At 33.0% G+C, this 72,089-nt stretch overlaps 1 protein-coding gene across 1 annotated transcript; it reads right to left on the bottom strand.

Annotated features, from left to right (window-relative positions):
* Positions 1 to 13,392: 13,392 nt before the first annotated feature.
* LOC123658058 (lachesin-like) lies at positions 13,393 to 71,139 on the bottom strand. Its single transcript, XM_045593541.1, has 8 exons — positions 71,046 to 71,139; positions 50,268 to 50,395; positions 49,829 to 50,014; positions 26,882 to 27,071; positions 15,875 to 16,003; positions 15,278 to 15,406; positions 13,913 to 14,083; positions 13,393 to 13,766 (listed from the first exon to the last, which is right to left on the bottom strand). Exons 1-8 carry the CDS (start codon positions 71,137 to 71,139, stop codon positions 13,393 to 13,395), a joined length of 1,401 nt encoding a protein of 466 aa, XP_045449497.1.
* Between the last annotated feature and the right edge of the window lie 950 nt (positions 71,140 to 72,089).

Genomic DNA, 72,089 nt, shown 5'->3' with positions numbered 1-72,089 from the left:
ATCAATTCGTTAAATTTTATTTGAGTAAAGTTGTGTAGTAATAGTTGATAAATATTAAAATAATATTTAGTTGAATTCGTATTGTTCCTATCATGACAGTGGTAAATTCATAATAAAGCTTATAACACTAAAGCTGCTGCTGGTTGGTGCAACTTTGATTATTAGTGGTTTATATTAGTTACAACGGTCTCGCGTGGAAAGTTGTAACAAGCAATTAATTAGAATATATAATAATATAACAAAACTATTGCACTTTATGTGCAGAGTGTAGGCATGCAGGTTTTTCAAACTTGGTGAGATGTATGGTTTTAAGTGGAAAAAGCCAAATCTAAAGTTTATTTAAACTAATATACACGTTACATAACATTTGTATTACTTTAAACATCTGTAATTTTACCAATGACCTCTATTTATTGAATTGCTGTAAAATTTTAATCAAAAAAAAAACCGACATAACGACGTTATTTTTCGTTTATTGTGAATAAAATTTAGATGATTGAAATTCCCTGTAATATATTTCTTACTCAACAGCCACTATAATATTATAATTCACTAGCTGCTGCCCGCGAAGTCGTCTGCGTGAACGCTATATAGCACCAAAAATACCTGCGACTATACCTTTTAAAATAACATCCATCTACCCGTTTCTTCTTTACATTTCATATCTACAGAAAAATCTCATAGATGGCGCAGCTTTAAAATTGTCTTGTCTACTTATATTCATTTAATTATGTTTATCGGCTTAGTTACTTATATTGCGTGATTTTTATAGTGTGAAGCTAGCAGCATGCTTATATAGCATGGTTATTAACATAATAACAACAACATTCAAATATGCGTCGTTAGATTACACGTTGTTACAGAATGCGTTGAGGAAATAAAGGTTCTCTGCTCGTACCCGGTGGGTGATAGCATGATAATATGTAGCCTATATGTTGACCCGACTTCTTAATAATATCGTGTCAAATTTGAAGTAAATCCATGCGGTACTTTTTGAGTTTTTTCCGGACATACATACAGACAAACAGACTGACAGAAAAACAGACAAAAATTCTAAAAACTATATTTTTGGCTTCGGTATTGATTGTAGATTACACCCCAAGTATTCTTTTAAAAAAATATTCAATGTACAGTTTTGACTTTCCTACCATTTTATTATATGTATAGATAATATGTTATTTCGTTTGTAAATAGGTACTAAGTATTTGCTCGCCAACGAAAAAAAAAATAGATTCAATTACATCGACCAAGTAATACAACATCGGCAGATGAAAAAATAGTCAACTAAATATGCATTATTAGAGACAATTCAAAAAGTACTAGTCAGATCCCAATCGAAATGGATCCACTCATATATCAAGCTCGGTTTTTTTCTTTTGCGAACAAACGCAATTATTTTTTATTCGATTCAAAGTAAAATTTCAAATGATAATAATTTAAAAGTAATTTAAAAAAAATAAACTATTATTATAATGCACTAAAAAGAGTAAAATAAATTGTTCTTTTTAACTTTTACTATCAACATATAATGTCATTACACAATTAAGGCATATGGTATAATAGCTTAGAGAGAAAATGTATATATCTAATATATAAAATTCTCGTGTCACAGTTTTCGTTGCCATACTCCTCCGAAACGGCTTGACCGATTTTGATGAAATTTTTTGTGCTTATCCGGTATCTATGAGAATTGGCCAACATCTATTTTTCATCCCCCTAAATGTTAGGGGTAGTCCACACCTAATTTTTTTTTTTTTTTAGACAAAATTTTTAATTTCTATTTTTTTATGATACAACATTAAAAAATACATACAACCCTAAATTTTCAACCCTCTACCATCAACCCCTATTTTTAATAGCGTTTAGCGGCAAGACAACGATTGCCGGGTCAGCTAGTATCTATATAAGTATATGTGTTTAAGATTTTCTTATATATATAATATATATAAGAAAATCTTAACCAATCTTTAACCACACCTTAACAAATTTATACTAAAATAATAATGGCAAAACTTCGTTCGAAATTGGCTGACGTTAAAGGCAACATTAACGCCAATCTCAGTGCTTTACCTGTTTTGGACAACTAACCTCTAATCCTTGTTTTACGTAACTTTGAAAGAGTTTTGTCTGCACTTAAAATAATTGAAATTTATAAACTTAAAAAAACAATTCAATAAAAAAAAGAAAATCAGCTGCGCCTAAAGAATTTTTTTTTTATGATATGATCAATAAAATACTTTGAACACTTATGATTGAAGTCGTCAAAAGAAAATGATTCTATAAGCTACGATAATCGTTCCCTAGGCGTCCTAGTCATATATAATAAAAAAATACCGGCAAATTGCGAGTTGGACTCGCGCACCGAAGGTTCCTTACAAACAAAATTATTAAAAATATTTTTATGATATGATGTAACTAAAAATTTATGCTTTTCGCAATTTAACCTTTATCTGTGCTATAGGACATTGCTTCGTACCAAATTTCGAGATTCTGAGTTCACGGGAAGTACCCAGTAAGTTTTGATTCCCTTGCGAGTACCGAAAATTTACAGCATAAACGGCTGTATTGATTGCGTTGACTTAGAATTTGATTTTTTCACAGCTCTAAGGGACAGTAGACTTGAGTATTTGATATAAATTTCAGCTTGATACCTCCACGCGCTCCTGAGAAAAAGGGTCTTGACAGACAGACGGACAAAAAAGTGATCCTATAAGGTTTCCTTTTTTTCCTTTTAAGGTACGGAACCCTAAAAAAGAAGTTCTGAATTTACACATGATCTAAAAGTGACACCTATTTAATTTTATTTTACAGTATCAATTGTATGTATCAATTATATGTCATCAACTGCGTGATTCAAAGCCTATTTAAATAGCTTTCCATATTTTAGATATTTTATTTTAGAGATGTATAAATCCGGAAGTAAACAAACTTAAAACAATTATTGTAAGTCTATCGAAAATAGATAAGTAAGTTTTTATACACAAAACTGATCTTAAACTGAATATACATGACCATTAACTTCAATCTTACCATGAAACACAAATTAAACCTTTTTGATCCTTTTAAAATTGCGATAGTCAAGACGCTTTAACTTTTAAAATCTCTTTCGCTTCGCTTGAGTTAATAGGAAGTGCAATAAATTTTCATAGCCTCGTGAACATAGAATCTCTTATAAGCACGTTAAGGTTGCCGCGGAGTCTTCTTAAAGATAATACGATAAGAGTTCATTCAACTCGATTAATCAACCATTTATTTTTACCAAAAATATAATATAAGGCGTGTATTTTGACTAGCCAGTTAGCGATGTTAGCAGCGACGCTTCTTTCCCAATCCAAATCCAAACCCAAGGTTGGTTGTTGGATTTGATTTCTACTCCAATTACCTATAGGGTAACATGTATTATATAATTGTGTTTGCAAGCAAACGAAGAAAAACCTACTCCAATTATATCGACAAGTAATACAACGTAGGTAGACGAAAAAATAGTCAAGTAAATACGCATTATCAAAGATTACTCCAAAAGTTGTAATGATAAACATCGGCTTTCGATTAAATTAAAAATCATCAAAATCGGTACACCCAGTAAAAAGTTATGCGGATTTTTGAGAGTTTCCCTCGATTTCTCTGGGATCCCATCATCAGATCTTGGTTTCCTTATTACGGTTCCAAACTAGGGATATTTCCTTTTCAACAAAAAAAGATTTATCAAAATCGGTACATAAACGAAAGAGTTATCCCCGAACATACATTAAAAAATATATATATATACGGTCGAATTGAGTAACCTCCTCTTTTTTTTTTGAAGTCGATTAAAAAGACATAAATAGGATAAAGTTAATTATAATCATATTTGATAAAAAAATTGAACGGTTTCATTCTATATTGTTGATACATTTTACTTTGCACCGTTTTAGTAATATATAATTACAGAAAATATAATGTCAAAACGACTTTATAGAATTTAAAATCTATTTTTCGTGCTAGTCTTGTTTATGAAAGGTCATGTTCGATAGCGTATCGTTTTATCGTTTAATACATTTTCATTAGTTTCATTTATTTACACATGTAATGAATTTTTAGTACTCGTCTAGAATATATTGCTTTCTCCTATTTACCCCTCGTTCAACCTGTATGCGATTCGTTTTATAGTTCTATATGAGTATCAAAAAATCTACTTTATTTGCTTTAACATCGAAAATGATGATGGGGCTAGAACTTTTAAGAGCTTTGGGAAAAAAACATTTGAAGAGATTTTTAAATATCGCCAATATATTTTGAATAGTTTTGAAAATTTCAGTTACTTTTAACGTCAAAACAAAAAAAAAACGTTTTGTTTATTACTTTAAATTACAACAACCAATCTCTGATAGCATCTCCCATTATCATCTGTAAAAGCGCGAAACTTTTCACTTATAGCATTCATACAAATATTTTAAGTCTATATTTGTATTTAAACGAAACAAAACCTTAACCTTAAACCAATAATTAAACTATTAATTTCCATTGACGAGTGATACAATGTACTTACATTGTATCACTCGTCAAAAAAATAATCAACTGAATATACAGGATAACTCAGAAGTTTCCGGTCAAATCTAGATCAAATTTTAGTAAGAATACACGACAAACACCAGATTTCAATTAAAAAAAGAATAATCAAAATCGGTACATCTAGTAAAAAGTTATGAGGTAACAAACATTGAAAGCCCCCTATTTCTGAAGTTTAGTAATTGTAATATATAAGTATTAGTTATAATATTATAATAGCATTAGTATTAAAAAGCAATTTTATTCATTTTATTTTTATTTTATTTTATTCAGGATAACAAACAATTTCATAATAAAAGTATAAATAGATTCTTAATAGCTTAAATATTCTTAACTTATTACACAGCCAGCACCGTTATCCACATAATCATATGATATACTTGGTAGCACAATATTTATGTAAATGTAAATCACAATTTAAGAGAAAAATAATAATAATTAATAAAGGTAGAAAGCTAACAAAATGATATTATATATAAAAAGTACCTGGGTGACCGAGCTCTACTCGGTATTTTTAGTATATCGTGAAGGATTAGTAGTAGAAGAGAGAGTTAAAATGATTCGTTGCCGGTTTGGATGAAGTCTTTTTTAACCGACTACAAAAGAGGAGGAGGTTACTCAATTTGGCTGAAGGAAACTCAATATGTATATATATCGCACCTTCGGTCCAACAAAGTCACAATTCAGGACACTTTTTAACCGACTTCTAAAAAAGGAGGAAGTTCTCAATTCGACTGTATTTTTTTTTTATGTATGTTACATCAGAACTCTTCACCGGGTAGACCGATTTCGACAATTTTTTTTTAATCGAAAGTTGGTGTGTGTCATTTGGTCCCATTTAAATTTATTTGAGAACTAACAATTACTTTTCGAGTTATATCTAATAATGCGTTTTTACTTGACACTTTTTTCGTCGACCTACGTTGTATTATACCACATAACTTTCTACTGGATGTACCGATTTTGATAATTCTTTTTTTGTTGAAAAACGGATATCCCTAGTTTGGTACCATGATAAGGAAACCAGGATCTGATGATGGGATCCCAGAGAATTCGAGGGAAACTCTCGAAAATCCGCAATAACTTTTTATTGGGAGTACCGATTTTAATAATTTTTAATTTAATCGAAAGTTGATGTTTATCATGTAGTCACATATAAATTTTATCGAGATCTGATAACTACTTTTTGAGTAATCTTTGATAACGCGTAGTTACTTGACTATTTTTTCGTCGATCTACGTTGTATTTACTCGTCGATGTAGTTGAAGTCGGTTTTTTTCGTTTGCGAGCAAACACAATTATTTTGTTATGTCTTTTTTTGAAGTTTTTGATAATTTAATATAAGATTTTTAAACTATAGCAAAGAAAGTAAACTATTAATTTTATAACGATTTCAAACCTACTATAAATAGTAATCCAGAAATGAGGAAGTAACAGCGAAAAAGAAATTAGAAGTCTTCTCCTGTAAAATTAAGAAATGAGCTGTTTTGACTTTGTTGCACCGAAGGTGCGATATATATATGTATATCACTATCACTACATAGTATAAAACAAAGTCGCTTTCTCTGTCCCTATGTCCCTATGTACGCTTAAATCTTTAAAACTACGCAACGGATTTTGATGCGGTTTTTTTTTTAATAGATAGAGTGATTGAAGAGGGAGGTTTATATGTATAATAACATCCATTAAATAGTGGAGAAATACTCTCATTTTTGAGGTTTCTAATGTGATGTGATTGTTGATTTAATTAGATCTATATGGCCCTTTACAGCATATAATTTAAATGAATATTTTTGAAGATATTATAGATTTAAAAATTGCGGTACGTAGCGTTTGCGGCAGTTCCGGCCGGCTTTTACTCTAAAGTTAACGCTTGCGGGCCACGGGCAGTAATGAATAAATCAAAACTACTGGATCGATTTTAATCATTTTTCAGTGAATGACATAGGCTATAATTATATTTTATACCCGTGCGAAGCAGGAGCGGGTCGCTAGTATATATATATTTAATGTATGTTCGGGGATAACTTCGTCGTTTATGAAAAGATTTTGATAATTCTTTTTTTGGTGGAAAGGAGATATCGCTGATGTGGTAGCATGATAAGGAAATCAGGATCTAATAATGGGATCCTAGAGAAATCGAGGGAAACTCTCGAAAATCCGCATAACATTACATTAACTACATAATACTTAACATACTACTGAGTGTACTGATTTTGATGATTTTTAACTTAATCGAAAGCCGATGTTTATCATGTGGTCATATTTCTTTGAGATCTGATTACAACTTTTGGAGTAATCTTTGATAATGCGTATTTCTTGACTATTTTTTCGTGTACCTACATTGTATTACTTGTCGATGTAATTGAAGTCTATTTGTTTTCGTTTGCCTGCAAACACAATTATTAATAATGAATTAATGCAAAATAAAAATAAAAAATATCGATAAATTAAAAATTGATATAAAATATACAATTACAAAATTGAGAGTAATTGCTTCTTAAAACTGATAGGCGCTCCAACAAATCGTGTTTGTTTTGAAAATCATATTTAAATACGAATTACATATTTATAAAATGTGAATAAAAAATTTTTTACCGACAATAATAAAAAATATAAATAAATATAAAAAATCAAAAATAAAAAATAATTAAGAAATAATAATGATAAAATATGAATAATATTTTTCGATTTTACCTACATAATAATAAAAAATAAAAACAACCCATTTAATAAAAAAAATAACGAGTTCAATTAGAAAAAGAAAAAGAAAAAAATAATTGATCAGGGACATAGGGATTTGAACCATGATCTTCTCGGTTGATCCCGACCGGCCGATTTCCCACCGAGCTATTTTAACTAAATTGACAAATGCGAAATTTACCTTCGTATTCTAACGGTATTTTTTTCACTCCCTAAAAACAGGGATAAAACAACATTTTCTGAAAATGAATCCTAGCTAGATAGATTTATCTCCCCCGAAACCCCATATATACTAAATTTTATGAAAATCGTTGGAGCCGTTTCCGAGATCCAGATTCTATATATATATATATACAAGAATTGCTCGTTTAATAGTATAAGATATAAGATGTACACCAATGACTAAAGTGTATAATGTAATTTTCAATATGCAAACATAGAAAAAAGGTTTGAAGGCTTTATGGTTATTAAATTCAGACAAAATACCTAAACTACTGAAACCTACTATGGCGTTTGCAATCTTTCGTAGAATAGACTTTCCTAGATTATAGCTGTAAACTGGTATAGTGATGATATAATACTCCCATTAATAGTTATCTCAATTCAATAACAAGTATATGCTTGGCAAGAGATAAATAATTAATTTTATAAAATTTTGTGTTGTGTACTTATTTCTAATCAAATAAATTCCTGACTAAAACTGTATTAAAAGAGAAGTACAAATATTTTAAATAATAAATAACAAATGAGTTATTATTGGGCGTAGTGATTTTCCACAACCAGCAGACAAAAGCTGTTGTATTTGTTTCTGATTAATATTATATATAATACGCATAGATTATAAATATAACTTGAAAATTAGAAAAAATAGATTTAGAGATTATCGAAAAAAAAAATTTTTCATTATGATCTGAAAATTAAACTTATTTCTCGATTCAATAATTTGTAAATATATATTTTATGAGAATAATTGTGTTTGCTCACAAACGAAAAAAAAACCGACTTCAATTACATCGACGAGTAATACAACGTAGATCGACGAAAAAAGCGTCAAGTAAAAACGCATTATTAGATATAACTCGAGAAGTTATTATTAGATCTCAAATAAATTTAAATACGACCAAATGACACACACCACCTTTCGATTAAAAGAAAATTTGTCGAAATCGCTCCAGCCAGTCAAAAGTTCAGAAGTAACATACATAAAAAAAAAGAAAAAAATACAGTCGAATTGAGAACCTCCTCCTTTTTTGGAAGTCGGTTAAAAAAGAGCATTCAAATTAATAGAAATATTTTAATGAGAAAATTTACAGTAAAAGGTATATTCCGCAGACTGAAAATTAATATTCACTTAACCCATATTATTCGGCTCACGCAAAAATTAATGGCAATGTTAAAACATCAGAAAATATCCTTTACAAGTGATTACGTTCATTTTACTCTCGACACTCTATCTTTTACTTTTGTATCGTATACTTACGTCAATTTCATAACTTTGTGCTCAATTATAATTACCTGTAAAACCAACCCGGCTAAACTCCATGTATTAAGCGAAGATATCAAATTAAGGTTTCCAAAAAAGACTTCAAAATATTTACGTAACAAATATCATGCTTAAAATCAGGATAAAAAGGCAAGCAGAAGCAAAGACAGAGCAGCAAATAGTCTGCTCAAAATCTGGAGCAGGTCGAATGGGAGAGTACTCAACTTTACAGAACATCACAGACATAAGACCGTTCTCAAGTAGCGCTGAGTTCCTGCGGTGAGTAATGTAGCGAGCATTCCGGGGGAGGGTCGAATAGGTCGGCAACGCGCTTGCAATGCTCCTGGTGTTGCAGTTGTGTATAGATTACGGTATCCGCTTACCGTCACGCGGACTTGTTTGCCACTTTTATATTATATATTTAAAAAAAATCATTACGAGAAAAATACAATAACAAGGTTCGACTTTTTGTAATAATGGACTAAAGACGCTCGGAAGCAGATCTTATCATACATGTCTAATACAGGCTAAAACAATATTTATGTAACTATAAAAACATTTCGATACTTATGGCTTTTTAGAAAAAAAACATACATAAAATAATTAAACGATACGATGAAAATATGTGTATATATGTACTTTAAACATAAATATATGTATATGTATGAAACTCGTAATAATTCCACCCTATAAGGTAGATACTAAAAAATGCAATTCGTTTTACATATCCTCGGATTGAGTAAGAGACTGACATATTTCACAGTTCTTCGAAGCGACTTCCCGAATATTGATCAGCCGAATCTCTCATACCGCAACGCCAGATGCTCACTGAAAATTACTTTCAAATAAATCTGCTGAGTTACATAAGTGATATACTCGAGTAAAACGTGCTCACTGACAATGGCGTAATCATATATTTATGAGTTACCGACGTGATGTATTTTTCAGTAACAACGCTGATTATTATACCCTAATATTTCAGTGTATAGTAATTTTTTTGTTTTGCTCATAGATATATAATTTTCTTTTTCATATGGTTTGTTAAAATAGTAAATTTAATTTCTTAACCAAAACCTTACAAAATAAAGAAATAAAACTTCAAAGGTATTTAAAATTGATCTTTGAATAATTATCGTAATTGAAATACGTATTAAGTACAGTACAAATGAACAAAATGTATCTCGTGGTTGCACATGTAATGACTACCTTACTACTTATAAGTAAAAGCATGACAATTTACAGCCTTCCTTACTTGTTATTAATAAATTTAATGTTGAAAGAACAATTGAAACCAACAATTGAATTAAGACCAAAAACCAAATGTTATAATTACTATACAATATTTTCAATTATTTTTTGTTTGTAACGTAAAAAACAAGTAGTAAATAATCTAATTCGATCCAAATATTATATATTACTATACTATACTGTATAGTTTGTTAAGCGACTGCTAGAAACACCGCATATCACACCTAATGAATCACATTAAAAGCTAGATATTGCCACAAAACCATCGACCATTAATGAATGCTGAGTTATTGAATTAGCGGTTACGCCAGTTTTCGCAAAATCAAACACAAAATCGAACCACACTTGTTTTCACAAAAAAAAATTCTATAACAGAATAACGGCAGCCGTTCTGGTGTAGTGTTGCGAATAGGTTATTTGTATTTGTAAAAGTATTTAATAATATTAATAATAAAAGTTCCTTCAGATAGTAGGTATAGAAGAAACACAATGTAAAAAAAATGTTTAATTTTATATATATTTTCTAGTTCTTGATTTTTTTTTTGTTGATTGGTTTTTAATTGAGAGAAAATAACAAATACCGTAATCGAACCCGCAACCCGCCGAAAAGATAGCAGGGCCACTACTGATATATATATTCTTTATTGCACTTAAAAGACACATACAAAAATATTTTTACAGTTGGCAAGGGCGAACTTATCTCTAAATGAGTCTACCAGTTTACCCTTAAACAAACACTACCAACTGCGCCAACGGGCTAGTATTTGTTTCTGATGTGGATGATTTTTCTTGTGGGTCTCAATACAGTGCCTTGGAGAGCAAGGAAAGCCTACGGCCCCCAGTTGTCATTATAGACACCAGATAGCAATTATTTGATGACTAATAAAAGCAGGAATTTTTAAACGTAGAAAAATTGTTAGCAACTCTTCTCCTATATAAAAAGCCTAGTAGTAGGATGCTTACACACAGATTCAGTTCAGTGTTACTAGCCCTATTTGTTAATTATGCTTTCATATAAGCTTTTAATTTATTAAGTGACGGCTGTACAGCATCTGGGAAAATTACTTTCCCTTGAAATGTTTTGAAATGTTGTATTAAAAGTTTATAAATTTTATATATACATAAAGTAGTGCTCACTGCTTTTGGCAAAGCAATAACTATTTTTGGGGACCAAACTTTGATAAAGCCCCTCCTTTGGAACTCCGTGGAACCCAAAGAGTTCTGAAATATAAATATTTGCTTCAGTTTTTACAGCATGGTCCTATAACATTACGGTAATCTTAATTTATAACTAATTAAGTTATTAAACATTGTCACGCGTGGGCATTTAAGTTCTTTTTCGGCCTTTTAATATTACTTCTTCTTAACGGTATAGATTTATAATTTTCCACTAGCTAAACATAACCCTCATATAAGTACACTAAATTTACTTTTATTTTAAAACCCAATTCTCTTATTAGTTGGAAAAAATCGTAAAATAATAAGAAGTCAGTTAAAAAGCCTTTTCTTATAGTGGGTAGCACAATTATTGATATGTGCCAATTATAATTCAATATAAAATTAAAACTACCAAATAGAATATATGTATTTTTATTTTTAAAATATCATAAAATGATATTAACATCTTAAATTTAACATTCATAAATAGTTACGTTCATGCTAATATTGTATCAACTTGATATTCAAATATTTACATGTTACATCTAAGATTGTCGGATATTATTGTCGTTATTTTATATTTATTATCAATATTTACTGCATACTTATAATTTTCTATAATAATAGGTAATAGAATATTAGTTTCGTTAAGTATTATGAGACACAGGAATAAAATAATGCTATATAATGTAAAAAATATAGAAAGTTACAGTAACATTACGAGTATACATAGTTATTGTCAGCTTATTTGAAGCCAATACATTAAATCTGACTTTAGAAGTCCATTAATACATGTGTTATATGTTACAGTTATATTATGTTAAAGTAACACAAAAATGCAATAAATTACGTACTGTACGTCTTTGACAAATAAGATTCTACGTGCTTAAGGAATACACCATGTCTCTCCATGAGTAATATTCATTTACATAATTACAAAATAACATAACGAAATATTTAATGTAGGCCTTAATAACACTAATAACAGTATACCAAATAAACATATTGCAGTAAAAACATGCAAAATATATAGTTATAATATTTCTTAGCACTTCGATAAACTTACGAAATAAAACCAATTACGAGTAAGCGTTAAAATAGCTTTAACCCATTAATGTGTATATAAAAAAGTATAAATATTGTAAAATCAGTTGATTCAAATATAAAAATAAATAATATTAGAAAAAGTTTTTGTTGTGAAAATTATTATTTTTCTAAATCTACAGTAAATTCTTTCTCTTCGCTTACGTTTTAATTAATACCTACAACTTGCGAAGTTCAAAAGAAACTTCGTTGGCTTATTTTCACGACTATTTAATACATAAGCCGAAGTAAATTTATAGCTATACGGAAGACAAATTTATTGGGTTTCATATCCGAATTTTACAAATCTAAAAGATTGTATTAGCTTTAAGATTAATGAGTATGTATTTTATTATAAGTATAACATAAAAATCAGTCTAAAATATTGTTTTGTACTCGTACACACATATGTATAATATTACGAAGTTAAAAAGGTTTACGTTCAAATCAATGATTATTACAAATTTTAATGAAAACTTCGTAGTTACTAAACAATAAACCGTCAAGTATTAGTAACTGGGTGTTAAATATTATGTGCTGATTTTTACTAACATTTATATATTTTACACAAATATACTTTTCCGTCGATAAAGTTGGTCTCTATTATTGTCTTTACAGTTCTTTTTTTCACGTAAAAAATATGCTACTCTTAAGTTTATTGTTACAGAATAATTTTTATATGGATATTATTAACTGTAATCGTAATTCAAAAGACTTTATTTAACATTAATGATCTCTCGTGTTTTTTATTCTATTTATTACACAAACATGTCAGTAAGATTTTTTTCTTACACAGTCATCCCAAAATATTTAGATTTAAATATTCATAGACTTATTTAAAAAGAGTATTAATTGAAGAAAAAATACGATACCGTAGTATTGATATGATTATTTTGATATTTACCAAATGATGATGATAAAAATTTAACGTATAATAATTTGAGTCAGTGTGTAGCCATCCTAGTGTTTGTTAAAATTTACACTTAGTTTAAAGCCTTTACTAACTACTTAATATTAACGACTGACTTCAATTACAATTTACATAACAATGTCAACATTGGGTAATACAAATTAGATCGCTTACAACAACCCCCGTTACATTACAATCTAAAAATTCAACAGCCATTTTTTATCACCTAATACTAATATATATATAAATTATTTTTCGTTTACACAATGAGCACAGCTATTACTGTGATAACAACAACAGCGGGATTGTTGTAAATGCTATCAGGAGTTCCTTTGTTGTAAACGACGTAATGTGGAGGCGGTCCAGACGGCCGTACTTTCTGCCTTTCAGTTCTTTGAGCATATTCGTTATGGCTAGTGTTTGTGTGTCCGTATGGGTTTAAATTGTAAATATTGTAAGCGTTGACTCCGTGTGATTCAACATCGAGGGTGTTCTGATTCCAATCTTGCTGCTTCTTAAAATGTCTCTTCGGCGATTTTGTTGTTGTCGCGAGTGTTGTTGTCGGTCGCTCTGTTGTTGTTGTAGTAGTGGTCGTTGTCGTCGTTGTGGTCGTGGTAGTCTTTCGCGGTGTTTCTGTTGAAAATGGAAACGATATAATTTTAATAAACTTCTAAAAAGTAACTAACTTTTAGAGAATAAATATTATTATATATCACTTATTAAAATGATAAATAGTTCATAAAATTAACTATACGCTTGGAATATAAATTTCGACAAACCTTTTAGTACGATGGTGGCATTAGCTCTCCCGTATGCATTTGACGCGGAGCAAGTGTACTCCCCGAAGTCATTTTTCTTGAGGCGGTTTATCGTCAAGTTCATGCGCATCGCGTACTCGTTCAGAGAGTCCTCGGATATTATGTAGTCCGAACTGTTCAGTAACTTGGCACCTACGAAATATATATTACATCATATCAATCACATTTTTACACTTTTATAAATGTTCTATATTATCACTATTCTAATTTTATCGTTATTTACTTAACATGTCACAAAACACGTTTTATAGAAAGAGTTTTTATGGAAATACGGAAGTAATTGTTTTCGTCTCGAAATATATACTCACAAAGTTACGAATTAATTGTTATTTGGAGTAAGTTAAATTATGAAACATGTTTCATATTACATTATATCAGTCGAATTAATAATCTAATTATTAGATGTATAAATATTATATTGTGACACGAAACTAAGTATTTATAAAATTTTAACAAGATTTAAAAGATGATGTATATGCTACATGTTTTATCTAGCTATACTATTAACAACAGAGACATGTAATAATTTAGGCATCTAATTTTAAACTAAGCGTCGTCCATTAATCACGTGAGGCTCAAAAGGGGGAGGGGGATCAGAAAAGCATTACGAAATATCACGAGAGGGGGGGGGCTATATTGAAATATGTGTATTTAGTTTCGTTGAACGTGCGATATCTAAAAAAAAACAACCAATAAACAACCTTAATGCCTGGCTATAAATTTGTATTACGATGCTAAGTTTTTATTTTATTTATTTATTTTTTTTTAATTTAATCAGATTATACCTGTATTTAAAGATAATATACTTAAAATTACAATTTACTTAACGAAAAAAAATAACATGATTTTGGGTATGAGGAGGGTAGTCTAAAATGCTTACTGTTTCGCAAACCAGCTAGTCTCGAATACATTTGACCTATTCAAATTTCTGAGTTTTTTTTTTCTTCTATGAACCAACACTAGAGACATTAGGTAACGTCATTTGTTCTAATATTTAATCAAATACAAGAGATTAGAGCAAAATAATAAATATTGACTTAAAATTATTCCATAACACTGGGTAATGGTAGTTTGTTACGTACCTAATGTTAAATTGTACCAATTTTAAAATAATTTGTTTATTTGCTACTATGACTCTTTTACTTTTATTGAATTATAGATTTTCGGTAAGTGTGTATAATCAGCTTATTGCGAAATAAATATTTTCGTTTTATCTCAAATTTAATTCAAAACTTGTCATTTTGATACGTTAAATGTAATAAGTATATTGAGCAAGTTAAATTTATCAATAATTAATTGTTAAGTAAACAGAACTAAAACAATTACCTGCTTGCGATTTTCCTCGCTGCCACATAGTGAGCGACTTCGACGAAGCTTCAACATAGCACTGCAGAGTAACTTGCATATCCATGGCGCGCCACAGAACAAGGCTGGCTGCCCGAACTATCGGTTCAACTGTGTACAAATACGTGAATTGTTATTAGATAACTGCGTTATATATGTGCAATTAATGCAAATATTATACATTAAGATAATATTGTCATTTATATCTAAACTATAACTAAAAAGATAATGTTACCAGTCGGTGAATAATATATAGAAAGGTTGTATGTATTATCATAATGTTTGTTAAATTTGTTTATCATATTTGAAAACTTTAAAATTACGTGTCAATAACAATAATAATACTTCATATATATGTACGTACATATAGTTAAAATTTGTCATTCAGGGTTCTTTAAAAACTTTTTCATTATTCCTAACCATTAATTATATTATTAAATTAAACAGGCATATGTACGAAACAAATTGTTCATAATATTACTAATTTCACTAAATATCTCAGTCTAATTAAAACACAAAATATAAAATTATAGTAATGCATAAAATAAATAAAATAATAAAGTCATTTAAGATACTTACAATACACAGACACCTCGTAACGCCGACTCTTGGTCGGAGGTATTCCGTTAGCAGCGATGCACCAGTACGTGCCCATATCTGTCCGTTTGAGATCTTTCAGCGCGAGCGTTGAACCCATGTATTCCATTACTAGACAAAATAAATATTGTTAAAACCCTTTTTATCAAGCAAATAATAACTATAATCTAAAGTTTTAAACCTAAGGGTGCAGTTGTCCTAGTTTAGAACGACTTTATAGGGAAGCTTTAGTTTTTTTATCACCATGCGTTAGGTAGTGTTATTGCATTTATTAAAATATTTAATTATCCATTAGAGTAATTTAGTCGAGAATATCGATGTTATTTAGTCGAAACCGTTCACGAACCAAATCCTACGGATTCGTGTTCGTGAATTCTACTAATGTCGGCGCTATGATGTAGAAAAATAAATTTTTTATCAACTGTGATACTGCTAAAACAATACAAAAACTATCATATATCAAATACCACCATTTACTCTAAATTCGATCAGGATGGCCTTATAATTTCGTAAGTAAATCGAAATTGTTTACAATACTTCATATATAAAGAGTAATTTACACAATCGAGAAACCGAAACTAAACCAAAAACACACTGTGATATTACCCACACCGGCACTATAATGTGAATGGTCCCTAAGAGTTATTATTTGTACTGTCGTAAAGAGTTATTTATTGGAAGGCTGATTAAGCGAAATGGTTTTCGATAAACAAGCAAAATTGTGGGCTTATTTATATATAACAGTGTAATTGAATATTATTGATCTATGTTGTTTTCAGGCAAGAAATATATTCATCGTTCGACTAGCCAACGACAACGTTGGCGCAGTTGGCAGTGATCCTGATCTCCTCTCCTAGGTTGTAGGTTCAATCCCTACCTCTAGTCTCTTGTAATATTTTGTATTATGTTTGTGTGAAGTGTGACTTTCTTTTAATATTCGCAGTTCTTTAGCATATAGTTGCTAGCATATAAATCTTTAACGCCTTACACTCAACAACCACCACTAGGACTTACTCCCGCGTCGGAGATCCGGAAACACACACATAAGACAAGTACAAACGCTCTGAGAATGGCAATCATCTGTATGGCCCAATACAAATGTGTTCCATATTCGGTGATCGAACACATAATGCTGTCTGTGCTATAATTGTACTATCTAAATCACTTGTTCTACAATATAATTATTTTCAAATGTTTGGGCTAATATTCTGATTAACTAATCAGTTAAATTAATCTTAAGTTACTTATCAAAACAATTTATAAGTTAAAGGTTTCTTTCCAAAACTACAATATTTCTTTGTTATCAAAGCTAATAAGTGACACAAACTAAATGATATTTGCAATTACATACTGATACAATAAAATAAAATAAAAAATCCATATTTATTCACTTTTATGCACGTTATAACATTTCATGGGTCAAAACATACAATTAAACTTTAATTTCGAGTCATATGCAAACGTAAATTAGCAATTTGAATGAGATAAATTAACGCTAAATAAATTCTTCAACCAAAATTGAGTTACACAATCATCATAAACACCTGTTACGATTATTTATTACTTGTAAATACGTTGCCCGATTAATATCAAAAAATTTATAACTTAAAATGAAAATTACTTTGAATATTTAATTCGAAATATGAAGATATACATCTACTTCAAATTACATCTTATTCATTCTGTGTGCCAAAAAGTCCTTTATCCTATTTTGGAGTTAAAGCTTTTCCTAAATTTTAACATCATACATACATAACATATTTGCCCTAATTTTACTTTAATATGTGTGTATTACAAGTTGAAGGTCAGATTTTACTGTTTAATCCTTTTATTATAGTGGGAATTTAAAAATCTATTGTCGTGTAGCGCCGCCACTACTGAAATGACGTAAAATAAATTGTAGAAAGATGTAAATGCAAATGTCAATTTGTTATTGTCAACTGTCACTGTGTATTTGTTTATTTTTGACATGATAACATCTTATAAATCGATGAACATCGGCTGCACGCACGAAAGTGTCACGTTCCGCTTGAGCCTGAGCGTGCAAGCGAGAGCACGGAACAAGCGATAGTCGGCCCAAGCATTGGCTTTTGACACATTTATCTCTCTTCTCGCGTGACGTTATAGCCAGCAGTTCAAAATAATTCAGCGATAATTAATAATTCAATTCAAATTATAAAAGTATGCAATTTTTCATCAATGTTTCTTTATGACGTTATCACGTAAAACTATCATCCGTAAACCGACTTTACAGACAACCAATTTTTTTGTTGTCAGCGCTTTTTGTTATTGTTTGATAAGATTAAAAGTAAGCCTTAACTTTGTGTGTGTTTTTGGAGTTATTAGTAGGTTTTCATTTCATTTGTAATTTTTCAATCTTTTGTACTTATATTTATACATATATGTATTTATATATATGTATATATATGTATTTATATTAACATCAATTACATATTTCGTTATAATAGTATGTTTTAGTACTTTTGAAAATTCCTTGAACTTTAGTCGTTATGAAAGTTTTCGTTTAATTTGCATTTTGTTGTTAGTTTTTCTGGATACAAATACATTAACTATACAAATATAGCTAGCATATTTAAATAAAAAATAAATTATATAACATTGACACATTATTTGTGTGTGTGCGAAATTAAAACGTGTTTAATGTGAATAACAAAGATTTTTGTTATAACATTATATTTGAAGATAAACGACTGCTTAATCGACATGTACTTTGACCACTTTGATCAGGGTAAGTACGAATCAAAATAAAAAAGAATATATCCCAAAAACCTTTACCAATAAAACATTAAAAAACATTAACGCGTTTTTAATTTCTTCTATTAATTATTTTTTTGGAACTGAAACTTTAAAAGTCTTGAGGTTTAGACAAATCTAGATACTCTTCGCCCTTAAAATCTAGACCGTCACGAGCAAAGCAGCGATAAAAGCTAGTGTTTTAAAAAAAGCTGAATATTTTCTCGAACCTCACAAAGACATACATAAATTCACACTCCCATAATTTATATTATGTTTAATTTTTCGTTGCAATTTTTACACAGAAATTGCCGAATAGTTCATAATTTATGCATTTATAACCGTGCTATAAAGGAAAAACCGCGTTAGCGCAAAGCGCCAACAACGGTGAGGCGTTGCCAAACCAATGTACGCCAGATGTAAACTACTCCAGAGTAATTTACTTAAACGAGCCTTTTGATACCCGATACCGTGCTGGCTATTACTTAGCTATAGTTCGCCAAAGCTATATTTAATTAAAAAAAAAAAAAAAACATTAGGTACTATAGATGCAATGTGCTGTAAAACAGAAAGAAAGAAACACGTTTATTTGGAACATCACACAAATTAGACAGACAGTTTTTAGACAAAAAGATAAACACAATTATATAGAAATAATAATGAATGACAAGTAAATACAAATCATTAGAAAAAAAAACTAAGTAAAAAAATGACAGGAACAGTAATATACATTAAAAAAAATCGATATTACCAAAAACACACAAGTCATAAAAAATTTGAAACCAACCTTTGCAACAGTTCCAATAGTACATTGCAGCAAGTATTGTACCAGCCTTATAGTAATTCAATTAATAAAAATTTGTTTTTGAATCGTAATAGTAATATTTGATTTGGTTGATAAATTTATAATCAGTAATTTTTCTGCTCTAAGCTTCTTGTGAACCTGGCCTAAAGTATATTATAACAAATAATAGAGATGTACAGGTGATCTTTGTGAATTAATAAAAAGCAAATATTTTGTCTTTATAGTATTTGTCAAATCGATCAATTTAGCCTGTAAAATCCCACTGCTAAAAGCCTCTTTTCCCACGTAGGAGAAGGATCACAGCTTCCATCAATCCACCACGCTGCTCCACTGCGAGTTAGCGGATATATTATCTACTCTGAGTAACATTAGCTATCAGGTGTATTTGATAACAACCGAGACCGACAGCTTGACTTGTTCTCTGATGCACGATGGGAACCCATAAGGTCAGACAACCAGACTAGAAACAAGTCTGTAGAAACATAAATATCAACTTCCAGCAGGAATCGAACCCGCGACCGCTGATATTTAGATCCCGCCAACATGGCACTCGCACCATTACACTAGAGCGGTCATCAGTATTTGTATAGATATATAATGTAAGAATAGAACAATACGAAAAAATTAAAAAGAAGTAAAAAATATATGTACTTGTGTATATAACTCGATAAAAATCATTAGCTAGCTAGCGTTACGTAAACTACGATTACATCATTCATCATCAGCATCATAATCATTTCAGCCTATCACAGTCCACTGCCTCCACAAGTTCACGCCAAAAATGGCGTGAAGTCATGTGTTTTGCCCATAGTCACCACGCTGGGCAGGCGGGTTGGTGACCGCAGGGCTGGCTTTGTCGCACCGAAGACACTGCTGCCCGTCTTCGGCCTGTGTATTTCAAAGCCAACAGTTGGATGGTTTATCCCGCCATCGGTCGGCTTTTTAAGTTCCAAGGTAGTAGTAGAACTGTGTTATCTCTTAGTCGCCTCTTACGACACCAACGGGAAGAGAGGGGGTGGCTATATTCTTTGAACGCTTAAAAACATTGATTTATTATTGAACGCTTAAAAGTAGTTTGAAAACGTTAACGTTTATAAACTACTTTTAAAATCAGGTAGCTATACGTAGTTAATACGATTTTATAATATTAACAAAAAAAAAATCGGAAACCACTGTAAGTTAAAACGAGTCCACAATAAAAATTCTGACGTCTGTAACACCCTGACCCTACCCCAGAGCTCTGGTCACCTTACTCACCACAAGAACACACTACTACTTAAAAGCACTATAATTTTCCATATTTCAATTCAATTATCATTTAGAAACGTATTAATATTACAACATACATACATACATATATCCGAAATAAAACCTTTCTTTGACGTTTGAATAAGTTGTAAGCTTTAGTGTGATCAAAACTGACACAAGTCAACCATGTATATGCGCATATTAATATAAATTTCAGTAATTTACTAAATTCCTCTTAATTAAGCAGCGCTAATCTGACGTACTTTAATCAAAACATTACCCGAGCAATTCACCGTTTAGCGTTAGCTGTCAAATTAAATTTAAATGGAAACAATTTATAACTTTATTATGGCATACGACCTCGATCCTAAATCTCGGGTGCAGACATAAAATACTGCGTTACGTACGGTGGGCAAAAGTTTATGGATAAATATTTTTACACTAATATAGCCTTTATAAATAAAACAATAAGAATTACAAGTTATGTGAATATGTGACGTAAACGTATAATGTCAGAGGCCCCTGCATGGAATTGTGTTTTATTAACGGGTTATAAAGTTGGAACACTACACGTCGTTGGCAACTTGTTACTCGATTCGCCCACCCACGATTTAACAATTTACCGTCATTATTTCACTCGGGTTAATTGTTTTCCGATTTTACTGAAACGAAACGTTTTCTTGAGAGAATAGTTTTATTTGACTTTAACTTATTGTACCGTAAAATCTATTCAATATAAATTAATTGAGAAATTGTAAGAGTTTCAGTCGGGTTTCAGCAAATAATGACCGTTTTATGACATATCGTTCGTTATTCTTTGTAGAAAAATTACCCAAAAAGCCTGAAGTGAAGTGGATTGGTAGATTTTGCTCCAAACCTTCTCCCGTAGTATTGCTGAACAATGAACTGTCTGACACATTTTTAAGACTGTTTCCGTTGTTTTTTTTTTATACAATGATAGGCTTGCGTTTGACCACTATTTCACCTGATAATAAGTGAAAATGCGGTCTAATATGGAGCGCACTTACCTAGAAGTAACCTATTCACTCGCGACTTAAAGATCCTTAGGTTATAGTTTTCCGGAAACACAGACGCTGGTAGAGAGTTCCATTTTTCGGCCATACGGATCAAGGAAGTACTAGTAAATCGCTTAGTGCGTATAGGGGGAATGTCAACCATTTAAGGGTGGCGTAACGCAGAGCGTTTGGTTGTACAATAATGGAGAGGGGAGGGAATCAGGACGTTTAGTTTGTTAGAGTTGTTATGGTAGAGATTTCTAGACCCTAAACGGAAATTCACATAGTCTACTTTCCAGGTTTGTGTCCTTTACTATTGTAGTAAGAAAATATTTGAAGGCACATTGTCCAGAAACTAATCCAAACATGACAACGGTCCCCATTTAAAAATCATCGAAAAATCATCATACAAGCAGACAAGAGTACAAGTGATAAGAGTACATATTAAGACAGTAGAAGAACTTAGAATAATTTACCATAACAACAAAACAAAAAAAAAAACAATAACGCTAATAATTGCTAAACTACAGTCTACAACAAATTTCATTTTATCCATTAAAAATGAAATTTATTGTGGAATATAAATAAATAAAATAAATAAAAAATTAAATCGTGACGTTTTCTAATAACTAAGTTAAACAACTTAAAGCTGTCAACCGTCCAACATCATTGCGTCCACGTCGAGAGATAACTCATTGTAATTAACTAATCATACACGCTTCTCCGTTTGATTAATTATACACCGAATCGTGTACTAGATATGCATGTTAACTTGAAATATATTTTAAAAAAATAAACCTTATATATGAGCAAGTTTTGACAGGCTAAGCAAATAAGATGTTTATTGTTAAACATAAGTGAAAATCAACAGTTGAAATAGCAATCCTTATTTGTTGATGCGTGTATAACATGTCCAATTAATACTAAGGCAACATCCCTCCACTCCGTAACTATTACATTCACCCTCTGTTTACCCACGACCGCAAGTCTTTTATTTACGCTTAATGGCTTAAATAAAACAGGTCAAATTCGTTAAACAGCCGCCTGAAAAGGTTTTAAATGTACCTACTAGCCTCAACCCAATTTGTACCTTAAGTTCAGGCAATAAAGCGTAGATTACAGTGCAAAAAAGAAAGCTATTAAAACAACGGCTCGTGTATATGCTCATATAACCATCCTGGTAATCACTTTAAACTCTTGTCTTTTCACCTCTTATTCTCACCGGGAATGCCATCACAACTATAAAAGATAACAACTTCGTCAGGCTGATTTTCACTTAGCCGTCCATTTAATTTCCTGACCGAAACCCCGATTGTTACATCACTTTGTTTAAACTGTAATTGAGTTCTTTGAGAACGTTCTTTTTCAAGGAAATGAATACCAATCAAAATGTCAAGGGAAACTTGATCCCTTAAATTAAAAAAGTGGCAAATAAATTCAATATAACAAGAGACGGGTGAAATATGTAAACTCCACGCTACCCACTAAATTGTCTCTTCGCTATATGCCACATAGCGCGCGATACATTAATTTTACTTCGATATTATTCAAATCTATCTCAAGGTTTATTTTACAATTTGAGCGTCCATTCCAATATAATAACTAGATATCTTAATAAATCCTATAATGATTCAATTTTCCTCCCTTGTTGTCCCCAATGTTAATCCCTTAAATTAAAAAAAGTGGCAAATAAATACGATATAACAAGAGACGGGTGAAATACGTAAATTCCACGCTACGCACGAAATTGCCTCTTCGTTATATGCCACATAGCGAGCGATACATTAATTTTACTTTGACATTATTCAAACCTGTCTCAAGGTTAATTTTACATTTTAGCTTTCTTTCCAATATAATAACTCGATATCTTAATAAATCCTATAAAACTCCAATGTTTTAACCGCAAGAGCACCTGCGCCCGCTCCAAGCATCCTTTGAATGCAAAATTACTCTTGTTTCTTTTTTATCACTTAATAGAATAAAGCGATATGAATTGAATTGAAATTGACATTCTTTATTTCTACTTTTAATATGAATTTATGATTGATAGATTAGACATAAGATGAGGGGAAAATTGATGAATGTCCGTTTTCACTTTTTCATTATTGTCACATTCGATTCCAGCAGGTAAATGACATATTCAGAAAAACGAGTTGAGGATATTTAATACATATTTTAGAACAATATATTGATCGTGTATGGTTGTTTAAACATTTGTGAAAACTAAAAGTATTGACTTATAGTTATAGAAACTAAGTTTTAACGATTAAATGTTAAAGTATATAATTATATTTCGTGGTTTTCTTAAGTTAGAACCTTTTTGTTTATTTTATTGTCAGAAAAGAATAATGTAACGTGTGTCGTGATGACAGAAATATTTTTACATTCAGATCGTAAGAAAATCTGTTTAAGTAAAGGCTTTAAATGTTGTTTGGCTCGTTTTAGGTAAGGGAATATTATAATCATAATGTAGTTCAAATACTAAACTTTGTAAAAACGTAATAATATAATTGTGTTTGCTAGCAAACGAAAAAAAAACTGACTTCAATTACATCGACAAGTAATACAACGTAGGTGGACGAAAAAATTGTCAAGTAAATACGCATTATCAAAGATTACACTAAAAATTGTAATCAAATCTTGATGGAATTTAAATGTGACCATTTGATAAACATCGGCTTTCGATTGAATTGAAAAATCATCAAAATCGGTACACAAAGTAAAAAGTTATGCGGATTTTCGAGGGTTTCCCTCGATTTCTCTGGGATCCCATCATCAGATCCTGGTTTCCTTATCATGGTACCACGTTTAAGATATCTCTTTTCCAACAAAAAAAAGAATTATCAACATCGGTTTATAAACGACGAAGTTATCCCCGAACATACATCAAATTTTTTTTTATATTTTATTTATTTATTTATTTAGGCATAAAAAACTTAAAACTAACATTACAGTGAACCCAATGCTTTAGTTAAGTTGGTCACAAATTTTACATCTACCTACAGATTTTTGTATACAAATAATATTAAATTTAACAAATAATTTAAACAATTCAATAAAATCCCTCATTTTTTGAAGTCGATTAAATAAATAAATTTCTTGTTTTACACAAACACAAATATGATCTTTGTTTAAGATTTCTACTAAAAAGAACAATAAGTATAATTATATATATATATATATATATATATATATATATATATATATATATATATATATATATATTACTTTTTTATATCACTAGATCGGCAAATAAGCTTACAGCTCACCGTATGGTAAGCGATTACCCTAGCTTAATAGACGTCTGTAAAACCAAAAGCATCGCAAGCGCGTTGCTGACCCTATCCCCAGTTTTCCCCAGGAGCTCTGATCACCTTACTCACCAAAAGGAACACAACACTGTTTCAAAACAGTATTATTTAGCTGTGATCTTCTGTAAGGTCCAGGTGCTATCACAGTCGGGCTGCTCCATATTTTGAGCAGGAAATTTCCTGCTGTGCCCTACCTCAGTTATACCATACATAATTATGTCTGTACCATACATGTATCTATAGAGTATAGTACCTAGTAGCTTCAGATAAGCAGATAAAATTTATAATACTTGTAAGTGTTAGTTATAGGCTAGAATCCCTATTATTGATTAATATCAATAAATGTTAATTAGCTAGTGCTAAAAAATCATTTTGTTATTAAATTTGTAAATGGTACTGTGCAAAAAACAATAATAAGGAGAACGCCCAGCATAAGCCACTTATGACAGAAGTTTTAAAATTTTGAAAGGAAATTGATTTTATACGATAAGCATCATTTAACATATTCTGACTCGTATATTTCGATGTGATTAAATATTCAGTGTGATAGGTAATCCTAATGTGATTCAACAACAGCTCAGCGAAATTATTTTTTGAAATGTTTTTTACTAATGCTATTTATATATTTTTTAATTGTTTTAAAAATAATGTAAAGCCGTATTCACATGGTACACATCACGTCACACTTGCCAGATTTTAGGTGGTATATATAGTATTTGGATACACGTCCGTTTAAAATTTTAATGTACTTTTTTATTTTTAACATTAATTTAAATAAAATATAAAATAGTCAAAATGCGAAACAAAAGAACCGATAACGACGCTTTTTATTTGAAAAAAAAAGCCTTTTGTTGGTTTTCGTTTATGTATTTTTACTTCATCTATACATATCACACAATAATAGTCCACATAGTAACGTCTAAGCGGCCTTGATACCTTCTATCCATCTCCTTAAATCTTGATGGAACCTTTCGCCTTGCTCTTTACTGTTTTTGGGAAAACATGACACTTCAAATAATTAATTTTTAACCACATATAAGTTTTTATAGGCGTTCAACATTTTTTGGACAATACTTTTATAATCATGATTTCTGAGAACTTTGAAACCACATTGTCAAAGCCTTACTAAGCGTTTTATTCTGATTATGTCATCATTTTTTCTAAAATTTGCATCCTTCAACAATATTCTGGTGTCAGGTCCCGTGAATATTCCTTCTTTTAACTTAGCGTCAGATAAGATAGGTAAAATCGCTCTTACATAGGGACTTGAAAGTGTTGCCAACTAGGGGTAATGCCTTAACAAACTGTGTGATTAAACCAAATTTGATGTGAAGTGGTGAAAGTATTACTTTATTGAGGTCTATCAAAGTCGGTTTGATGACATTTTTTACTGCAACTTTTTCTACATGACATTTGCGAAATCATCTGTGCTCATTTGCCACTATTATAGCACCATTACTAACCATAAAGAAGAAGATGAACCTCAACTTTCAATTTTGTTCTAATACGCTAATCAGATTTTCTTCAAATTACATTTCTTGCTCTACTATCCCATTCACCAATGTAACTCTAAAATTTTGTATACCCTCGTTATTAAATGCATAAAAATGCTAATTAACCGCTATGAAGTTATTTGACATAGGTAAACTATGTTTGGAAAATTGATTTCACAATATACTACTTAAAAAACTTTAACGTGACAGATAAAAAAAAATATTTGCAACAAAGAGTCAGACAACATTTACATGTTTCGTATAATGCCTCAAAAACTTTTTCATTGCAGATCTGTGTAATCATTGTAATGACTTTGAAATAATATTAGACATAAGTTACTAATATAAAATGTATTATTCACCTTTAACTTCTTTTCCATTGTCATCACGGAACACAATATTTCGTCTTCCAGTGCGCTTCCACGAGATGGTTGGTTCTGGTACTCCAGTCGCTGTACATCGAAGCTCTACGGAACCACCTTCCGGCGCCCCTGCTTCAGACCCATCGTCGTCTGCTATATCCGGCGGGATCACGACAGAGAGATGACCCGTCTAGAACAACCGTAAAGAAATAATCAAAAATACAAGTCAGCAGCAATTTTTACCGGGTTATATAATAATTAGTGTAAATAAAAGTTTTTTGCACTAAAACTTTTAATTGTTATATTAAAGTATGTTGCTATTATAATAAAACACAGTTTTTTTAAAGAGCAACTGCGGAGTCTTTTGCCGATTCTTCTCTGCAGAATGTACATTTCGATTCAGTGGGAGTTTCGCTTTTAACTATAATTAATTGATTAAGACGATTAAAAATTTGATTTACATAATGACGCTTTAAAGATGCTTTTGAAACCTAATTGAATAAAGTATTTTTTAATTTGAAACGCTAAATAAATGCACTTAAACTACACTGATACTACAAGAAAATAATAAATTAAAATTAACTATGAATAAAATTTTACAATATTATATTACGTATCAAAGTAATCAGTCAAAATCCCTTGTTTTATAATATATCGTAAATAAACTGACGTTAGCACAATAGTCGTAAGAACATGGACTGGAACATTACTTGTTCATTCTTCTACGCGAGAGATATCCGTTGCTTGATTAATACTTGTAAAGGAAATAATTGATACAAAGATATATATACCTTTATATATTTGTATATATTTTTATATATTTATTAATCAATGTCAATTTTGAGCTAGAAAAAATATAATCTGAACTCAATACAACATTCTTGTACGTGGATAACAAACAAAAAATTGTGTAGAAAAAATAACAGAACAGGCATTGTCTCCGGTACAAATTCTTTCTATGATCAAAAATAAAGCTAATGAAAATAAGGTCAATAGAGTGTCGCGTGGGAAAACAAGAAGCTAAGTTATCGCTTTATACTGCCTCTAGGGATATATAACAAGCAATGCTTTCGAAACTAGTTTCTGTCTGGTATTATGTTATTATAACTAGAGCAAGATTATTATAGATTATATTAAGCTATTTGATATTGAGTTACAAAGTCATTCCTGCACAGACAGTTGCGGCGAACGGTTTACGGTGCAAATTGGGTTAAATTGAAACTTTAACAATAAGGTTTTGCATTAGAATATGTACATCATATACAATATCAGAATATTCTTATTAGTAAATATATTATGTTTATATATTAAGTTTTTATAATTAAAGCACTGCAAGTTTACGAGAAAGTGTGAAGTATATTATAGAGCTCAATTAAAAAATAGTAAGCTTATAAATGTAAATAAGAAATAAATAGTTGTATGTTCCTCAGGATTTACGATTCAGTCTATTACATCCCATTATTGGGTATACAACTGGGACCGATAGCTTAATTTGCTCTCCGAAGTATGGCGGTGAGACCCACAAGAATAGTGACACCCACTCACAATGAAAGACCACAGACATCCAAACTGGAAAAAGATATTTATACAAATAAAAATATTCACTCCGATTCAAACAAATTAGTGCCTAAGTTTGAAGTACGAGCCGACAGATATACAACCTTGTAATATTTTTTTAATAAGTTCAAAATACATATAAAATATAACACCCAAATCCGGAGTGGGGATTGAACCTCTGACTCTGAAGCGAAAAATAGTCACAATTAACGGTAACAACAACATAATAACTTATATAATTTATTTTAGTAATGTGTATGGATCAATGTTATCATGCCATATATCCTATATCCTATAAATTATATATCCTATAAATAAAATACCAATATTATACCAGCCTTATCGTAGGTTGTATGTAACCTTAAACCACAATTTTACATGAAGACGTATCGTACCTTTGCCGAGCACGCACTGAAGCGACTTTGACAAAATTCCAATGAAGGTTGGAGTGACGGCGCGCTTTAAAGATTTATCAAGACCAGGTACTCAAGCTTACAAGAATCTAAAGCGATATTCGCTTAGTTCTTATTGCTTATAAAGTAGGGACTACAATGCAAAAATATAGTGTCACGCGCTAGATGTAAAGAAATAACTGTATCGGCTAGTTTTGTTTCTCAATATATTTCCCCCGCTTTCTACGTGATCGAATTTCGTCAACCAAATCGAATTTACTCAATACAATGTTTGAAATAACATAAGGAAGTCTTTTAATACTTTTCTATTTTCACTAACTGTAAGCGTATCGTCGAGGAAACTGGTTGAAAAGGACAATCGGGTTTAACTCAATTGTAATGTTACTCATTTACATATCGCTTAACTGCGTATTTATTACGTTATATATTGTACCTGGATTGTTTCATAAAGATTTTTTGGAAACTGTTGGAAATTGTTGGAATTCAATTGACATCGACAACTTATAAAATCGTAAAGTAGAACAATTATTGTAAGTAGTGGAAAAAATAGTCAATTAAATAGGCATTATTAGAGATAATTCAAAAACTACTCAAATATTCCTCTAATTTAAATCAGACCGTATAACAAGCACTTAGTTTTCGAATAAAAACAGAATTACCAAAATGTGTGGTACCATACAAAAAAATATAGACGAATTGAGAACCACCTTCTTTTTGGAACTCGATTAAAAGATGAATAAAGAATATGAATAGAAAAACTTGTAGAACATTTTATGTTTTATCATGTGTTTTCACAAATATAAATATTCTCTACAATTGAAAATCGAACCTTCGATAATACGTACGTCACCATAGCAAAGACGGGTCATCTAATGCCAAACTACATCTTAAACGAGTAGTCTTTTATCATGAAAGATTTTAGTAAACGTCAGATTTTCTACCATAATTTATAAACATTTTGAACTAAAAACAAACTTTAGAATTACATCAAAGGTTTGTTTATTTAACGATATTACAATAGAGAAGTATTACCTCTGTATTGAAAGTTATGCTAGTTATTCATCACTCACAGTCACATAATAATCATTTTTTAAAATACACTTTTTGAAGTGATATATAGCATAGCAAAGACTGACCGTGAACGTGTGTAATTACGTGTATAATATTTGTGTGGAAAAATATAATTAAACAAATAAAACATTTTAAGTTTATTATTATTAACAAAATAGCATCGTTTGCGTTTTGTCGTCTCGTAGAAAATCACAGAATATTTGTCACTGGACGTACTTTGACAAAATTCCTTACGAGAGCAGAGCGAGCGAGCACGACTGAATGGGTCAAATTCCTTTCTGAAATATGCAAAAGTTATATTTCAGCTACATTTTATACCCGACTCTTCGTTCACAACTTAGCAGCTACTCTAAATTTAAGCAACATTTACTCGCCATTTATTTTTATTTTATATACAACAAGTTTCTTTTTCCTTAACAAGCCGCTTAAAAGCAAAAAGTTGTAGCCAACGACGAGTTCAACGAGAGACGTTTTAAATTATTAAATAAAGAGTTTTAATATAAAACTTTTTAAGCTCCTTTTATGTGTAAAAAAAACTAACATTTCTAAACGCCAGGAGTTATTTGAAAAAAAAAACTCGTGAATAAAGTAGCAATAGTTAGTTTCTTTACTAAGGTTTAATTTTAATTATTCTCTCGTTTTTGTATTCAGATAGTGGACGGGTCTTAAAGTAAAAAATAACGGCTATTAATGTCTGACTACGCAAGGGTGTTTTTATAATTAAGAGTATACAGTTCGCTATGCTTCAAGACAACTTTTGTACTTCCTTTTCACATTTCCAAATGCGAAACAGTCTGTTGTAAACCTATTCTATAATATAATTTTTGTATAATTTCTCACTGCTTCTACTATGAATAATATACTATGCCTTATTAAAGTTAATCAAAGAAGTAAGTAATTAAAGAAAAAACGCCATTTTTTTACTTATTTTTGCTCGATATCAATAAATGGTAACAGATAGGCACTTGAAGTATTCGCAAACTACTAAATTGTATATTTACTTTAATAATAAATAATAAAATTATAATAAAAAAAATATTTAGACAAAAATAATTGTCTAAATATTTTACCTCAATGTCAGTGGTACGGAACCCTTTGTGCGCGAATCCGACTCGCACTTTACTCGATTTTTATATTATTTATTATTGAAGCGCTCTATACCTAAAATAAAAAGTTGAAGAAAAAAATAAAACTTAAAATAATTGTGTTTCCTCGCAAACGAATAAAAAACCGACTTACAACTTATCGACAAGTAATACATCTACCTAGACAATAAAAATAGTCAAGTAAATAAATAATAATAAACGCTTCACACTCAACGGTAAAGTTAAATGCAGGTCAGGAAGATAACTTATAAAGTAATGATCAGACCTCGATCAAATTTAAATGATACTACAAGACAAGCATCAACTTTCGGTTAAAATAAGAATCATCAAAATCGGTACACCCAGTTAAAGGGTATACGGTATAATACAGCGTAAGTCAATGAAAAAATATTCAAGTAAATACGCATTATTAAATATAATTCGAAAAGTACTTGGCAGATCTTAAACAATTTAAATAGGACTACATGATATGGCACCACCTTTCGATTAAAAAAATTGAAATCGGTCCACTCAGTCAAAAGTTAGATAAAAAAAAATACAATCGAATCGAGAACTTCCTCCTTTTTTGGAAATCGGTGAAAAAGTGGAGGCAAACTGAATTAACGAATACATATTCTTACACGACTACATGTATTAGAGTGAGTTCTTTCAATTTAAATTCGAGAATATCCTGAACCATTTTAAAGATATACATGCGAACAATTTGAAATGGTTCTCGAACATTTGATTCAAAACCTATCAATCTCTGTTCTATCTGTTCCAATGTACGTGAAGTTAACGTAAATTTGTGAAGATAAAAATATTGTTAGGTACTATTTCAGTGCTTCTTTGTTTTTTCTTTATTCTATTTAATTAATCAAATTTATTATTTAGATATCCCACGCATCTTAAAGCTTCCTACGTCATAAAAATAAAATATTTTTAAAGGTTCGACCCATACCATTATACACTTTTTAGCTGACTTCTTATCTGTATTACCTCATAAGTTTGTACTGTGTGAAGATTTCGTACTCTAAACAAATTACATATGTCTTGTATGACCAATGAAAAACGTTTTTGTTATTTATAAAGTACAACACTATATACGTAGACGTACAAATACTATCCTTCAACAAATGTATTTGAAATTTAAAAAAACTCAACTAAAACAGTTTATAACCGTGATAAGCATTCCAATTTAATCTATATAAATAGAAACGATCGTTTTCACATGTTTCGATGTTTATGATAACACCAGAGAACGAAACCGTTATGTACTCTTCGAGGCGAGATGGACCACAACAACTCAGACTGAGGCTAGAGACAAGATTTAATTAATTAAAGTATAAAATAAAAATGAGAATCTCTTCCGCCTGTAATACCCCACTGCTGGGCATAGGCATATTTCCTCATGTAGGAGAAGGATCAGAGCTTAATCCACCTCACTGTTCTAATACGGGTTGACGGATATATTCCCTACTATAAGTAACGATCGCTATCAGATGCACATGATAACAACCGGGACCGACAGCTTAACGTACTTTCCGAGGTCGGCGGCGAGACCCACAAGGACTAACAACCAGACCGGAAGTAAATATTTGTATAAACACAAATATCCACTCCGAGTGGAAATCGAACCTATGACCGCTGGTCTTTAGGCACCGCCGTAACGACACATTCACCATTATGTCAGAGCGGTTGTCAGAATTTTTATAGATAATATATAATGTAAGAATAGAACAATACGAAAAAACCATTATATTATAGGTACCAGTTATATTATATTTTAACATTGACTTTCATTTAGTCATGTCTATTTATTTTTTAAATGTATCTAATGTTTGTGACAAACATATAAAAAAAAATAATCACAAAAAAATGGTAGCAGTAATTCTATATTTAAAAAAAAAACATGCTAGAGATCCTATTAAAATTATCTGTGTTCTAACTGACATAACACTTTACGCGGTGTTTAACTTCGCCGACGGAAAACATGATAACTGGCGTTCGTTTCCACTGCAGTGTAAATTTTTATATCCCGAGACAGCTTGAGTCACATGAATTATGCAAATGTTGGGAGTCTGCGAAGCGAGTGTATTTAAGATTTACATCCAGAACAGCGTAGCAAAGTTGCATTTTAACAAAACATGTTGACGTGGTAGACTTCAAGAGTGTGAAACAAAAGAAGTTTGTACTATGTGTATCTAACATTTATATTAAATAATGCTCTTATTATATAGTGTTATGTTATATTAAAGTATAATGCAACTATCTATAATGCTATTTTCTAATACTTCCAGTAGATGTCGTATTTAAACAAATAGAACACGTAAAACTGATGGTCTTGATTGCTATCATAAGCAACTGATAATGATTTTTATTCGTGGTAGAGAAAATATTCGCAAGCCCACAATGACTTATGGTGGTGTAGCTCTCGTAAAAGAGATATCGTTTTTGTCCAGTAATAGGATATTTGTTGACTTTAGTATTTCGATTAGAAAATTGACACGTGACTATAACACTAACAATTTCAATAAATGTGCAGTGGATTTTTTTGCTACAAATAGTGAAAAAATCTTTTGATAACAAAATAATTTTTATAACCTAGCAATTAATAGTCTTGAAAAACGCAGTATGGGACGTCCTCCAGCCCGCTGGACCGACAATCTACGTAAGATTGCCGGTGTAGGCTGGTAGAGGACTGCGGAAAACCGGGATGTCTGGCGCGAACTTGGGGAGGCCAATGTCCAGCAGTGGACTGCGATAGGCTGAATTGATGATGATGATGATGATGATGATAAAGGTCATAGTGCGGCAACGGCTCTGGTCAAAATCACCGACGACATTAGATTGGCCATGGACAAACAAAATCTCACGGTGTTGACCCTGCTGGACTTCAGTAATGCATTTAATACTGTGGATTTTGATATACTGTTGGCTATCTTGTGTTCTCTTGGCATATCTCCATCGGCAATTGGCTGGTTTCATAGTTACTTGTGCGGACGGCGGCAGCGTTTGCGTGTCGAAGATTCATATTCAGAATGGCTAAACGTAGTTGCCGGCGTTCCACAAGGTGGCGTGTTGTCCCCACTTCTATTTTCTATCTTCATAAACTCTCTCGGTCCTCATATATCTTCTCCCTACCACCTGTATGCAGACGATCTCCAAATTTATTCCCATGGAAAACTAGTTGACTTACCGACCTCCATAAATAAGTTAAATAGCGACTTAAAAAGCATTTATAGTTGGAGTAAATCTTATGGTCTAAACGTTAATCCTTCTAAGTGTCAAGTTATTATTATCGGTAGTTCAAAACTAGTAGCTCGAATTGACTGGTCACTTATACCACCCGTCATTTTGAATAACACTGTGATTAATTACAGCGAAAAAGTAAAAAACCTCGGTGTAATATTTGACCTCTATATTCACCTCTCGTGGACACATCAACTAAGTGAGTTAAGTCGCAAGTTATTCGCAGCTATCGGATCCCTCCGCCGGCTTCAACACTTCCTTCCTATGTCTACCAAAATTGCGTTAGCACAGTCACTCCTACTACCAATTCTTGACTATGCTGATATTTGTTACCTAGATCTTAACGAGGAGCAGCTAAATAAGCTTGAGCGTCTCCAGAATCTCTGCATACGGTTCATATTTGGTCTTCGCAAATATGACCATGTATCCGATTTTCGTAATCAACTCAAGTGGCTGCCTATCCGCTTTCGCAGGAATACTCACATCCTCTCTTTGCTTTATTGTGTGCTTTTCCACCCAGATACTCCTCTTTACCTAAAAAATCGCTTCGAGTTTCTCTGTGACACTCATGAGCGTTCACTCAGGTCATCTTCAACCTTAATACTCAAAACTCCTTCCCATACTACTTCCTTTTATTCAAACTCCTTCTCTGTTAAAGCTGTACAGCTTTGGAACAATCTTCCTCTTTCTATTAGGCAAGCTCAATCTCTATTCTGTTTTAAAAAATATCTAAAGGCTCATTTTTTGTCCCTTAATAACTGTTAAATATCATCTTCGCAATATATTATGTAGTATTTGTGTATGTAGTATATATGGTGTAAGTATGAAGTAATGTATATGTAGTGTTTATATAAATGTATAATTATGTGTATATATATATATATATATATATATGTATTATATGTGTATGTGTATTGCATGTGTTATATGTAGTATATTTACTAATTTTTATATCATATAGCTTGTAAACTCCATGCCAATTCTTTATCAACTATTTGTACACTTCCCTACCGCTTCTCATTTTATATGCCCTGTCCTATACCCTAAGGTTGTCTGGAAGAAATCGCTCTTAGCGATAAGACCGCCTTTGTACATCTTTCTTCGTATATTTCCCTTTTTGTAACATTTCTTTGTAGTGTACAATAAAGAGTATTTATTATTATTATTATTATTATTATTATTGTACTGAATGTCACTCCGCCCGCCCAATACATAATAGATACATATATTATAATAACTACTTATATAAATAATATAGTAAATTTACTTATACTTACATATATAAATATAAGCGGGTGGAGGAATACGCCCCGGCAGGGAGATCAAACGGCCGGGGGTTAGGGCTGTAGGCTGAGAAACCGGCGGACAATCCTAGCCGAGTCAAGTAACACCGCCTTCTGCATCCTGGCTGCGAGCGAACCGTCCCAGATCCCCAGTTGCCTCAGATGGTGAGCGAGGCTAACCGGGATCAAACCGTTGGCAGATATTACGATAGGGATTATTTCAGCAGACCCCACACCCCACATGTCGACAATCTCGTGCGCCAGATCCAGATATTTACGTTTTTTCTCAGTCTCGGCTTTCACGAGATTCTCGTCATGCGGGACGGTGATGTCCACTAAAAATACCCTCGACCGTGCCCTGTCCATCACCACGATATCAGGCTTGTTCGCCAGTATCGTCCTGTCTGTGGCGATAGGCAGGTCCCAGTAGAGCCGGACTCCGTCGCGTTCGAGTACTGGCACCGGTGAGTATTGGTAATACGGCATCCTCTGTTCCAGGAGACCGTACATAAGAGCAAGCTCTTGGTGGAGAATCTTGGCCACTTGGTTGTGTCTGTGCAAGTACTCAGTATTAGCAAGCACGGAACAACCCGAAAGCACATGCCTGAGTGACTCACCGGGATGACGACAGGCTCGACAGAAGTCGAGAGTGCCATCCTTCAGGACGTGCTTTCGGTAGTTGTTCGTCTTGACCACCTGATCTTGTATTGCACAGACAAAACCTTCGGTTTCCCCAAAGAGGTCGCCGAATCGCAGCCACTGCACGGAGGCCTTACTGTCCACGTGTGGTGCGTGAAGCGCCTTGTAGAACCGTCCATGCAGTTCCTTCTCCATCCATACGGTCTCCCGGTCAGAGGTGCTCAGTACGACCGGTTTCTGCCAGTTCTCTTTGGCCAAGGCTAGGGGGGTTAGTCCTTTGTCACACATTGAAACGTCACCATGCAAAGCGCTGTCCCGTCTCGTTTCAAAGTAGGCCCTGAGGCTGCACACCTCGCGGTTATGCATAGTCTTAGCGCTTAACATGCCTCGACCACCACACTTCCGCGGGATGTACAGTCTCATGACCGACGACTTAGGGTGGTGCATGCGATGGTGCGTCATAGTTGTGCGGACTCTTCTGTCCAGGGCGTCAAGTTCGGTCTGAGTCCATCTGAGTATGCCAAAGGTGTACAAGAGAGTGGGCATGACCCAAGCGTTATAGGCTCGGACCTTGTTGGCTCCAGACAAGTAGCTCCGAAGAACTTTTGTCAGCCGTCCAAAAAAGATTTCACAAACTGCCTGTTTCATGTCCACTTCCTTCACCCCTATGCATTGTGACATACCCAGATACCGGTAAGATTCAGCTTCGGAAAGGGTCTTGAATGATGTTAATTCGAGACTAAGCTGCGACGATTGAGTCACCTGACCCCTGTCCACATGCACGACCGCACACTTATCTACTCCAAGCTGCATCCTGATGGAACTGCTGAACTCCGTAGTGATTTTCAGCAGTTCCTGCAGGCGTGCAGCGTTAGGTGCCAGCAATTTGAGGTCGTCCATGTAGAGAAGGTGGGAGACTTTAGTACCTCCTCTCCGAAACTGAAAGCCTGTCCCCGAACGCTCCAGCAGGGTGCTTAGAGGGTTCAAGGACAAGCAGAACCATAGTGGACTCAGGCAATCACCCTGGAAAATACCCCTCCGTATCCTGATTGGGTCATCCGCCCCCGTCAGTCGCTCGCCCTGGAGACATAGGATCGTGCTCCATTGCCCCATACATACTCCGAGGAAGTCTCGAACTGCCTGGTCAACCTTGTACAGCTCGAGGACCCTCAGGAGCCATGAATGAGGTACCGAGTCGAAAGCCTTTTTGTAGTCGATCCAGGCGGCCGAAAAGTTCCGACGGTTGCGTCTGACAAGCTGGCCCGCCACAGAGTCGATGAGAAGGAGCTCCTTTGTACCGCGACCGCCTCCACGACATCCGTTCTGAGCTGCAGACAAGATATTAAACTCACCAATATGTCGTGAGATCTTACAGCTCAGAACGGACGTCAGTGTCTTGTAGATGGAGGTCAGACACGTTATGGGGCGGTAGTTGGTGGGATCTGCGGTGTTGGTGGACTTAGGAGCTAAGTGAGAGATCCCGGTAGTGAAAAGGTTCGGGAGTGTCTTCCGATCTATTGCCTCTTGGTATTGTCGAGCCAAGGTCGCATGGCAGACCGAGAGCCCTTTCAGCCAGTAGTGATGCAGACCGTCGGCCCCCGGACTTTTCCAGTTCGGAGCCCGCCGGACCGCACCACTGACGTCCTCCGTAGAGATGGCGATTGGGTTCATCGGTTCGATTTTAGCACATGCGTCCTGAACCGCCGCAATCCAAGGGCCCTCCTCGTGCTCCACCTCCCCTGACCATATGTTGCGCCAGAAGGCGACGAGGTCAACCGTACTCGGTTTTAGGGAAGCAGAGCTCGATATCGGGTTCTCCAGCTTTCTATAGAACCTTTTCTGATCACTCACGAAGAGGCGATTTTGTCGAAAGCGCTCAACTCTCTCAGAGTACCTGCGAATGCGCTTTCCCCATGCCGCGATTCTCTGCTTCAGGCCGTCGATGCGCTCCGTTAGTTTATCGGCTATGTCAGGCTGATCGAGGCTGATGCCTAGCCCGTTGAAGGCCATTCTAACAGAGCGCACAATCCTTGGCCTTGTGTTGCCCGACCTGAAAGCTAGCAGCCTACCAATGAGGGCCCTGGCCAGGTTGATACGGCGTTCTATTCTCCTCTTCCAGGCTGGTACGTCGCTATTCTATTATTATTATTATTATTATGAACAGTTATGCACGTTCGGGTTTATTTTTAATCCTTTTCGATTTAAATAGAAGCCGGTTTTTTTTTGTTCCATCCACACACACGTTGAAATCCACATAATCTAATAATTCGAATAATCAAAGCTCATTTAACAGTTAATGGTAATGTGAATAAATTACTTTATTAAACTTCTGAACGTTATCTAAACCGTCTATTAATATCAACAGGCCATCTGGCAGAATAAACTAGCGCCAATTTTAGTCAAAAGCAGCGGCAGCGCTTAACGGGCATAATGTAGAGAACCATATTGACAAAGGAAATAGGGTGCATTTTCTCTATAATACGCTTAGTCGCGTTACGTCACACCAATTATTTGCGAGTGAGCAGCTGACATATGCTATGATGGATGACCTCTGACTGTTTATTACGTTTTTTGCCTTCATCGACCTATTTATATTCGGAAGACCCGAAGTAATTACATTTTCAGCTACATTCACTTTAGCGAAAATCGGGATGCGTCGAATCTGACTATATGAGATCGCGTTCTTTTATAATAATAATAATAAAAAATCTTTTTACGCCCCTAGTCACAGATAACATAAATACTTTATTAAAAATATTTCACTGAAATGAAATTGACAATAACCTAATATACAAATGTATGAAGTAATTAAAAGCGCAAACTTTGAGCCGTTTTAGTGTCATTTATTTATTTAACTTTATATAATAAGCTGATAACCGACACTACACGAAAGTCTAAAGTACTAGACTTTATATGTTTTACTACTTTACGTTTGAAATTGACAAAAGTGAACATAAGTATATAATCCAATAGTCTAGGATACAATACTTAGCCGTTCTATCAAACAGTTGACGATCACGATAATCAAAATCGGTAAGCGCTCGTATCGTAAGGTTTTTAAATCGGTAAAATGTTTTCACTAAATTAGCCAAAAGGTTTTAAGTAGTTTAGTAGTTTTCTTGCGCAGTTTCTTGCCGATTTTTATCTGTAGAATCGTTATAGACTAGAATAGATTTAATATTATAGGTTAATATAATAGATTTCGAATAGGCGGTAGCTTTATTTTAATTATTTTACTTTATTTAAGCCTATCAAAAAAGTTATCTAAATTGGACAATTTTTCCATTGCTTAAAAAAAATTAACAAAATATAAACCTTTAGGAATCTTAATCACCTTTATATCTCCGCCCACATATACTATTTAAAATACTTGACTGAAACAACGAAATTTGAAGTAAAGAAAATTATACTTTACTTCGAAAAAAAAAACAAATCTTTATCTAACTCCCACGCGTTTTAAGTCATATGCTGAGTTTTATTTTTAAATATACATTTTTTAAATATTTTATTTATTACCTTTATTATATTATAACACGACAAACATTTGTCCATTTCTAACTAAATTTCAAAAGTGTAAAACTTAAATAGATAAAATTATGGATAGAAACACCTAATCACCTAGCAGTATGAAATGTTACTTCACGACCTATATTCAAAACCTACAAAATAGGCGGAAAAAATTTAACGAAAATTGGTCAACAAGTTTTTGTGGAGTTCAACCTCAAACACGTTACGGACGGATTTTTATGTACTAGATAAAATATTTATGCGTAGTAAATTATAAAATATTTACACTTCAAATCTCACATGGACGAGGATGGGGGCTTTACATAAAGGCTTCCAGTGAACCCGTTATGTCGTCACATACTGTATTCAAAAGTGGCTAACCCTTATGAAAAAGGAAACACGTTATGAAGCGCACCTGTGGCATAACAAAGGAATGCTGACTAATGCTTCTCGATTTTTCGGCGAAGAAATAATTCACTTGTTGATTCTTCGTCCCTTCAGTATTTAGTATTTCGTCCCGTTAGAAAGTCTTATGATATTTCCCACTAAGTATCGATATATCTATCTGATAGAAGTTTAAGTGATGTTTACTTCGATCTAAGCACAACAATTTATTTGTAATCAAATTTAAAGAATTCATATTTTTTAAACGACTTCAAAAAGGAGGAGTTTACTCAATTCGATCGTATGTATACGATATATACGTCGTTTACGAACCGATTTTGATAATTCTTATTTTGTTGTAAAGGAGTATGGGTGCCATGATAAAGAAACCGGGATCTGATGATGGAATCCCAGAGAAATTTTTGTTAATTTCATTTCGTCTACTTACGTTGCATTACTTTTCGATGTAATTGAAGTCGGTTTTTTCGTTTGCGAGCAAACACAATTACATGGAACTATATTCTCTGTATAAACAAGAGTTTAAATCAGTTTCCTAAGGTGTAGTTCTAATGATATCATTATATTAAAATCGAGTTGCTTTAACGGGCGACAAAGTAAATTATAAGATAATTCAGTACAGGCTGAACGATAATCCTACGGACATCGTAAATCCCATATAGGAAGCTAAGCTCTCACATTTTAGGAGTGGTAGAATTTTGCCCGCATTGTTCGGCTTTGTGTTATTATATTAAGGCCAAATAACTGTGTAATAACCGCGGTTTGGAGTTTACATTTCACAAGGCAGATTCCTTAGTCTGATAAATTCCTCGGGTTGCAACTAAATACTTAGTACGGCGTTAGTTGTGACAACGTAGCAACTATGTGTCGAAGAATGTGTTTACGGTGCCAAGATCGAGGATCTTTAAAGGGGATTCCTCGCAGGTCGGAGCTATTCTGATAAAGGTACGGTTCACTTTGTGGATAAATTAATTTGCTGTAGACAAGCTCAGCTTAGCGTTCTCTGTATTAACTTTGAGGTTTTATCTTGTATTAAAATAGTCTTAGTAAAATTTTATTTTTGATTTTTAACAATAAAACGATTAGACAGTTTAAATATTTTCATGGCAGCAGAAACACTAACAAGTTTTGTTTTCAACTATGTAGCTAATTTATTCTTATAGGGAATTTACTTAACATTGAGAAATAAAATAAATCTTAATCATATTAAATTGAGCATCTATCGCTCAGATGGGCTCCGATTTTGGTAGTAAACATTCGCAAACGGACTTTAATCCCGGTCATAAAAGTAATCCCAACATAAAGTTACGCGACGATGGACACCATAAGGGTAGGGATTTTCTCACACGAAGATTTCGAAGTAATTAAGATAAAATGGCAGAGTTTTATACGTAACCAGAGCTCTACCCGTTTTTCAACGCTCATGCCGGGTTAATCCTCGAGTATGCAATAAAGTTGCTAAAGTATTTGTGTTCCAGGCGAAATTACCCATATTGAAAATACCCTTCAGCGCTAACAGCCCGCTAAAGGCTTATTTAAACACATCCCTATAGTATACAGACGTGCTCCCGCGAACGTTCTTCTATAAACGTAAGTAACTGCTTACATAAAATTCCACGGCGTTCTAAATGAAGTAGCCTCCAAGTCAATACGGTCTCGATATACTAATAAATTCCGCTGTATTGATTTACAGTTAATGGAAGTAATGCTTTTGTGACTTGGTGAAAACATTGTTTGATTTTTAAATGGATTCCGAGACATGCATATGTGTGTAATATTATCCAAATAAACTTATAAGTCATTCAAATTCAATTTTTGCACAACGTCAGAGACTAGACTATATATAAAAAGAAACCTTAATGTTTTGATTTTTTGCGTTAGTTAAAATTACGATATTAAGACTATTAAATAAAATAGAGTTTGTATCGTAACTATCGTAACGTACAGAAAAAACTATTAAATAATTAAATTATTACGATAGATGTAAAATAACATTTTAATTAAAACATGTAGTAAATTAATATATTTCACATCTTAATTAATAGTCAATTAGAGAAAAATTTGGTTTCAAGTACGGTTATATAAATATTTTATATAATAGAATCAATAAAATTCATTCGGAGAAATATTATTTTTTCATTAATAAAACGTTTATAATTAAATTTCTCTCTATTGACTTCATTACAATACATACCAGCGTCTTTTGGTACTTCAAATAAATTTAAAGTACTTTCGAAGTTCATATATCTATTAACATGACATAAAAGTAAAATATAGGTGTGCCAGAGTATGTATAAGTATGTACGACTTGTTGAGGCGATGTATGATAGATCTAGTACGCGCGTCCGATTCGAAGCTGGAGTAACTGCTAAGTTCAATGTGGTTGTAAGTTTGCACCAGGGGTCGGCTTCAAGAAGTATTTCAATTACGAACTATTAGGTACTACTACTAATAATTAATAATTTTTTTCAATATACCCATAAATTGTAATGTAACCTAAAAAGGGTACTGTATTCTTTCCAGGGGTACTGTAAAGAACTTAGGTTTTTACAATTAAATCTAACAATAATATTCTATTTTCTTTATCAGAAGTACCTAAAAAACTGTAAAGCTCTATGATAGCTTTTTGACTAATAAATCCCTTAAAATGTACCTATGCAAAAGTCATTTTAGTCAATAAGCATCATTTTTTTTTTATTTATCATACACACAAGGTCGTCTGTTCCTATGGTAAGCAACTTAATGCTTGTGTTACAGGTAACAGCCGACTGTTATAACTATATATATATTTTTTTGTAAATATACATAGAAATATAATATATATAAATATATAAATACAAATATTACACCCCGACTCAGGCGGAAATCGAACCCGCAACCCGCGGCACAGAAAGCAGGTCCACTACAAACTGCGCCAACGAGCTAGTCAATCATTCTATTTGACAGCATTGTTTCTGTATATAAGAAATAAATTAAATAGTCATCATCATCGTCCCCATCATCATCATCATCATTTCAGCCTATCGCAGTCCACTGCTGGACATATGCCTCCACAAGTTCGCGCCATTTTTGGCGCGAACTCATGTGTGTTGCCCATAGTCATCACACTGGGCAGGCGGGTTGAAAACCGCAGGGGTGGCTTTATCGCACCGAAGACGTTGCTGCCCGTCTTCGGCCTGTGTATTTGAAAGTCAGTAGTTGAATCAGTAAAAGGAATTAAATAGTAAAAGTATTAAATAAAATAATGTCGTAATATTTTTAATTATTACAATAAAAACGATAGAAGAATAAAACCATAGAAGGTTCATATATATAGGAATAAACGTCTATTAGCCGTTCAAATATATGGCTTTATTGATGATGACATTTCGTATTTGAATACCGTGAGCATATTTGCACAACCCTTTATTTCTAAATAAAGTATGACGAAACTTTTTAAAGTAAAAAATTTGATATATCGACATTTAAACAATGCGTACCAGCGGTTCAATGAAATGAGGAAAAGGGTTGGAAAAGGTCATCTATCACAGTTCTGTCAACAGGGTTCGCCATCGATGCCACAGAAACAATTAGTAGGTCAATATTTATTTGATTGCCCCCGCTGCTAAAACATAACTTCTTTATGAATCTAGCCAATATAAACCTCGCTATATCGTATATGAACCACATATAGGATAACATTATAATTAAGATATATTTTTATTTACTACTTAACATATACAGGATTTAAAAAAATATGTCTGTTATAATAAGTTGTTTTATCATAAATATATGGTGATTTTTTTAGAAACCGTGAAACAAAAGAAATAGCTTTAAGTCTAACCGAGTAACCATCGTCACTCGCTCCTGTCTCATATCTTCGATCACCACACACACTCGATAAGCGAATGTTATGGAACACATTTTTGACAATTAATCCATTATGCTAACATAAATAAGCTTATATAACAAGATTTAATATTTATTGAACAGTACATTCAATGTGTATTTTGTATTTTACATACGTTTGAAATTTTCTTTCTGTCTGTTTATTACAGCCAATGAAATAAAAAAGTAAAGGAAAACAAAGTTAACACAGAAGCTTTTTTATTTGGTTCGCTTACTTGCAAAAGAGATTTTTTTTTGTAAACAATTTCCACTTGTGTGGAAGGAATGTTAATTGTGCTCTTTCACTTAAAAAGTCTTGACCGCTCGCGCTCTCATGTAAAGTTAGCAAATAGAAAAGTTTGAAAAAAAAAGAAAAACAATGCTCGCATACTTAAATGTTTCATCTAACATCTTCTTACTCTGAAAATGTTTGTGTAATTGTGCGGGCTCGCCCTCAAATTTACTTTTACACTTAACAAATGTTACATCCCTCGCCGTGCAAATATAAAATAACCTTTTTATGTAGCGTTGTTGTACGGAACCTAAGCAAATACTGTGCGGGCGAGAGAGAAGAGCAATCTATCTCTCGGGCCTCAGTCAATATGTATACAATATGATGCATAGATACAAAAGCGTATTTTAAATAAAAAACGGTCTATATTCACGCAAATAAAAAGGTAGCCTTTTAAAGGAGTAGAGCAAAGAATTTTTGCTCGGAGTAGCGTAGTTTGAATAGTAAGTATGGCAAGGCTTATTTGAATATAGGCTTGGAACGACAATATTAAGTATATGAAATAGTTGCAAAAAAATGCATTTGTACAATATAGAAAGAACGATCAGAAATATCAAACGCCTACAATACATGTTTACTAACTGAGAAAGAATATCATAACGCGATTTTGGGAAATTCCGGCACACTATTAAGAAATATAAACGAATGCGCTAACAATTTCATGTCAAACAACAAAATATTCTTTAAAATTCTATTTATAGGCTAAATGATACACTCTTCCCATCATCATCATCACTTCTGCCTATCGCAGTCCACTACTGGACATAGGCCTCCACAAGTTCGCGCCAAAATTGCGTGAACCCATCTGTTTTGCCCATATTCACCACGCTGGGCAGGCGGGTGAGTAACCAACCGCAGGGCTGGCTTTGTCGCACCGAAGACGCTTATACCCGTCTTCGGCCTGTGTATTTCAAAGTCAGAAGTTGGATGGTTATCCCTCCATCGGTCGGCTTTTTAAGTTCCAATGTGCTAGTGGAACTGTGTTATCCCTTAGTCGCCTCTTACGACACCCACGAGAAGAGAGAGGGCGGCTATATTCATTACTGCCGTAACCACATAGCTTATTAGTATATTTACTACATTTGGTTAATTTCCTAATACTTAACCCTATAACTGAAGCAAGTCCTTAATATAATAGAAATTTTCAACATTATATTAAAAATATATGCAGAAAATATTTTATTAAACACTATGAACCTATTAACAAACTATTTTGGTCGTATCAAAAAACAAGTTTGGTCGGTGAATAAGAGATTACACTTGTTGTCACCTAATTACTTACCTACTTACATACATAAAATATAACCAGTAATTTAAATAAATTTAAAAACCTTGTACTGCTTTCTTTTTCTAGTTAAAAAAAAGGAATATGTTTCAAAATTCAAAGATTCTTGCTAAAACAAACATACCACACACGAAATATAAACAACAGCATTACAAAAGCAGTGAACATTTGGAAGTTTGTTTCGCATGAAGATGTCGTGGCCACATTCCTCCCTTTACGAACGCTTGCATTCCTTGACGACATTCTACGCCCCGTCACTAGTACTGTCAACACATCTACAAAGGTAAATGACTTAATAAATGTCAATTTTGTCCACCGACACAATTTGGGGAATTGCAAAACTGTTTCGGGAGGTTGTAAGGCCCTTTCTGACCTGAATGTAAAAAGCACACAAACTATCTTTCGTAGACATGATGATTAGTCAACAAACATTTTATTATTTACTTTTTTTAACTAAGCAATGAATAATAAGTATTTTGTTCAAATCGTGAATATTGTTTTTTACTGTTTTTTTTTTTTGTATATATTAAAAATAAATATATAAGACTTCAAATACTTTGTTATGACGAATTCTTAAAATCACATTGGATGGTAAAGTTATGAATATTTTGAGAATCACAATTAACAAATAGATGTCTATTTGCTAAAATAACATTTCATCAATATATTTCCTGAATGCTAATCCGTAATATTTTATCAGTAAAAATTTTCATAATTAGTTTCATCTCTATAGGTGCTTAAAGGATATATAAAACATACACACACATAAGAATATTAAGTAAATAATTTTTGCCGTATATAAGTTGAAAGCAATTTCAAGTTGAAAAACAGAAAGTTAAACTATATTGTTATTTCCTAAATTCGTTGTTATTTTATTACAAGGAACTATTTTCGTATTTATAATAAAAGGTAAAATAATACATATAGTGTTAAAATTTATACGATGTGTATCTTAATAATAATGTATTTATAAAACAGTTCAAAGTATCAAGTGTATATTTTTATTAATCGTACTGTGCTTTTATAACACAAAATGAAATCCTTATTATTTCATAAATTAATATAAATTGGTTCAGTGATAATTAAAAGTCAACGAGAATCGTTTGTAATGCGATTTAATCGAGTTTCGGCACTCAAAAGCAAGCTGTCGATTGAAATGGTTTGCATAAACTTTAATATTAGCTACAGTACCGCTTTGGAGTTTGATAATCGGAATATGATTACTATAAATTGAATTACTAATAATTAAAAGAGAATAACATTGAAGAGCGAACTGTAGGTAGCTGGTAATAGAGCTTGGATTTTTTTTTATTTAACTTATTTAACTGCGTTAAAATCCGAAAAAGCACTTAACAAATTTTGATAATCGTGTGAGTCCCTAAGAGTCCCTATGGTCCCTCCTAAATATGGTTTTACGAAATATAAGACTGTAAAAATGTTAATAATCAAGCATCGTTGAATATATATATAATTTAAATAATCTAAACAAAAAAAATATGTATCGCCGAAAACCAAACGTTTCTCTTTACTAGCGATGTGCACATATTGCACGAATAATTCTACAGTCGATACCAGACAAATTCATTACGCACCTGGATTTTAAATAAAAAACTCTTTTACTAAAAAGTGATATTTTGTTTATGATTCTTTTGCGGAAAAAGAATACAAAAAAATAATACGGAAATCAGAAAAAAAATCGTATACAATTTACACAGAATTTTCCATTTCATGTTGTACTAAAAACAAAATATCGCAAACCAGACGTTTAAGAAAAGACTATGTAGAAATGACACGCATAGCTGTTTTTAAAATATTTTTCTAAAATGGAAAAACATTTCTGAGCCATAATTAAACTTTCTTTTATCGTTCGTACTATCTTATCTAATTAAAACAATTTCGAACCAATTATTCCTTTTAAGTTTAATAAAAGCAGTAGTTGTTTCCATTGCCATTAATTATTATCTTTTACTGCTAAATATGGGCATACCTATGGGCTTCGTATACGTAGGCTCATACCTTACTTTAAACTTGAGTTAAAAATGACCATTGGCTGTCGAGAATTTTTATTGTAAATAATATACAGGTATAAATTTGGACTCAAATCTTCAGTAGAATTCCCATTATATAGTAGAATCAGCTCCGCCCCATTCGCAGTTAGAAAAGTACGACAACTGACCGACGTTGCTACTGCTTACTTCACACCTACTTCACTTCAGCCTATCGCTGTCCATTGCTACTGCACGTCAAATTTTTTTTTTTTTTGGTCGTACCAACTCAGAAACCTTTGTAGGCTCATGACAACATGACATGATCAAAAGCATAGTTTATGATTCTTTAAACGACATAGAGACAAACATTCATTTTTATATATCAATATTATGTATATTCACAAGAGTATTAATTGTTTTGATGTAAATATTTCATGCAAGATTTGTACAAAAATTTCTTGCCGATTCTTCTGTGCAGAATCTATATTCCGAATCGGTGGTAGCTTTACTTTTAAAAACTAATAACCAATTTAAAGTTTTACTTTTTAAAATGGCGCAATGTTCACAACTTTTGTTTGTGGCTGTTGCGATGGCGGTTGCGGGTTCGAAACCGCACATAACCAACATTTGTATTGGCCATACAGATGTTTGCCATAGTCAGGGTGTTTGTGCAGTCCTCATGGGTCTTCCCACCGTGCCTCGGAGAGCACGTTAAGCCATTGGTCCCAGTTCTTATCATGTACACCTGACGTCTGAACATGAACATAATGGGCTGAAGACTCAACTAAAGATTCGTTGCAAGAAAGTTTTTTTAGTTTTATAATATGAAACTTGTCAGAAAACACTAATCATTTCAATAACGCAGAGAATTACGTAATACGTCCATAGGCAATACTACCGGCAAAAATCTCTAACGTTTGTCCGAGGTATGCTACGCTCAATAAACTCTATTGATGTTATTTACACGTATATTAATACTATTTTGATTATTTATGTATGGATATTTGTACTTGTATGTGTATGTGTATGAATTAAGGAATCTATTATACACTATTTTTTTTTTTTTTTTTTTCTATTCATCCTTATGGATATTGTACACTTCCTATCCGTCACTACTATATCATGTCCTGTGCCCAAAGGTTATCTGGAAGAAATCGCTCTTCAGCGATAAGATCGCCTTTGTACATCTTTTTGTTGTAATTACTACTGTTTGTTTATATTTTGGTGTACAATAAAGTATATTATTATTATTATTATTATTATTTAGTATCATCTATCCCCAATAGTCATAGCCTGAAAAGTAAAGATAAACAATGACATCTGCCTGCTGAACGCTGACCAAGCTATAAGTAATTAACTTAATGCTCGTGAGCTCGAATTACCCAAGGGAAATTCTAAAATTACTAACCCATGTTCCTAAAAGCATGTAGTTTACTGCAAAATAATTACATTTAAAAACACTCGCAACGTGCATCACCTTATGCTAGCCTTAATGTAAATTTTCAGACAGAAGAATCTCTGTAATTATGTTTATAATAGTTGTGTGACATCGACAAGTAATACACGTAAACACGTGTTATCAAAGATTAATCAACAAATTTAATCAAATCTCGATCAAATTTAAATAGAACGACAAAACAAGTATCAGCTTTCGAATGAAACAAGAATCGTCAAAGTCGATATACCCAGTGAAACTTTATGCGGTATAATACAACGTAGGTCGACAAAGAAATAGTCAATTAAAACGCATTATTAGATACAACTCGATAAGTTCTTGTTAGATTTCAATTAAATTTAAATTGGACCACATGACACGCACCACCTATCGAATAAACAAAAAAATGCCAAAATCGGTGTCCCCTAGTCAAAAGTTCTGAGGTAACATAGCATACATATAATATACAATCGAATTGAGAACCTTTTTCTTTTTTGGAAGTCAGTTAAAAATATCACTCGAGTATCTATAATTCTGTATGTATTAATTGGTGTGTTTTTAGTACAATGATTACATTGTACTAAAACATACAATAACAAATTAAAACTTTGTAATAAGACTTGGTAATATACGAGTACTTGCAGCAAGTTTTAATACTTGTATGTATAACTATATACTATACATACATATACTACTATCAAAGATTAACAAAAGGCTTTTTTTATAGTTTTTGCTTTATTTATCAGGATTTTAGGTACAACCTATTTAAGCGTTTAAATTTGTAATTTTAATAATACTTATTTCTTTTAAATTATTGATCAAATATAAAATATCAGAGTTTGTCTAATCATAAGCATGCGTGAGATTTTACCTGACTTTTCATGGGGTCGGTGTTGATCTGACACATATAAGTGCCTGAGTCCTTGGGTTCCACATTGCTTATGTACAACTTCCATGTGTTGTGACCGTTGTGTGTTACTGACAGCCGAGGATTGAGAGTAACCATGTGTGTGTGTATAGCTAGAATTGTTTTCGTGTCAGATTTAATCCATGCCACCTACAAAAATGTGTAAGATGAAACATTTTAGATTAATTAATACTAACTACATATATAGGCTACCTTACAAAAGTCACTAATTTGGTAGGTAAACACATTGATAAAAATATACTTTGTAGGTCCACCTTTCATTTCAATTACAGATAAAGTAAGGTAACCATGGGGAATAATTCAAAACTTTCAAAAATTACAACTTGAATAAGAAAATTTTCTACTTTACAGATATTCTAATATTTTAAGCGAAAATACGTACTTTATACCCGCCCAGATGGTTGACGGTGCATGTAAAATGAACGTCACGCCCTTGTGCGACGGTAATATTTTCCAACGGGGAGAGAAATTCCGGGTCCACCTCGCTATAGCCTGACCCTTGCAGCTGACCTGCAATACAAACGTTAAGTTATCACTTTAATATCAGAGCTGCGCTTGCAATAAACTTGGCTATAGCTTGCCGTCCACTGTTCATAGCGTAACAAAGCGAAGTTTATCTTAAAAAAATAAAACTCTATTCTTTTGAGAGTTACGAAGTATAACTTCTATAGTAATTGTATACGTACATACAAATAACTAAAGTATTTTTAATTAAAAAATGTTTGACGTATTAACAATATCGCGTGTGTAACTATAAGTAAATTAAAGTTTAACTTGATTAAAGTTTAAGCAGTAAGTAAAAAGAAAGATTAAAGGCTCTAAGCTTATGAAATATTATAAGGCTTGCAACGCAACTTATGTATTACCTGTTTTAACGTTTTATTGGTGTTGTTGATTGAAACGAAGTCATAAGTTCAATAGCATTTAATGTGAATGAATAATCACATTAACGGATTATTTGCCCTTATTTCCAACGCTTATGTCTGTCGTATTTATGTTTACACCTATTACATAAATTATTAAATAGTTGAACTCCAACCGTTTCATTAGGGGATTAGTTTTAGATAAGTCTCATGTTTAATTTGTTTACGAATAATAAGTCTAATCTAATATTACTATCAACAATTTACTGTTAAACAAACACTTTATTACCTCGTCAACTTTATTGTAAAAACCTATTACTAGGCAAATATCTTGTCCTAGAAAAGGTCAGAAATTAGTTAATTTCGTTCCGTGAAAACATTTGAGGTAAATTTAACAATTGTAATATTAGTGGCGGTCTGGTGAAGTCTCATGAGTTTTGTCCACTTTCAATGCCCATCTCGCCATAAACGATTTTATTATATTTAAGTACTTACATACGTTGTGTACGTCCACATACACGTACATATTTATAATATAAAATAGACTGTATCCTTATATATCTTACCAAACATTTAAATTACGAAAATATTACTTTAAACTAGGTATGTCAAATTACATCATCTGCACAATTAAAACGTAGCGCAATGAAAAATTAAAAGGTCCTTTTTGTAGAAAGATTTCAGTTGTACGCGCGTCCCGCGCAGAACAATTATCAAATGAATGAATCAGCTTTATTTTCCACGTAGCCAAATTTAAACAAAAGGGATACAGGTTGAATTGGCTTTTCAAATAAATTTAAATCAGGTCATACTAGCACAAACAGGAGAAAATTACTAACTTTACCTCAGTATTTCTTTATTCGTTTATATATTGTTTTGGGCATAGGACACGATACAGTAGCAGAAGTAAGAAGTGTACAAATATTAAAAAAAAAAGAAAAACAATAATAATAATAACAAATAACGTACACACATACATAGTATGCTATGTGGTTACGGCACTCCAGAATATAGCCAATCTCCTCTCTTCCCGTGGGTTTCGTAAGAGGCGATTAAGGGATAACACAGTTCCACTGAACCCATGGAAATTAAAAAGACGACCCATGGTGGGATAATCAACCAACTGCTGGCATTGGCATTTCCGCAATGCTTGAAGACAAAAGTCTTCGAGCAATGCGTCCTACCTGTGTTAACATACGAAGCCGATACGTGGACACTGACGAAGGGATTAGTCCACAAGCTTAAAGTCGCTCAACGAGCAATGGAACGGGCTATGTTTGGGATTCCTCTCAAAGATAGGATTAAAAATGAGACTATGCGCGAGAGAACGAAAGTAACCGACATAGCCTACAGAATCAGCAAGTTGAAGTGGCAGTTGGCTGGTCATCTGTGTCGCAGGATCGATGGCCGTTGGAGCGGACGGGCCCTGGAGTGGAGACCGCGTCTTAACAAACGCAGTGTAGGACGTCCTCCAGCCCGTTGGACTGACGATCTACGTAAGATTGCCGGTGTAGGCTGGATGAGGATTGCGGAAAACCGGGATGTCTGGCGCGAACTTGGAGAAGCCTATGTCCAGCAGTGGACTGCAGTAGGCTGAGCTGAGCTGAAATTGAAATACACAGGCCGAAGACAGATGAATTCACGCCATTTTTGGCGCGAACTTGAAGAGGTCTAATATGTTGCCCATAGTCACTATACTGGGCAGGCGGGTGACGGCAGGGCTGGCTTTGTCCACCGAAGACGCTGCTGCCCGTCTTCGGTCTGTGTATTTCAAATTCAGCAATTGGATGTTTATCCCGCCATCGAACGGCTTTTTAAGTTCCTAGGTGAAAGCAGAACTGTGTTATCCCTTATTCGCCTCTTACAACACCCACGGAAAGACAGGGGGCAGCTATGTTCTTTAATTCCATAACCAAACAGCATAAGCTGTTAATGTAAAAAGTTCTAAAATCTTGAACAAAAAAGGGAAGGAAAGAGATTAGGCCAAATTCAGGGAAGCCAGATGTTCTTCGGCATAATTAAATAATTTGAGTCGTCTTTCCTATAGGAAAGTCGAAAGAAAAGATCGTATTCAGAAGATCTTTGTTTTGTAATTTCGTTTTCCTAAAGTCGTTAAACGCTCTGTTATATATACTATTTGCAACCTTTTCACCTTACCACGCGTCCATCCTTCCATACATCTCTTGCTGACTCAAACATTCGTAACCCATATCCGTCAATGCCAAGCATCAATCTAGCAGTCTCGATCCGACATCCAACCCCAACGGCTGTCTTCACTACATAGTATAAAACAAAGTCGCTTTCTCTGTCCCTACACATGTATGTACGCTTAGATCTTTAAAACTACGCAACTGATTTTGATGCGGTTTTTTTAAATAGATAGATTGCTTCAAGAGGAAGGTTTATATGTATAATAATATCCATTAAATAGTGGAGAAATACTGTTATTTTTGAGTTTTCTAATGTTATGTCGTAAATAATAAATTTTTTTCGCTTAAATTGCAAACGCAGGCTGAACCCTACGAGATTTATCAAAATAATGTACTAAGTATTGTACACATTGAAAAGGTCTACAGAAAACTCCGCGATGGTATATACCTATCTCTTATGGATATCCCACAATAACATTTTTTTGTCATTTACTTTTTACGACAAATAATGGCTAATTTTCGAAGCGATTTTAACCAATACAGCATTAATCCTTATCCAATTAAATACCTTAAATATGTTTTTTATTTAATATAGATCTATATGGCCTTTTACAGCATCTAATTTAAATGAATATTTTCGAAGATATTACAGATTTAAAAATCGCGGTACGTAGCGTTTGCGGCGGTTCCAGCCGGCTTTTACTCTAAGTTAACGCGTGCGGGCCACGGGCAGTAATGAATAAATCAAAACTACTGGATCGATTTTAATCATTTTTTCAGTGAATGACATAGGCTATAATTATATTTTACACCCGTGCGAAGCCGGAGCGGGTCGCTAGTACCAAATAATTCTGTTTATTTGTTTCGAAATATTTTTTAAAAACCTTATATTGTCGAAGCTTCTAATAGCTCGTAAAGCATAATAAAAAAAAAGTAAAGCATAAGTATAAGCCTCAACTAAGGACAAAGATTTTAGTTACAACAAACAAACCCAGCTAGTACGAAGCGATATTATGGAGTTTCGGATATAATCCAGATTAAAATCATATATACATAATGTCAATAAATACGTTTATAAGTTCGGTCGGCAATACGTTGAAATTAAAACCATCAAACTAGTTACACGACACAAAATGAAAACATTTCCTAGTTTATAAACGAGTAAAATGTAAACAGAAAGCTATTAATGAAAGCGAATAAAAGCAACCGTTTACTTTACATCCAGATCAGTAATTAATTTTCAAAGGCAACATTCCAATTTATTTACTGAAATATTAAATTGGTATGTACTGATATTGAGCCACTATCAAAATTTACTAAAAAGTGACCTAATATACCACTGCTAGGATTAAATATTGTGAAATAACATTTTTTATCTATCAGAATTAATACAAAATTATCAACTCAACACATATTGGCAAGCAAATATGAATAAAAATAACCGCCTCATTAGCGCAGATATTTTGTTATGTATGTATATTATGCAGAATCATTCTGCAATTTCTCTGATATAGGTTTAAATTTTGTGGGTCTTCCCATCTTTCCTCATAATTAACGGAAAACTCGGTACCGGTTGTAATCATAAACGCTTGACAAAGATGGTTATGTTATAACCATTCTCCTATATCATCACATAGACAACACGCATCATTCGAAGTATTTATTTTTTATGCATTGAGGATCTTGAGAAAACAAAGCAGTATTTTACATTTGCCTCTTCATTGAAATTCGACTCACTTGGTTTGGTCATTTTTTTCTAGGTATACCTAAGTTCAATATATTGATTCTTCCAAGAGATCTTCTTCTTCTTAAAGTGCCATCTTCTCACGAAGTTCGGCGATCATTTTGGCAACTTGTATCCTTGATACCGCAGCCCTGAATAACGAACGGGTGCTTTTCCCAAACCATTGGCGTAGAGAGTTCCAAGAGATGAGTAGGTAAAAATACACTTGATTTCGAGTAAAATAACAACAACACGATTAAGAAAGCCTTCAACGCTGTAGTTAATCCGTTAATACACAAATATTTTTGCTATTCGTAGAAAATCGGAACAAAAATATAATATATCACTGAACATAACGAACAATAATTATACATACTGTTATTGTTCTATTTGTTTACGAGATCACTGATATGTGAAACAAAAATTCAACAATAATAACTAAGACCTTATAAATTTCTCGCTTGAATATTGGGTTGATTTAACGACTCCAATATAACATTAAATAGGGCACAACGCGAAATACCTTGCTCATAATCTAGACCAGCCCATCAAGAGAAGTATTTCAAGCTTTCGGAAGATCACAGCAAAATAATACCATACTTTGTTCTCAAAGATTATGAAATACATAATCAACTGCCAGCTTCGGCGGTATTTAGAGGAGCACCAGCTGATTAGCGATCGCTAATATGGCTTTCAACGGAGTCGCTCGGCTGGTGATTTTCTAATATTCTTACTCAGCGATGGGCGGAGGAAGTTGAGAGCAAAGGAGAAGAGCTGGTGGCTAGTTTGGACATAGCGAAGGCCTTCGATCGAGTGTGGTATAAAGCACTTCTTACAAAGCTACCATCCTTTGGGCTTTCCGGGAAATTATGTAAATGGATCATCAGTTTTTGGCAGATAGGAACATCAAGGCCGTTGTTGACGGTGCACGCTCGGACCTCAAGTCTGTTAATGCCGATGTACACCGAGGCTGTGTACTATCTCCTACCTTGTTTCTTCTGCATATCAATGGACAGTTGCAAACTAGTGGCATTCGTTGTTATACGGACGACAGCACCAGGGATGCCTTATACACAGGCCTTTCTCATATTTCTCGAAACAAGTCAATGAGTGTCGGAACAAACTTGTCTCTGAAATCGAGTCTCTTTTATCCAAAGTCTCGCAATGAGAGCGACTTAATCTAGCCCAATTTAACCCCAAAAAGAAACAAGTTTGTGCGTTTACCGAAAAAAATCACCCTTCGTCGTTCTTCTCAAATTTGAAGGCACTCTCCTAACCGCCTCGGGCAGTATTAGAATACTTGGCGTTTACACAGCGAGCAATTTACAATTTCGTTATTATCTGGAAGGAAAGGCTAGCCTCTAAGAAACTTGGTGTTCTTAGTAGGGCGAAGCAGTACTTCATGCCTTCCCACTGCCTACAACATTATATGAGGCGCAAATCCAGCCTGCGTCATCTCACCTGTGGGCTGGAGCGCCCCAATATTAGCTCTTTCAATTTGACTGCGTTCAACGCCAGACGGCTCGAATCGTGGGCGACAAGGTTCTCTCCGATTGGCTTGATTCTTTGGCGCTGCGTAGAGATCTCGGTTCACTCTGCATCACTGCCACGGGGAGTGTTCTGAAGAATTGTTTGGAAACCTGCAGCAAAATTTAGCCACCGGACATCTCGTCAAAATTCCGAATTTCACCCAAATCATCTCGATATGTGGTTACGGCAGGAAGAATATAGGCACCCCCTCTCTTCCCGTGGGTATTGTAAGAGGCGACGAAGGGATAACACAGTTCCACTACCACCTTGGAACTTAAAAAGCCGACCGATGGCGGGATAACCATCCAACTCATCATCATCCAACTGCTGGCTTTGAAATGCACAGGCCGAAGACGGGCAGCAGCGTCTTCATTGCGACAAAGACAGCTCTGCGGACACCAACCCACCTGCTCAGCTTGATGACTATGGGCAAGAGACATGAGTTCACGCCATTTTGGCGCGACCTTGTGGAGGCCTATGTCCAGCTATGGACTGCGATAGGCTTATGTGTATGTGTGTGTGTGTCTATAAAAAAATACTATTCTCAAATAGTGTTGTGTTCCTGTGGTGAGTAAGGTGGCCACAGCATTAGGAGGTTCAGGGGTAGGGTCGATAACTCGCATGCGATTTTTCTAGTATTGCAGGCGTTAATAGACTATGGTAACCGTTTGTTACAAGCTTATCACCTTAGTCGTACAAAAAAAAAACCTAGAGACTTAAATATCAGCACCATGGGGCTCAACCTGCTGCTGATGGATGGCCTAAGTTTTCATGTCTTTGAATACATTATTTTTAATGGTTATTTATAAACATTTTATTTAAAAACGTTTAAATGAGATATGTTTGTCAGAGCATTAGTAGCAAAAAAAGAATAGTAAAAACAAATTATGTGGTGTCATGGGACACCAGGTAGGAACGAAGTTTCTTCGGATAGTATAGAAGCAATACAATTTGAAAAAAAAAATGTTGAATTTTATATATATTTTCTAGTTCTTGATTTTTTTTAATTTTGTCGATTGGTTTTTAATTAAGTACATAAAAGTATTTAGGAAATTTAGTATTTTAGAAAATAACAAATACCGTAAAATAAAATAAATCAAACAAACATCATATTACAAACGTCATATTATGCAGTCGTGTGACTGATATTACGTCACTTCCGTTATATGTTTTTCTTACGCTTTTAGTATCACATTTTTTTCAGTTCGGTCACCCAGCCAACTGTCAAGCCTGCCGTAAGGAACTTCGTTCCAATTAGTACCAACGTAACCTTTCACCGCACATCAGATACCGAAATGATATTTAATTTATATGCAAACTTTCATCAATCATTTTCACAAGACACGTTTACAGCATCAATAGCTGTCTTTCCGTGCGAATCGATGGCATGATTTGCTTTTTTCGCAACGTGTAAATTATGTATCCCTATTCGTAAAGTTCTTTACTATGAACAGATAGCAATTAGTATCTGACATTTGGATTCGACCGACCGCTGTACGAACACCCGTGATTTGGTTTTCGGCATTCGGTCTTCGGTGATTAGGGATGGGTTCGCTTAAAAAGGGTCACACTAAATGTCCCATACTGCGACATCAAAACGATTAATGGCTTCGTGTGGATTTCGGAACTCTGAATATTTTCGTTCAATTCGACTAATGCGTTCGGATTTCACTTTTTATACTTTTTACCGGCTTCAATTCTAAGCCTGATTGAATTATAGAATGATATATAAAAGTTTCCCTCTAAGTTTTTTCGAAGCAAAGTTATAATATTAAATAAATGCTTACATACTTTACTAAACCTTTTAAATGGTATACATATAAATATATAAAACTTGGGAAAATCTATGTACAGTAGTTGAATGCGATAGATTAGAGCAATATACGTTTTTATTTTTTCATTTGATCAGGGCGGCAAACAAGCATACGGCCCACCAGATGGTAAGCGGATACTAAAGCCTATAGACGCTTGAAACAAGAGAAGTATGACAAGTCCCCCGGGATATCTGACCACCGGGATATTTAGCCACAGGTATACAATACTACTTGAGAGTAGTACTTTCCAGATTTTAAGTAGGATATTTTCTGCCGTGCTCTAAAGAAAAAAGAAAACTAACTTTTGACTAACTTTAAACTGTTTTGACCAAGTCTTCACTTGGAAGATTCCGTAATGCTTGAAGTTAAAATTCTTCAAACAATCCGTCCTATTTGTGTGACATATGGCATCGAGACGTGGACATTAACGATAGGAGTAATCCACAAGTTCAAAGTTAAGCATGTTGATGCTATGGATGAGGTTAAGTTTGGAATGTGTCTCAAAGACGGAACGAAAGTAACCGACATAACCTGGCTAAATTGGCCGTTGGAACAGATGTGTTCTTGAAAGGAAGCAACGTTATGGCAAACGCAGTATTGGACGTCCTTCAATCCACTGAACTGAGGATTACGGACAAACGGAATGTTTTATGTAAACATTTTGAAGACCAATGGTCCATAGTGAAAGTAGCAAAGCAAAGATGTATTTCAAAATATAACGCATATAATAAAAAAACATAAAATTCTTTGATTTTTAATAAGGTTCCATTTAGTCAAATAATTTCATCAACAAAATAATTTGCCTGAAAGATAAAATTCTTCGGAAAAAAAATCACATTCTGAATAGTTTCGCATTAAGGCTAATTATATAAAGTTACTCTTTTATTTTTTGTTTAATTTTCTGTTTAATAATCTGGATAAAATACAGTCAGCGGCCCTAGAAAGCAACAAACTTAATAAATTATTTTATTAAGCCGAGGATATAGTAGAAAGGTAATGTCTACCGAAACATTAGGATTTCGAGTTAATTAAATATTATAACTAAATTACGATTGCTTGATAACATACCTTATATGGTATATTACCTTAGTTTGTAATGTACCTAATTTTTAAATATATTTTTTATTGATTGATGTTTTGCAACCTTAACTTTTTTTTTATTTTTGATGTTTTATTTAACATAATTTTTGTTTCGATGTTTGTTAAGTGTATGTATAGTCCGTTATAGCGAAATAAATATTCTTATTTCATTTTTAACCGACTTCAGGAAAAGGATATATATATATATATATGTGTATGTTAGGGGATAACTCCGTCGTTTATGAACCGATTTTGATAATTCTTTTTTGTTGGAAAGGAGATATCCCTAGTTTAGTTCCATGATACGGAAACCAGGACCTGATGATGGGATCCCAGAGAAATCGAGGGAAACTCTCGAAAATCCGCATAACTTTTTACTGGGTGTACCGATTTCAATGATTTTTTTATTTAATCGCAAGCCGATGTTTATCATGTGGTCATATTTGAATTTCATCGAAATTTTATTACAACTTTTGGAGTAATCTTTGATAATGCGTATTTACTTGACTATTTTTTCGTCTACCTACGTTGTGTTACTTGTCGATATAATTGAAGTAGGTTTTTCTTCGTTTGCCTACAAACACAATTATGGTAGTAATAGTAGACATCGTAAGTTATTTTATATATGCCAACGGTAATCAAAGTAATAAGCTATTTCGTTATAAAATCAAAGAACCTATTTTGCTGCGTATTAAAAAAAACTACGCCAACGTAGTATATATCCGTATATATTATAGTGTGCTTCCGCGTATTAGTAGCAACTTATAAATAACATATTCGTTAGATTCATAGCATGTAATACATACTCATCTTTGACGTGTGGAACATTACTGAATTTGAAGTGGGAAAGATACTGGAATATTTAACTTAAACGCCAAACAGTGCGAGTACGCCACTAAAGAAAGCAAATGTATTCTTAAAATGTTTATGCATAGCTTAACTGTTTTTAAGATGCATTTGTCCTACCTACTTTTAAGAAACATCTGTAAAAAAGAAAAAAGACAGAACGAAAAATTCATATGAAAAAGAAAAGATATTTTGCTAGACTAAATCAATCTCCGAAAGACATTATTGAATGGTAACCGATATACATCTATTTAGATGCGTCTTCGTTACTCTAGGAACTCATTTAATAAGTGGTATATTTTAGTAAATCTTAACTTTTAGTTTTCCAAATGTAGTCAAAATATAGCTACGCATTGAATTATATCCGACGAAATAAGCATTGGATGTAGTAATGGATCGCTATGGCGACCTATTTATATATACTAGCGCATAAGAACAAAATTGATTTAATTCAGCCTGTAACAACTCACTTCTGGGCATAGAACTCCTCTCCACGTAGGAGAAGGAGCTTAATCCATCACACTCCACTGCATGTTGGCGGATGTATTCTCTACTATGAGTAACGATTTTTCTCAGGAGTATATGATAACAACCGGAACCGATAACTTAACGTTCACTCCAAGGCATGGTGGTGAGTCCCACAAACAAAGACATCCACACCGAAAAGATATATTTTTACAAATACAAATATGTATACCGAGCGATAATCGAACCCGCGAACCAACGATGTTAAGGTTGTAATAAGGACAAGATAAGACCCAAGTTCGAGCACTATAACGCATGTGAACATAGTGGACAAAAAATTAAAAATTGAAAGAATTAAACTATAATATATAACAGACGTTTCATTTTGAACGTTTACCGGTGTTCAAGCCTGTCCTGTTACATAAAAGTAAAAATTAAAAAACCATCGAAAAAATCCGAATAAATGATGAATGATATAAATGGAACATCATTGTTAAATGAATTATGAAATCATTAACATATTAAAGCGATGCATATTATCCATTTTAATTACAGTTCGAACTATTCGTATGAAATTATTGCGAAATCAGAATGCGGCTGATTCGAAATCATTATCCTACCCGCATCTATTAATCCCTTAACCGACCGAATGATTCTCACCTTTTGTTCATACCGCAAACAATAAAAGCCTGTTATTTTCAACAATACATTAAGATGATGAGCTCTGTTTCATAATCAGCCAACTCAAAAAAGGCTGAAATGTGATTTAATTTAGATTTCAGAGTTGGTTTGAGATTTACGATTGTAGATGTGATGAGATAAAAATTACATTATAATTTAAAAAATTGGTTTAATTAGAAAACAAAAATATGAATTCAATTATAGTGTACTAATTAACGCTGTGTGATAATGACAGTAAAAAATATAGCCACCCCCTCTCTTCTCGTAGGTGTCGTAAGGGCCGACTAAGGGATAATAAAGTTCCACTAGCACCTTAGACCTTATAAAGCAGACCGATGGCTGGATAACCATCCAACTGCTGGCTTTGAAATACACAGGCCGAAGACGGGCAGCAGCGTTTTCAGTGCGTCAAAGTCAGCCCTGCGGTCATCAACCCGCCTGCCCAGTGTGGTGACTATGGGCAAAACACATGAGTTCGCACCATAATGTCTAGCGCGAACTTGGGGAGGCCTATGTCCAGCAGTGGACTGCGACAGGCTGATATGGTAAATAAACGAATCTAATAATGCTATCTTTCGGAACCCAAAGGGGTTTTTTTTACTGTGAATTGAATTGTTCTCTTAATAACTTAAATTTTGTTGTAGTTTTATTTTGAAGTTATTAATGATGATTGATTGTTCGATCTTCTACTAGTGTAATATAAACTCTTTGTAATTAAAAATTAATTTCTACTTTTTAGTTCGATTAGCTATAAAAGCGTGGTTTTTTAGTTTTTTTTAACTAAAATTTATATTTTATTTTTTGTTCGATTTTTCAATTAATTATTTGCGGACATGTGATATTATTGAAATGCCTTACGAATTGTTTCGTAATCTAGTAAATTCGTCTAAAGCTTCACTGTTGCGTGGGGTTTTTACTGTTCACTTAGAGCAATCAAGTTCTTCAATCCGAATAGAATAAATCTTCTGCGCGGAACGAAGCCACGAACTTACGCTACGCGAAGTGGGCGGGTAAAAGCTAGTAAGAAATAAACAACTTAAAAATGCAACTAGCCTGAAAAAGTATCTGCCTCAGTGTGTTGTGCCTAGTGCCCGAGCGAAAGAGCAAGTCCGAAACTGCAGGCATGCGCAGATCGCACGCTAGCTTTATCTCTCTTACTTCCTTACAGAGGTTCCACGAAAGAATTAATTAATCCGGGTGGTCCTAATAAGGATATTGAGAAACTGTTATTGAATTATTGCATTATCATCGGTCCTTGATACGTGTGCAAAGTTTCAAATTATTCAAACTTCTGGAAATTGGTGAAAATTATGCTCAAAGATTCCATTACGTATATACATACATACATACATACAACTCAAGCAAGTAAAAGCGTGGTAAAAATTAAAGTAATTGTGGCCGAATCTCAACCATAGGGCCAACTACCACTAAGACCACAGGTTATAATAAATAGATCGAAATTTTACATAATGATAAAAAAAGACGAATTTGAGTTTGTCGCTATTTTTCATTATCTGCGAAAATTTTCATAATACAGTATGTTTTTTATATCATCAGACAGAAGAACTTCTAACGAAATAAATGCGCTCCATTTTTTTTGAAAAACCAAATATTTTGCCGTGAGAATTTTCGATTGAAAATTATGATGCTTTTTTGATATTAAATCAAAATATGGGGAAAAATCAACATTTTAAATCAAAAAGTTTCAATGTTTTTAGGACATAAAAAGGTAATTTTTCAGCAATTTTGTGAAAAAAAATTATTTTTTATGGAAGATGTAAAGAAAAACCGAAAAAGTCGATTTGAATTTTTTGCATAATGAGGTTATTTGAATAAAGTGTAACTACAAAAGTTGTAGATCCACTTATTACCTACAAGTTTGTTGTTTACCTTTTTTCAATAGGACTCGTAGTTTTGCCGGAAATCATAATAAACCGTTTTCAACCTTAAAAATTTCCTCCACCCCACCTCCCGACGCGGCCGACTGTACTTTACAGCAACTATGGTCACGGGAGGACTGCGCTTTGTCATAAGATCTTACAGACGGCGATTCGATTTCATTTGCGATTTCTAGTCCGCATTTGTTTACATATTGTTTTCTAATGTTTACGCGAATTTCACTCATTACAATGAAATAACTTTTTTCGGATTTTATCGCGGTTTATTAAGTTGTTTAGATGCCCGACGTTTCGGATACATTACATTAACCATGGTCACGGGAGAACTGCCTCATCATTAAATTATATGAAACCACAAGACAAACATCAGCTTTCCATTAAAACAAGAATCATCAAAATCGGTAAACACAGTGAAAGATTACGCAGTATAATACAAACGTAGATCGACGAAAAAATAGTCAAGCAAATACGCATTATTAGATATAACGTAAAAAGCACTTGTTAGATCACAGTTAAATTTAAACCACCACCTTTCGATTAAAAAAAGAATCATTGAAATCGGTCCAACCAGTAAACTTAAAAAAAATACAGACTTTTGGAAGTCGGTTAAAAACAGTTTCTATTATAAAAAATTTATGCAAAACAAATTCATATACGAATTTTAAGACTTGTCTTGTTTTAAGTGGAATTTTAAGTAAAAGTGAAAAGACAACACTGAAGCCCTAGGTGGATTAATTATTGTAACCTCGCCCGTTTAATTAACCTCATGAAGTATTTCGACTGTAAAAATACCCAACCGACCGTTCCGACTGGAATAGCAAATAAAAGTATTCTCAAGTAGTTTTGTGTTCCTGTGATGATTAAGGTAATAAAATCTCATGGGGTTGCGCTTGCGCTATGTTGATGTGACCTATCTCAAAAATTTTCATGTTTCCTATTTTATTACTAAACATGCAATGAATATTGAAGATAAATTTAGCAGTTCTAGGCCGAACTTAAATCTGTCTCATTGTTCATTAATTTTGTTTGTTTTTAACCGACTTCCAAAAAAGGAGGAGGTTCTCAATTCGACTATATTTATTTTTTATTTTTATGGATGTTACATCAGAACTTTTGACCGTGTGGACCGATTTCGACAATTTTTTTTTAATCAAAAGGTGGTGTGTGTCAATTGGTCCCATTTAAATTTATTTGAGATCTAACAACTACTTTTCGAGTTATATCTAATAATGCGTTTTTACTTGACGCTTTTTTCGTCGACCTACGTTGTATTATACCGCGTAACTTTCTACTGGATATACCGATTTTGATAATTCTTTTTTTGTTGGAAAGAAGATATCCCAAGTTTAGTACCATGATAAGGAAACCAGGATCTGATGATGGGATCCCAGAGAAATCGAGGGAAACTCTTGAAAATCTACAGTAACTTTTTACTGGGTGTACCGATTTTGATAATTCTTTTTTTGTTGGAAAGAAGATATCCCTAGTTTAGTACCATGATTAGGAAACCAGGATCTGATGATGGGATCCTAGAGAAATCGAGGGAACTTCTTAAAAATCCGCAATAACTTTTTACTGGGTGTACCGATTTTAATAATTTTTAATTTAATCGAAAGCTGATGTTTATCATATGGTCACATATAAATTTTATTGAGATCTGATAACTACTTTTTAAGTAATTTTTGATAACGCGTAGTTACTTGACTATTTTTTTGTCGATCTACGTTGTATTACTCGTCGATGTAATTGAAGTCGGTTTTTTTTTTTTCGTTTGCGAGCAAACACAATTATTATTTATGTTTACGAAATGCGAGCGTTACGAAAAGTGTGATCGGGCTAGGCCAACGCAGCAAGAGGGAGAGGTGCGAGCACACGTTTTCTTTCTCTCTTACTCTCATAACCAGTTAAGTTTCTTATATCTAAGAAACAGTGCAGGCCTATTGTGGTGGCCTATTTATAAAAAAGTTTTACTACAGTCGTTTGGTTTAAGGGCCCGGCCCCATGACCATGACACGGCGCCGTCGTCGTAAAACGGCACGATGCCGGCGCTGTAACATTTCAAGGCGTTGTGCCGTAGCACGGTGCTGTGGACAGTGCGCACGTGTGTGCTCGGGCGTGCTTGTCTAGATATGGATCGCAAAAAAGTTATTCTACTATGTACAAAATAATAAGAACCGTGTGCTGTGGTATTTAACTAAATAATTTTCAGCCTTTTGCATACCTAAATTCAAATTCCATCAAGCTGTTGTTACAGAATTTAAACAATATTCAAAAATACTCTACAAATCTATACAAATAAGTAAATTGGAGTGTCTGTTTATAATATTAATATACCCGTTTTTTACTAAATGCATATGGATGTAGGTATACACGGTACATATGCCAAAATAACATTTTTTACAATTTTTCTCTGTCTGTCTGTCAGTTTGTTTATTACGGCGACGGCGTCGTGCCGTGTTATGGTGTTGCCGCCGTGGCGTGGACATGGGACCGAGCCATAAAGCACACTCGTTTTTGTTTAACAAACATTTTACTACTTAATTTCTTACTCGTTTAAATTTTTATTTACGTCACGATTTCTATTTTAATACTAGCTGACCCAGCAAACGTTGCTTTGCCATATATGTTATTAACCCCCTTATAACTGAGGGGTATGAAAAATAGATGTTGGCCGATTCTTAGACCTACCCGATATGTATACAAAATTTCATAAAAATCGGTCCAGCCGTTTCGGAGGAGTGTTTTAACTAACATTGTGACACGAGAATTTTATATACAAGATATAGTTTTTTGAGATCAGCTTTCACGTCGTCGCATATCATTCAAAAGCACCTCATTTATATACTATTAGGTCATCCCATGTAAAACTATTGGTATATTTAAAAAAATTTCGGACGGATTTTAACACAACACTACAATTTAAGGGAATACATATGAATAAAAAACTAAAGGATGCGTGGTAAAAACTAACCACAGATAAAAATGTATAAGATTATTGCCTTTCTAAAATTGTATGATCACTGTAATACATACTTGCATGTGTTAAATACCATATGTAGTCGTTTGTAGAATCAGTTGCACAATAATAAACAGTATAAAATGTTAACATCGCTTAGGAAAATGCACAGTAAAAAATCTAAATATTAAAGAGACAAAAAAATGGCAAAAAAAATTCTAAATATTTTATTTATTTATTTATTTTATTTATTTATTTATTACACAATATGCACAAAATCACTTGTTGGTATACAACATGAAATGTAGTCGTATCTCATTCAATGGAGTTACAATTTAATTGACCTAAATCATGTATTGACCTATTCGATTTGTTATCACATATTGCCAGACAATGTGCAACAAATGTCATTGTCTCTATAGTCTCGTGAATTTTGAACACTTTTTATGGTATTATAATTAAAACCAGCCAGTCACAAACATTACAACCAAAAAGATTTTATTGCAATTTTTTTACTATAATCGTCACAAAATAAGAGGCCCGTTTGGACATTTGACAAATACCCTAGAACGTAACTTGGTCCGAAATAATAAAAGAATTATTAATAACATAAAGTGTTTTTCAAAACATACGTACGTTTTTTGGCCCGTTAAATAATATGACATAATATATTTAGAGTATTCTTTTCGCGCTTATTTTACAGTACATGCAATTTGTAATTATTACGAAACGTCCCAAAAACAGTTACGTTCTATGTCTTTTTTTTAAACACTAGTGCTGTAAATAATTAATAACCGAATTTCACCAGCTTCATTCGATTTTTTTTCGTAATTAAATGTTGTGTCGTGATTTTTACTAAAAAAAGGGCTTGGCGCTCAAAATATACGCACGTAAATAAAATTTTGATTTGGTTAATAAACCGCGATAAAATCCGAAAAAATTGTTTCATTATAATGAGTAAAATTCGTATAAACAATAGAAAACAATATAAAAAGATAAAATAAAGACAAATTGACCTTTTGTACCATTGTATTATTTCAAATTACCTACAATATTAAAGTTTAAGTTTTTCTGATCAAAATTTTAATAAAATTCACTTTATATTCCATAATCAAATACTCTTACAAACTTGAATCGATTTATCGTGAGTATCGAATACAGAGTTGTATGGTTACTTCGCTATTTACGTCCTGATGACATATGTCCAAACGGGCCTATTTATTTTGTGACTACTATAGAATATACTATGTGGGGTTTTTCTAATTATAAATTTATATCTTAAAGTTTTTTACAAAGAATAAAACAAATATATCTTTTTATGTCTTTCAATGTTAAATAATATAGATTTAAATATTATAAAAGTTACTTTAACTGAATTAGCTCAATAACATAAACAGTGCTAAAATAAAATATGTCTACAGGTTTGCATTAAACTATTGGTTAAAACCTTAACTGCATATTTTACTAGCTCTACTTATTCCTAATGTCGGCATATGAAGATAATGGAACAAAACAGCTTAAATGTTTCGGTAAAGACAGGCTTTATGCGAGCCGCTGCACGCGTTAGACCAAGTGTAGCAAATGAAAATTAATAACCCGGTCTGAAGCCTGCTTTTATCTTTACACTGGTACTGAAAACACTTTAATAACTTTTATTTCTGCTTTTTTTTTAACAAGTATTTTAGTCTTAAATTAAATTTTAATTCTATTTTCTTATAAATAATTACACTCTCATTGTTATGAAGTTACAAGGGCACCATTATTGAATGGTTTTTAATTTTTTTTTAACTGTATAATAGCGTACTCTAAAAACTAAGATTAAAATTTCAATCGCCTAATTTGACTATATTACACAAAGTGATAGTGACCAACCAAGATCAAGTGAAATAGACCAACTTGAAGAGAATAAGATAATCAAAAAACGATAGCATCGTTACTTTGAACAATCCAAAAATGAATATACGTACCTATATATTGCTTATTATAAAAATTAGATTTTAACTAAAATTATTTTAATCAATTTTATAACAGTAAAATCACATTATATGCTAGTCATAACTTATTATTCTTTCTCATTCTATAGGAAGGTTTTAGTATCCATAGAATGATAATCCAACAAATATAATCCTACATAATGATTAATCAAATAGAATATCGTAACATTTCACACGGTCGAACAAAGTTTTTATCATCGACTGAGAATTAATAACTCTAGGCAATGGCTGGCCGCTAAGTTTAACGAGCCACGACCCCGTTTATCTTGATCTACGACCAGGAGCTACATAAAGCTTATACAGACGAGGATTAAGGATTAAAATATTATTTTAGATCCATTTTATTGTCTGTCAGAAAAGACTGAAACAGAATAATATCATAATTTTAACATGACAACCATTCATATAATTCAAATAAAAATAATGACTAAAAAGTTTACATTCAGATTTCCTTCTGTAAAATACTAATAGTAAAAAGTAATAAAATAAATAAAGTTTTTATTTTCGATTTTATTATATATACTTTATTGCACTTAACAACAGAATATACAGAAAATTACATATATAGTTGATAGCAACATTTTATTACAATATTAAAGAATTTTGTATCAATTATTGTGTGATACGCACACTATTGTATTATATTACACGTATTTTATTGGTATACGAAACCGAATATTCGACAATGTCAGATCTGCGTAGTATGAGAGAATAATCGAGTAATATCTTTAACACAGACAGTAATATTTACATTTAATATATGGCTATTTCGTATCTGAAATCGTACCTATTATCGTATCAAAATATGTCATTGTACTCATTTCGTATTTGGCTACTACAGTATCCGATTACGTTTTCCAATTATTCAGTATTTCACGCCCATCGATGCCTATAATTACATTCTGATACAATTGCATTAAATCCGCTACGCATTCGTTTACTAATTTCCATACAATTTATCCAATGATTAGCCTTAATTCGGTGTGGTTTTTAATTTATCCATCAATTACAGGCTAAAGTATTTGCGTGCCACAACCGTTTCAATTTTCATTGCGATAATGAAACAATGTGGAATCCGAGGGGCAAGGTGCAGAAATGAGTCGAAAGCCTTAGACAATTAAAAGAAAACGTTTGCTTAAAGTGTTTTCAATTAAACTTGGAATCCGCTAAGGCAACGTTTGTGCGGGTTGCTAACGTCAAGCGTGCGAGAATCTACGTGAGAGAATCTGCGGTATTACTTTAAACAGCAACGGTCCGTTCGTGTAGACGGTCATAAAATTGCAACTATTCGCACGATCATGTAAACACGTTTAGTTTGCTAGCGCACTGCTGAAGCGAGTGACCTACGTGATGCCACTTTCTTAATTATCTTCCTTGACTCGTAAAATTAATAATTAGATATATTAGTTAATGTCAATTGAAAAAAAATTGTGACTTGTAACATAAATTATTTTGAAGATAAAAAAATATTGAAAAGTATTGTTTTATAAATGAAACTAAAAACAACTTTATCGTGCTATCGAAAATGTTACCAATGTTGAATAAAATCTCTTAGCGGGCATTGAAAATTTACGTAAAATAGTGGATGGAACGTGATTTACAAACACCCACATTAATTTATTCAGCGTTCGGAAGAGAAAATTAATGTTTTTAAAGAGGCGTAAAGACGTACCGGACGGGATATTAAGCTTTTCATCGGGCCGACTATTAGTAAGAAACGAGTTTAGTTACATCTACTTAGTATTTCAAAGCCTGTCGGCGAAGTGAATCTTCTATGCACAATATTGGCAAATTCTATATTTCTGGAGTTCACTCCTTAAGAAACGATATAAGGCCGTGTCATTGAATGCTATTGAATGCCATTGAATACTCGAATAAATATAAACTCATGTACATAAATAATTTGTTAAGTAAAAAAGAGTTTTTATATACAAAAAAAAATTATTTAAACACAACATATTTTATTGATGATTGAAACAGAAACCCCAAAGTTGCTAATTGCGAATTTCACGTTTACACACCGTGAAAATTCTAAATCTTCTGAAATATTTAGCTAGTAATTTCATTTATTTTAGGATTCCATAGATTTATAACAACGTAACAACGTACAAAATCCGTTTGTCATTTTGACTCTCCAGATAGTTACATACCAAAATTCAACGCAATCCAGTTTTCTGGCGTAATAGCTGAGTAACTAACATTCATTGTTACAAATTGTTTAATTTCGGATAACACTAAAATTAATATATTGAAAGCACTCATTAAATTTTATTTTCTCCAATATATTGCCTGTTTGCTATTCTACCTCCCTTGTGTTTCTTAAACATTACTTATTTCGTGCGTTAAGAATATTTCATTCACTGATTTTACTATAATATGAAATTATACCGCAATTAAAAAAAAAAGATTACCTTTACTCATATATTTGGAAGCAAAATATCTTGATCTTATTTGCTAGGAGGTATAGTAAGGGGTAATGAACAATTATTTCCTATGCTTTATGTATTTTGGTATAGCTTTTACAAAATTGCGTTACATATATATATTTTATTGATTACAACAGGAAATATTTTTATAGCATAATATTATTGTTTTAAAAAACGCAGAATATCTGGAAATTATTGTGATGATTTGCAAATAGGTAATTTACCAGTTGTCTATGGCTGGTTTGATCGGCATTATCTCGCTTACTACTATTATAGTATTACATATAATGAATGAGACAGGCAGAAGCGAACATCCCTCTTAATTTATTGGTTAGTCAGTAGTAATATCCCACTGCTGGGCCTCTTTCTCCATGTAGGAGAAGAATTGGAGCTAAGTCCGCCACGCTGCTCCACTACGAGTTGGCGGATGTGTTCCCTACTATGATTAACGATCGCTATCAGATATTTATGATAACAACCGGGACCGACAGCTTAACGTGCTCTGCGAGGCATGGTGGGAAGACCCACAAGAACAGACATCCAAACCGAAAAGAAATATTTGTACAAATACAAATCCATCTCGAGCGGGAATTGAACCCGCAAACTATCGCTGTTTTAGGCAACTACTCGCACCACTACATCAGAGAACTTATTCATTCAAGTGCCAATTTCTAATTTTCTCAGACTTTTGACAAAACAACCTATTTTTTTCCTTAAATGATAATTACACTGACCTGCAACTATTGTGAGTAGAACAAACGTGGATACCAACGGTAGTCCTCCAGTTTCCATAGCAACCCTCGGTCGCCTTCGAGTTTCCGTAGTCATTATGTTAACAGACATTTGATACTCCGAATTCCAATTTCACGCATCACTTTAAAATTTTAGTATATTATTGTCTTGGTTGCGCCTTACATAGTAAATTTGTTATTTTCTTCGACTATAGTAATGAAAAGTTTGTTATTGTCATATCATTGCAATTCCTCTTCTTTGTTAGATCTGAAACAATAAAACGAACTTTTTGTTAAGAAGCAATCTCGGTGCACTTTTGCAAGCCAAATACTCGCTCTTCATTTTACAACTATTGTTAGAACAATGATTTCTTTCTTTCAAAGTCTTCTTCTGGCCTACAACCAATTCATTTAGTATAAATCTTAATTTAAAACAGTGCACATTCGACTATATTGCAAAATTTATTTTTTTGCGTTTCTATAACATACTTCTAAGATAAATAATTGTTCTGTAATATATAGACGCTTAAAAAAGTTATTATTTTTACATGTATATATTGAATTGATACTGTAAATATAACAGAAGGTACAGCCCAGGGATCTGTGTTGGGGCCGCTCCATTTTTTTATCCAACGTTAATGGTATGCACAAGAGCATAAAAAATTGTATTTGTTATCAATTTTCAGATGACACTTGTCTAATTGCTGCTGATAAAAACCGTCAGACTGCCCTTAGCTCACTGCAATCGGACTTCGACTGTTTAACAAAATGGTGTCATGATTCTGGTATTGTAATCAATCCTAATAAAACAAAACTATTACATATAAAATCCCCATACTTGCGTCCATTTCCCATAAAACATATCATCGCTCACACCCATAGCTGTCTACATAATTCGAGCTCTACCACTTGTCAAAGCTGCTGCAGCTGCCCAGCTGTTGAAGAGGTGAGCACTTATAAGTACCTCGGATTGACAATAAACAACAGCTTTAATTGGAAGTGGCACATTGAATACGTCTGCAACAAACTCCGTCAGTTTTTAGCTAA

The sequence above is a fragment of the Melitaea cinxia genome, chromosome 11, assembly GCF_905220565.1.
Source record: "Melitaea cinxia chromosome 11, ilMelCinx1.1, whole genome shotgun sequence".
Taxonomy (NCBI): Eukaryota; Metazoa; Arthropoda; class Insecta; order Lepidoptera; family Nymphalidae; genus Melitaea; species Melitaea cinxia.
Note: the sequence above shows the minus strand (reverse complement) of the source record. Positions and strands in the feature narration are given on the sequence as shown.

Bases quoted from the DNA above. Each gene is read 5' to 3' on its own strand.
- LOC123658058 (XM_045593541.1), bottom strand. From the start codon at position 71,139: ATGACTACGGAAACTCGAAGGCGACCGAGGGTTGCTATGGAAACTGGA. The intron at 27,072-49,828 runs GTAAAATCTCAC...CGGTTGTTCTAG, and splicing joins CCGACCCCATGAAAAGTCAG to ACGGGTCATCTCTCTGTCGT. The intron at 16,004-26,881 runs GTGAATAATACA...TATTTTGTCTAG, and splicing joins CAATGGAAAAGAAGTTAAAG to TAATGGAATACATGGGTTCA.